General features: G+C 39.2%; 1 long non-coding RNA gene across 2 annotated transcripts; it reads left to right on the forward strand.

Moving 5' to 3' along the window:
• The first annotated feature begins 11,275 nt into the window (after positions 1 to 11,275).
• LOC116184188 (uncharacterized) lies at positions 11,276 to 35,143 on the forward strand. Of its 2 annotated transcripts, none has more exons than XR_014958698.1 (5): positions 11,276 to 21,505; positions 25,744 to 25,840; positions 26,805 to 26,902; positions 29,400 to 29,540; positions 30,448 to 35,143. It is a non-coding gene; the product is annotated as an uncharacterized LOC116184188 (long non-coding RNA). The 2 variants fall into 2 exon arrangements; XR_014958699.1 differs by lacking the exon at positions 30,448 to 35,143 and adding an exon at positions 30,102 to 30,423.
• The last annotated feature ends 36,946 nt before the right edge of the window (positions 35,144 to 72,089 follow it).

The following is a 72,089-nucleotide window of genomic DNA, read 5'->3' on the forward strand; positions in this document are numbered from 1 at the left end:
TTTATGTCTCCAGAGTCATGTATGAATGCTTTTAGGAATTCAGTTGTCTCGATGTTCACGTTATACAGCTGTGCACGATCACTGCAGCACTGACCCCGGCCCCTGGTTTGTGTGTGGGTGTCACGGTGCCTTGTCCCATTAAACACCCTTGAGGGAAGCAGAGCTCTGCACCACCTTGCAAATTACTTAAAGTCATGCAGGCCTCACGGTCACTGAGAATGTTTTACTGCTTCCCTGCAGGAGCAAAATTATTTCCTTCTGTTTGTCTACAACCCAGAGGGTCTGAATTATAATCTGGAATTAACAGCTTCCACTTCCTCACCTTCACCATAGCAGCCACCACCACTATTCACTGTGATTTCTTTTTTCCTGAACATACACTAGGCATCACAGATTCAAGTTTGTTTTAAGGATACTGAGATGTGCAATGGGGCTGCTCGTTGAACAGAGGAGGATGCACACCAACTTCACAGACAGCTTCTGCTCTTAACAGATAGCTAAGGGTGAGAGCTACATACTGCTGTGCTTTCTGCTAATGAGATGCATTTTTCTTCCTTTGTTTTCTAACAGATAAAAAGTCATATATGTATTCTTTTATAGGAAATCTTTTTCTCTGTGGAGTTGTTTGCTAGTGTCATTGAGGTGCTGTTTATCCAAGGTGGTGTCACTGCTGCTCAGTGACTAAGTGCATGGATTTCCTTATGGTGTGCAGCCAAAGAACTCTGGTAACTTTGTGAAATAGAAGATTTCTTCATTATAAGAATTTGTCAAGATTACTGAGCTACTAATGAGAACAGGGATGAATGCAGTGAACCCTTCCCAGAGACAGGAAATTGATTGGCATGTTAAACATATACTGCATGCTTTCCTATTACAAAATTAGCACTTGCTTTTCTGATGTGTCTATCCTCTATGTGGTAGAAGGTACTAAGAGAGCAGCTGGGTGGAAGAACAGAGGTGCAGGAAGAACCTGCATGTCACCTGGGTTTGAGTGACTCTTAGAAATGTACACAGTTAAAGAGGAATATGAGCCCTAGTTAGGAGTTTAACAAAGGATGGCTAAATTATTCACACAGACCAATTCTTGGTTCAGGTAGAAACTTTTGTTTGTGGTAACTTGCCTCCAGCATTTTAAAAGAAATGTAATTAAGTCCATAGAGCTAAGCTTCTTACAACATGCTGTTCAAATTCTCTAATATGGACAGGGGATTTAGATTTGTTCATTTCTTTATAGAAGAAATGAAACCACATTTAATCTAAAATGCAAATGTGAGAAGATGCAGCAGATGACTTTTCATAAACTAATTCTAACCTGATTGGATTTTGTCTTTATTTCTTCTTTTCTCTGTGTTAATATCCATGTTGGATTTCTTTTGAGTTGCTGTAGGGTACGAAGAACTTTACTGAGTAAAACAGAGAGAAATGTAAAACTGTTATTTTCCTGACAAAGAAAAATTTTGAGAGGCTTACAAGTTCTTATCCCTCAAAAGGAGGGAGTGGGATGTCTGAACCACAAACCTGTTTGTCACCTTATACCACATACATCAGTCTGCTGATTATGTAAATGCAAATACTTGAAAATTAGACTGCATTCCCCAGAGCAGCCAACTGGGGTAATCTATGAAGAAACTCACTTGGTCCTTCTAGAACATTCATTACCTGATTGCAGTGGCCAATCACTTGTCAGTGTTCTTTTCAGTAGTGCTCCTGTTTATCCTGAAACTTACTGAAAGATAGAACTGAAACAGTTTTTAGGATTCCAGGTGTGTAAGTCCAAAATACTAGACAAGCTACTCTTTCTATTTGCAGACAGGAAAATCAGCCATTAATCACCATTAAGGTAAAATCTCATTTTAAGTGTAGTATATACATTAGTCTAAGCCCTTATAAAGCCTGTTGCTAAGTGTTTTGCTTGTCAAGTGAAGACCAAGAATTTAAACTTCAGTTCCTTATAATGCAAATAAATCTACTGCACCAGAGAATTTATTTTCCCTGACTCAGCTGATAAGAAGAAACTTGCAACTCTTCTCATGGTTAATAGGGCAAGCTCCAAATTAAGAAGCTAATGATTTAAATTTTATTTAATTGAAGATGATGCTACTGGGTTTCAGTGTTCTCAATACATATTTCAGCTGTTCTGTATTGTTGCAGGTTTGCTTGCTGTAAATAATGTAAAAATATTAATTCTGAACTTTTCTAAATCCAGATATTTAAGTGGGAATTAGGGCCTATATAGTAGGGTCTAAAATATATTTTGTTTTCAGGAGAAATTAGTCTAACATAAGTAGAAATTATGTTTTAGAAAGTTGTATTACTGTACAAAAACCCTATCAGAAAAATAAATCTCTATTACAGAGGGAGAAGTTTGAGATATACTTTCTATTGAAATAATAAATATTTCACCTGAATCTTGTGAACTTTGAGAGTTGCTGCCATAGTCTACCTGGAATGCCCAGTAGATTGTTAAAGGGATGAGCAGAAGCAACCTCTATCCCCAGCTGAGCAACTTCAAGCCTTTAATGTTCAAATTTGGATTTAGTTTTAGCAGTCAAGGCCCATGTATGATCTGCAATTCAAATTCTGACATTTCCTTTTGTTATTGCTTTTTGTTACTATTGCTGTGTAGTTTGTCTTCCTCCCCTGCACCGAGGGAAAATTGGAAACTTTTAGCAGCATCCTGACATAGGCTTAGGTGGGAAGTGCTCCTGCACAGCAGCCCCTGTGGGGTAAGGACCACACAAGTGTTCCATGGCTTTTGGGTTTGAGTCTTATCTGGAATTCCAAAAAAGTAGCGCTTAGAGTTTTTGTGTTTCTGACCACCTGTGGGGCCCAGAGCATACAAAGGCTTCGTGTCTGTGAGACCTTGGAAAGGGAAAAGGGACAAGAGTCAGTGTTGACCAGTGGCGTGCAAAGTGCCCTGCCACTCTCTGGGTTGAACTGATTAAGGAGTGAACATTTTCTGTTGATTTCCAATTCTACTGAAAGTTCAGATGTTTCAGGCAACTGAAGTTGAAAGTTTTCACTCATATAAAACCTAGTAAAAATGAGAAAGAAATCAAAAGATATCCTTTGGTTTTGAAAGTCCAAGTTTTAGCTAGATCCATTGATACAATAAACCTGCCACAACCAACCTTAAAACATGGGTTTTATATAAACTCCATGGGAATCCACAGAAAAATGAAAGATAAAAATCAGAACTAACAGCATTGTACAATAGTTGAACTCTGTGAGATACATTTCTTGTTAGATGTTGTACATGTGTAGTTAATAGTCTGAAACTTCATGGATATTAATCCTGAGACATCAAAGTAAGGCTACAGTGTGTAACAGCAAGCTAATCTCCAAATTCAACAAACACAGTATAGTTTTAATTTAGATAATGAAAGGCTTAGGGTTTTAACTAAAATAAATTTTACATAATGGTAAAAGGATTGATAGTTTGACTGATTTCCTCTGATGGCAGTGCTGCTGCACCCAGTTCTAAAAGCTTTGAATCTTTTAACACCATCTATTTCATAATTGGTTACTGATGCTTTTAAGCTGATATTTTAGGGTACCACTATCAGATTTATCACTTCTGGAAATTTTGCTTAATTCTGTGCATGTTTTACTTAAGCAGGACAGCTTGAAACTGTCATGCCCTAAACCATGTCATAAAACCTGAATGCTTTACAATTTTGCATTAGGAACTGAGTCCCCAGCCTGAGACCTCTCGACAAGGCCAGTTTTTCAAGATGTAGAGTCAATTAAAGATGTTTCTGACTTTGCTTCTTTGCAAGTCTTTTCACTGGACACAAAGGGAAGCTGAGCGCCCCTTTGGGGAGATTTGTTTGCTATGGGGCCGTTACTCAAACCTTTGCTGATTTTGCCAATGTTTTGCTCTAACGTTGATGTGCTCGCAGTGGTCTTCAGATTTTCCAAGTCTAAAACCAGACCAATATTCCAGGACAGTGCTAGAGGAACCCTGGATGTTGTTGCTGTAAGCGGCTTAAGTAATCGTGAGAACAAAACTTGCACAAAGTAAATCAAATACTTCAGCAAAACATTACAGGAGCTGAGTTTTTATTTACTGGAGTTAGGATGCTACAGTTAGCATTTTCTTGCAAATAACGTGTGGGGTTGGGGTGGAGTGTGATTTTGTTGTTTTATATGTACAATCACAGTGCACTAGTAAAAAAAGAAATGTAAATAAAAAGAATGTTAAGAGAGGAATAGCAACCCCTTGAAGCTCATAAAATATGGGTATTTATTTTCTTTAAAAGGGTATAAATTTTAAAATATTGAATAAAATTGGACTTAAATAGCTTGAAGTCATTGCACAAGTGGCTGTAAGTAAAGATTTTAATAACGGTCTCTGTAGACAAAGAATCAGTACTTCATAGCTGTTGACTAAATCTGTTTTTAGAATGAAACTAAAAGTAAATTTAACAGTGCTCTAATGCACAGTCTAATGAACTGTTGAAGTAATTAAATGTGAGAGAGATGTATGGAGAGTATTTGTGAAAGAGTTAAAAATTTTCAACCCTTTTCCAACAACAATGAAAAAAAAAGGTATAAACTGGAAGAGTCATTTCAGGGTGTTATTCTGCAGGATGCTGCCAGTTTTCATTCAAAAAGCCTTCAAAATAAAAGAAGTGGAATAGATGCTTTATTCAAAATTGAAAAATTAAGCAGTTTGCAATACTCTTGTGCAAGGGTACCATAAACACACCAAGAAAGCTCTGCTTCATTACTGCATGATTTTCTACTCCTCTATAAATGGCTTCATGTAAATGATCTCTAGAAAAAACAGTCAGAATAAAAGACTTACACATTTTTTTATGACTGAACTTGCAGTTGAAGTGGTAGAGTTACATTTTTCAACAGTGCAGATACTGAAATGGCTCCCAGACCTTGAAAGCAAATGTGTATTTCCTGGATATTGAGTTATAATGTGCTACTGGAATCTCGTTATTGGTGTCTGCAGAATTCCCTCTCAAAGTTTAAAGGGTGGGAAGGGCCAGCTGGTAAAGGATTATGTGATATATTAGTGAAGGATCTTAAAACTGCCAGGTGGTACTGAGCACCTTCTGCTTTACTGCCCTCCATGGGATGCAAAGATTTCTGCTACCTCCCAAGATCAAATTTAATTTCATCTCTTTTTAACTTCTTAAACTGTGACAGGATTAGGAAATGCTAGGACATGGTTTGGCTCTTAAATAACAGATGTTCCATAAAGATAACAAAGCCTGCAAATTATAAATTGTCTGACTATTAACATCTTTATAAACCTTTACAATTATGCAATGTCACTAACTATTGTCTCTGAAATATCTTTAGCCAAGAGGCTCTGTATGCAAGAAAAAGAAGTCAGGGCAGTGGTAAATTGCAATCTCAGAGGCTTTTAGGTTTCCTACATAGCATGACAGCACTTGTTTCCCTGTATCACTCTGCTGCAGCAATTTGCTCTCTTCTTATAGAACAAAAAGGCAAGTTTCTAAAGCCAACATTATCTCTTTTCATTTCTGTGGCCCTTTTTGCTATTGTGAAATCTGCTTTTCTCTGAGCCTAAAACAAATTGAAGGGAGAGGCAACAGAAGACTATTTTGGAGTTCATAACCCAAGTTGTATCATTAAAAGTAATTTGTAGGTAGCAAACCATTAACCTTGAAGAGAGGAAGGTCATCAAACTGGCAGCATTTTATTAAAAAGCTGTGTGGGAAGAGAAGAACAATATCTCAAACTCATCACAAAGATGTGAAATGCCATGATCAATTTATAACCCAGTAAGCAGAGCTTAAAAAAATCACCTTATGAAATATATTAGATTGAATTATATACCAAGGACAGTAGGAAACCTCTGCTAACAATATTTTAAATTCTCATGTGCACGTAAACAAGGCTGTAAGTATTTTTAACTAATTCAAAATAGAGCACGTGGGTAATACTGCCTAACTGCTGACAGAAAGGCTTTTGCCAGTTTTCCTTTGATTACTGCCACTTTGTTATTGGCTCTACAGGAATTTGACTATTTATAATTATCTGTTTTACATTATTTAATGTAAAAATTCCCTGAGTCCTACTCATCTCTTAAAGACTCAAATTTTATATATTCTACTAAATTATATCATTGGCTTCTCAGCATTTGGGCATCCATTGGATGCCTACATGTGATAGAAACTCTGTAATGTTTGTAAATCCTCTTTGGAGAGGCCAAATATTTCACTTAATAATTGTCTTTTCTATTTAGGTAGTTCATAATTTGATACTAATTTTGCTTTCTGGTTAGAGACAGCAGATAGAAGATTATAATGTGAAAGTACAAACTCCTTTTGAGATACTCAGCTTTAAGAAATACAGGACACTGGCAATATCTCTTCCTTTCCCCATTTCTGAAGCACATGACATATTTTGAGGGTTTTGATCTTTTGTATGCAATGTATGTTCAAGCACTGCCTGGATGCAATGTCATTTACATTGAGGACTGTGATTGCAGAGGTTGGTGATCCAGACATCTTATGCTGTTATGTTTTAAGTCAGTAGCACTTCACTGATACTTTCATCAACATATGATTTGAACCAATTAACCATGTAGCTGATGAATGTCACCTTTTTACACAACAACATTTTCAAGCAGAAAGGTACAGAAAGTGTGCACAAATAGACTAATAGTTGCCATCAATTTCCATTTATTCTAGATGATGAGCATTGAAAAGCAAAGGCAGTGACATTAATTCAGTGCAGATAATAGACATAGCTACTGTTTAGAAGTCACCTTTTGTTCTTAACTACCTCAATTGATTGCCCATTACATATTTAATGCTTCCTTCTATTTTTAAATAGGTGAAAATCTTGGTATTCCATATTGCATAGTCCTGAGGTAGCAATCATTGGTACAGTGATGCTCTAGCTGCTAAATATATAGACCTGGGGGAAAAAAAAAGTTATTTACTGTCCCATCTCTCCTGAACAGATAAATCCCTCAAATACCATAATTGAGCCTGTGACAGGCAATATGTATATATTGCATAGGGGTCAGCGCTAATAACAACTTCAAATACTGTGTCAGCTGCTGCTCTTTAACAGAGAACATCAGTATAAACACCTCATTTTTCATTATCTGCTTAGGAATAAATTATTTCATTATGCTATATGATTAATGAGGATGCAAAAATAATTGCACTAGTTGATGGTTGGTTGAAAATGGATAAATGTTCATTACGTCCAAGCTGCAGAAAATTCACTTCAGAGAGATCTGAGGTAGAACAAGTTTCAGTTCTCCATCTGAACCAATGTAACTAGATGTGTGCATAATTATAGAGTATTTTATTAATAACCATGGCATATTAGTATTTTTCAATGGTTTTTAAATCATGCACATACATCTAACAGTAATCTCAGTGTGCTGATTTAAACATAACACAGCTCTCATTCTCAAAGGGGAAAAGCGTGGGTTCAGTAGACAAATGATTATTGCATATCAACTTCTCCGTCATTTCCTTACTTTTTCTGAGGCAAAGAAAGAGGAAAATGATCTATTGAAAGCTTTTCAAAGCCCTGAATACTGGAAGCTGCACTCTGGGGCAGGGGAGCTCATTCTGATTGATGTGACAGAGCTGCTGCTGCTGTTCAGTTGGTATCCTGGTGAGGATGTTCCAGACATCACAAAAGCTTTGGGATACATGGACAAAGAGCAGCTCATGGCAAAGACCATGACGTGTGAATGGCTGTGGGCATTGAGGCTTCAATCCGTGCCATAGCCCGTGCCATGGCAGCAATGAACAAGTCATTCAGGCAGAGGGAAAACCACAGACAAGGGTCTTGTGTTCCTTTGGCTCTCCTCCAGCCTCCTGCTAGTATTTTCCAGAAAGAGAATATGGTTTCGCAAGTTTCAGTTGGTTGCCAGACTGAAAATATCTGTGTTTTTTCTATTGTTCCTGGACAGAGCTATTGTCTTCTCAAAATTATACTGCAAATAAGATTTTTGTTGTTTTTAAAGAGTCTTCCTCAGCTATTCTTAAATTTAAAACACTGGTGATTTTTCGGTTTATGTTTGTCTTTTTTTTTCATTTGTTTTACTGTCAACTATCTCATTTCTGTTTGCAATTTCACAGATGCTCTGAATTGCCTCTTGTTTTGTCTGGTCTGCAGGTTTGGGCTTCTGAAATGGTTCTTTCAGAATCCCTACCTTCTCCAGAATAGCATTCTTTTTCTTTTACCTTCTGTCTCTTCTTGTTTTAAGAACATCTGTTGGTTCAGAAAAGGATTTGGAAATAGCTATAATCACATAATTTGCTGAAATTAATTTAGGTTTAAAAAAAAGAAACACACAAGCCTGCATTAAGAGATTAAGGAAATAAATTTTTACACTTTTAAGCTGAAGTGACACGCAGTGTAAAACCATTTCAGTATTGCATATATTGCTTTGAACGACTCTTGGAGTGTGCCTATATAGTAAGAAAACAGGATATTTAATTTTTTTTAAAATTCTATAATTTGTTAGCACTACACATTTCTTTCTAACTGCCTTGAATGGTCCTTGATAATGTGGCTTGATTTCTGAGCTGAAAGAAATGCCAAAATATTTGAGAAATGTATTTGAATATACTTCACTTCTAATTCCAAGATTTGTGTTACATGTGTAAAGCAATTTGTGAGTTGTTTTCTGGTCTTTTAAATCTTAAACAACATTCCACTTATCATCTTTTTTCTTAATTGCTTGAAATGAAAAATTCAGCAGCTGGGGTGAACTGCAAAGTAGATCCCAGGGTTTTCATCTTCCAGATGAATGTACAGCTACTCTCATAAAAATGAGGTATCTGTCTGAAGACTGTCCCAGTGGCCGAAAAATTTAATAAGCATTAAGAAAGAAGGGAGTTTTGGTGACCTGACTGTTGGTGTCAATACTTTCTGATTTATTCCCAAATAAATGACAGTAGTACTTCTCTCAGTACATTAAAACTGGTGAAAGCTGCTTACGCATTTTTAGACTTGGAGTCCCCAAGCCTAGGAGCAGGACATGTATTGGTTTCTTTGCTTGTTGTTTACTTTCTGGTCCTGGTATACCCCAGCCTTCAGAAAAGTTTCTAATAAAGTGATAGTCATTAAAAAAATCTGAGATTATAATTAAGATCAAGGGAGTGTGACTAGCAGGACTTTGCCTCATTAAATATTACCTTCGACATTTTAATTTAGTGAGTATAAAATTCTATTAAAATGTCATTTCTCTCTTACTGAGAAGGTGGGGAAAAGCAATGCAAATGAGGGTTAATGTTAAAAAAAATAATTTTTGCTGATTACAATTATGATAGCTCAAATATTAATTAGTATAGTGTGTGTGAGAGTTCTCCTGGTATTGACTTTGCCTACAGGATAACATAAAAGTGCAGCTTTCAGGATAGTGAGCTTTTTATGGTTCAGACAAGTGAAAATAGCAATGAAGAAGTTTCCTGCTCCCAGGTGGCTCTAAGTACTGGTGACTGTCACTTCTTCAGCTGCTGGGCTCTGACTTGGGCCAGAAATGGCCCAGTTTGGGATGCTGCTGGCTCATGGGAACAGGGACGGGCTCGCAGTATGGACAAGAATGCTTAGTGCTACAATTCTCACTGTCACTGAGGCGTTTTTGTCAAACAAACTTAAACTTCAAATTCTTTACCAAGATTGGTATCGGAGATCATGTTTACCTGATGAGAGGAAAAAATCACATGGTGGATCTTTTCTTCTATAGATGTGATCTGAAATATTTATAATGTGGAGTGTCCCTCGTGTCCTGCTCCCAGTTTCTTTCTCGTGCTTAAGGGATATATATTTTTCATACTAAAAGTTTTTCCTTGTTCATTTTCAGTTTTTATAAAGTTGGTGTAAGTGTTAAACATTCAGAGGAGAACTTAATTTTTTAATGTTTAAAGTAAATGCTTAATATTTAAGATTATTGTTCCCTATTGTTATCCTTCATTAAATAGTGTCAGGAACTATTTACTGTGGGGGACAGAAACTATTATGATGGTTTAAAGTATTTTATAATAACACTGTGTAGGTGTAACTGCTGAGCAAAAGTTAAGTCAGCAAAAAGAGAGGATAGGAGAGCAGAGAAGTATGAGAGGTGCAAAAAAAAGAGGCAGGGAAACAAATGGAGTTATCTTTTCTCCTTTAAAAAGCTTTTCTTAAATCAGATTGATTAGTGTTCAGAAAGTCTAAAACTTTGTGAAAGGCTAACCTGCTTTCCTGTAAGAAATTTATTTTTTTTTCTGTTATGGATAGCTTTGCCATTGTTGACTTTGTGTTATTGTATTCTCAATCTGATCCTACCCAAAGCAAAACCATCAGTGGACTTGTTGAATGGCTTTAACCTCTAACAAAATTCAAAAGATCTGCTTCATTCCTCAAGTCAGTAACTGCATTTTCCACACAAAGATCAGCACAGGTGTCAGAGAATGTAGTCCTTCCATTTCCGTATTTGTAATGGAGATTTCTTTAAAACACTGAAATTTCAGAGATTATTCCAGTCATGCTACAGAGCTCGGCTAAATGTGTTTGAGAGGTGCTCTTTTAAACTGATGTTCACTTACTGTTTGACTTCCTGAGCAAAAGTGCTTCTTGTCAGTATTTGCTAAATGTAGGGCATTCTGCCAATCAAAATGTAAAGCATGGCTCTAAATACTTAAAATTTTTAGATTAGTCCCCAAAGCTGAAATACTTTTGCATTCAATTACAAGATGAAATAAATTGAAAATCTAGACTTAATGCCTCAGTGTGGGAAAAAAAAACTTAACCTTATATAGAAATTCTCTGGTATATAGATTTTTATGTCATTTTATTTGCCTTCCAGGACAAAGTGTGTTCATCAAAACCATGCTGGAAGGCAAAAACGTTTTGAAGTGATTTATTTTAGTTTTGATAACTTCTATAATGAAAGTTATACTTTATATTTCATATGAATTATACTCGGTGATAGAGAAGATATACTGCTGCCTATACCTGCTGACAGACTTAAACATACACCTATAGTAAATTCAAATTTTCCTACTCCACAAATAATATTCAGATATTCTCAGCACCCTTATATCTGTGGTGCTTCCAGAAGTTCTCAGGTAGGATGTGCTTATCTAGGAATGCCATGGTGCAGATAATCGAGCAAGCACAAAGCCTGCCCAGCACCCTGCAGCGCCACGGGGAGCTGGTGCCCTGAGCCCTGGAACAGAAATCCTCCTGGGCGCGAGCCAAGGCAATTAGCGCTGCCTCCCTGCGAGGGTAATTACTCAGCGCAGCGCGCCGGGCTGCGCAGCCCCGAGGTAACCTGCCGCAGCCCGGCTCGGGGCTCCGCTCCACCCGGCCCAGGCACAGCCCGTTTGTCCCCGCAGCAGCGGCGTGGCTCTGCCTCCCCTGGGCTGCTGCATTACTCGATTGTTCTCCCTGTAATCGGAAATAAATAAAGCAGCCCGACTGTACTTTTCATATGGAATGTTGCCTGTGTAGTAGCTCAATAAAGGCCAGATGTTTCCTCTCTTCCTTAGTAAGTTCTTAATATAAACAACATCTATTCTAGAGATGTGATGGCTTGCCAGGGGACAGTCACTAAAAATTTGTGGTGTATTCCAGGACATACAGCCTCACCCCGAGTCCTCTGTGCAGTTTGGGGTATCACACTAAAAAAAAAGTGTTAAGATATTAGACGGTGTCCAGAGGTAATTGCCCAGACAATTGAACAGGTAATCCCCCTCTGGGGATAGAACGTTTTCCCAATATCCAGCCTAAACCTCCCCTGTTACAGCTCCATGCTGTTCTCTCTCTGAGCCAAGTTATTCTTCTATTTGTTATTATAGAGACTATCTGATAAAGTCAGAAAAAGTTGGATGTTTCTTGTCTAAATGTAATAACAGCTCTGGGTTTATGATCTGATCACTGGCTGAGCAGGGATTACCATGTACCTGCTGGTACCACCAGGAATCCAGAATAATTAATTCAATTATCATATGTATCAGTTCTTGAAAAATACAGCAGACAAGAACTTGAAAATCACCTACATTAACACTGATATCCCAAGATAAAAGTAAGCTTACGATTTGGCGACCGATTTCCCATTCTGTTATACATTTCAGGATAATTCCTAATCAATACTGAAAAGTATCCAAAAATAGATTTTCTGTAACCTTGTAGCTTGGCTAGATGGAAATTAATAGGAACAAAAGAATGAGCGTATTGGATAAGATCAGACCCATTTATCTTGATGCTGACAGGTTAATATCAGCTATTTCAGAGGATAACTTTAGAAAGCTAACTTTAAGTATATTAGGGGATAATTGTTTCCTTAGGAGGGAACTATCCACTTTCCTAGCCCAGTACATCTGAGGAAATGTGGATATAAGACCACACAAATTTTCTGTGAGATTGAAATACTTTGGGCAGTACTGACAACCCTTCCTCATTCATGCCACTCATGCTTTTGTTTTTTAATTCTTTTATTTTTTTGTAAAAGCAACATAAGGACAGTAAGCCATGTACTTCCAGAACTGTGCATTGCAATTTGCAGCTCTGCTTCATTTTCTCTGTGTGGGAGCTGTATGTTTTGTCTTTGCAGGGCAAAGGAAAAAGAAAAAAAGAGTCTTGGGATAATTACAGAATTATCCACATGCTGATCATGCCATAAGGAACCACGTTTCCATCTCCTGTTTTGCTTAATAAAATAACAACAGGACATTGCTGTCAGCATTATCTCCACAAGAATCTTTTGAAATTAAAGTTGTATATAAAATGTATTTTCAGTACAACACAATTTGTTACTCAGCTGAATGTGCAAATTGAGGTATCAGGAAGACGTGGCATTTCAATTTTGCACAAAATGCTGACAGACTGAGTGATCCCTGTCTCACAGAGGAGCTGAAGTGAGTGGTGGCACTGCACAGGCAGCTGTGGGAAGCACTATTAACCTCGACCTTTTAAGGAGTGGAAGGCAGTTTAGTAGAGTACTAGTATTTTCCTGATCTCCTGATTCAGCCAGAGATACAGCACAGCTTTGGTGGTATCTCAACTGACTTCTGTAAAAGCCTGCAGTGCTACACAGAGGTAAAAATATGCATCTTAGCAACCCCTTTCAGACCACATGAATAACCATGGTTTTAGTTGGTTTTAGTCTTGAAATTTGTGCTAAGAATCATTGCAAATCCCAATTTGCTGAAGTTACCTCTCCAAAATTATTTTTTCTAAAAAAAAGGTGACTTATAGAGAATGCTTCAGAAATTTGTGTGATGCAAAAAAATGATTTTAAGAATACTGCATAAAAATGTATATGAGGAACAGATCAGGATTGCTTAAAACCCTATTCTCTAACCAAATAATCTGTTTGATACGATATGAAGGTTATCCTGGTGTAAGCTGACCAATTAAAAAAATATACTGCTCAGAAGATTAATTATTGAAATATAAGCTATATTTTGCTTTATTTCAACATTGCAAATATAACAGCTTTATAAGGAGATGTAATTGTTGGAGGCATGTAAATTGGAGTTCTTTTGGATTAAATGGGAATGGGGTCTTGCTTTCCGTATTCTTGTATATATTCACCTTATTTGCTAATTTTGCTAGGACTGGGAGAAATGCATGTCTGTGTTTGGTGAAATTGTAGTGTCGAGAATAGAGTTAATTAAAATAACACCTTCTAGGGTTTTATGATGGATATACTGTTTTGCTGAAACAGAAAAGATTTTGCAGAAGTCTGTCAAGAATAGAATAAAAGTGCTAATAGGTGGGTCCGGGGCCGAGGAGAACACAGCACGTTCTCCCAGTCTCCAGTAAGGCCCCAGTGCACCCCAAGGAATTGGGAAATAGGGTCAGGTTCCTGCTCTGCTTCATTCTCAGCATTGCAGAGCTCTTCTTTCGGGGCAGGCACAGCCCTGGCAGCTCAGACAGGGAGGGGGAGCCGGGCTGAGCCCAGGATCCAGCAGAGCCGGAGCCTGGCCCAGGAGAGGTTTCTGCAGACTGCTCCCTCCTGATGAGATCAGCTCTGCAGGGGCTCAGCACCTTCAAACAGGGTCTGACAGTGCTCAGGAGAAACAGGGAGAGCGTGCCATGTGTAGAGGACAGTGCTGTATCATCACAAATACATAATGCTTTACTTTTTCATAAACTAAAATATCTCTGCTTTCATCTAAACCTATTTGAGTGCAATTGGAGCAATCATAATAATTTTAAATCTTAGATTAACATCAAAGGTCTTAAATATGTTTAATTTGGTTTAGTCTATGTTAACCAAAGCCACTTCTTTCCCCCTCCTTTTCTTAGGGAGATACAGCAGGTTCTTTGCAATGCTTGTTATGCAATAACTGATCTTATGCAGGATGCATTCTTCTTACAGGATGTTGGAATAACAATGTCTAGGATCAATTTGGGCATTTTGGGGTACATATGAATTATAAAAAATGAAGGGCATAAGATTTTATATGTATTCCCCAATACGAAAAACAATATTTCTGAAGTTAGCTACCATAAATCAAGCTGTCATTCTTTACTGGCTTGTAGTGCTGCACTTATATGTCACAAGCCATAACTTTATTTCACAAGGTTGTATTCATGCATTTTGTGAAAGGCTTAGAAAAACATGATGGCAACTGTTGGCAACAGAGAAGCTGAAGTGTTGAAAAGGACTGGGAATTAAGCCTTGTTCCTCTAAGTTTACCTAACCCTTTAATTTCAAAATCTCTTTCCCAGTTACTCATACTTGTCACATAAATGACACATGCAGTGCCAACAGTATGACCATATTTCTTCCAGCATTCTGGTTTTCCTACAATCACCATTTCTCTCTTTCTCCATATTTTTGGGTATTTCAAATGGATTTCTTCAGAGAGATCAAACATTGATCATAGATATTCCAGGATCTAAGAAGAAGGCACAGTTCAATAAATTATTTGCATATTTACTCAGTGGAAATTCAGGCACAAAGATATGTTCCCTTCATTCTTTTTCCTTTTTAACATTAAACTGCTTGCCATGTTAGGAATCTATGGAAAATTGTTGCACATGCTGAATTTTAATTTTACTTCTGAGTGAGTTCTTGGTGTTGACCTTTAATTTAAAAGAAGTTTTATATTCACTATCAGCTTCCATGAAGCTTTCTGTTTAAGAGTGGTTTAGCTGTTGAGGAACTTAGGTTCTTTAGTTTGTCTTAAAGGTCATATTTCCTTGAATTCTACCTACAAAACCTTGAGGTTGTAACATTTGCATTCGGAAAGGCTGCATAATATGCTGAAATCTAAATACACATTGTAGTAAATTATGTGTAAAATTAACAGTAGCCATGAAAGTCCTTAGATTTCACCTGTTTAAATCAGAAAAACCAGACTTAATAATTTTTCAGGTTTTGAGCAATCTGGTCTAGTAGAAGGTGTCCCTGCCCATAGCAGGGGGGTTGTAATGAGAGGGGCTTTAGGGTCCCTTCCCACACAAACCATTCTGTTTCTATTCTGTCACAGAATTGCTGTGACAACCACTATAATCATGAGAGTTTAGCCAAAGAAATTTAAAATCAAACACACCTGGAGAATCCAAGTGGTGACCTCTTTATTTATGCCAGGTGACTTGCACAGGGGTCAAGACAAAGGTGGACCTCATATCTGAGGACAACAGAAGATGTTTAGGGAACAGTAAATAAAAATCAAGCATGTGGAATAATTTTCACATATCAGTCAACACTAAATTAACTTTATGTTAACACAAAATGTTCAGGTTTTTCAACCTGCACTTTAAGAGGATTTCAACATTGGAGAATGTTTTTAAGTATCATCTCTGTTAATAGTTCTAGTTGTGAAATGGTTTCCACTTAATACTAGACCCAGCACATTCTTATTAAGGTTAAAATACTTCACCAAAATAGAAGTTATTTCATCTCTAGGTGAAATTTGAGCAGATACAGAGTCACTGTCAGCTCCAACAGACAAGAATCTTTTGTGCATCATCCTTATTTCATCAAGCATGAAAAATTCCAATTGAAATCAAAAGGATTTTACCCCTGGTGCCTTTGGATGTGCTGGGACTTCTGTGATGCTTGTGATCTAAAAATACACTTTTGCTCTACACAATTGACAAGGTGTTCTGAACAGTTAAGAATTGGCAGCCATCAGAGTCATTTGCCACAGTTTTGTAGGTGAGAAAATTGAGGCACAGAGAGGTTGAGACTTCTGATGCTGATGTGAGAGAGATAATCCAGAGGTGAAATTGCTGTTCCTCTGAACGGGAACATCTCCTGATGGCAGCTGAGCTAACAGTGTCGCTGCAGGCTGTGACCTTGAAGTTCATTTTTGACACTTCTGTAGCCTCTACAAATGATGAAGAAAGTAGAATTCACTTAATTTCCTGAATTACAAAATTAACACAATTCTTCTCCCTCTACAAGAAAGGACAAAGCTTCTTTTTGCTATTAGGTAGTAAAAACAGTGCTTTCAAAAACCCCAATGCTACAGATTTGTGGTTTTAAGGATACAAGGACAATAATAATAATACTGCACTTTAACTCCTGTAGAGGATCATTAAGAACAATGAAATAATTCAATCTTTTAAAAAAATCACAGAATGCATAAGATACCCAGGGAGAACAGATGTCCAAGCTGTTAAAGTACCATGCTGACAGTATTGAAACAAACGATGCATTTTTCTCTAGACAAATGAATATAAGAACATGATCTGATAGTCACAGTATTAAGTCAAGTATTAAGGAAATGAGAAGATCCTGGAACTGAAGACTTTTGAGCTTCTGTTATTGTTTAATGTTAGACTTGAAATGATGCTCAAGAAATATAAGCCATATTTTGGCATGACATTCCCCTTTATGCAGATACACATTTCTTTTCAGGTGAGACTCCCCAATGTCTTTGATAGAGGCAAAACTTCCATTTCCATGGCTGAATTGTTTAATGCTTCAGCAGTTTATTTGACTATAGCTATCATTTACACTGATGTATATTAGACAGCAAAAATATCCATTACTGGAAGGAGTGGCTGTTTCAGTTCCTCTTGCCATTTCCAGCTGAAAGGAAATGCATGTGTAAAACAGTTATGAAATATTTCTGCCTTTCTCTCCATGTGCTTCAAGCCTTAGAAACACTGAAAGATGACGAACCTCTTTTTGTTGCACAAAGTAATATTGTCAATTTTATCAGCATTCCTCATTGCTGAGTTCTGTATCCTTGTTAAGTGATTTTTCCTTCCTCAGACCCTTTTGAGATAAATGTAATTGCAGCACCCTCAGCTTTTATTTGTAAACAGTGCTCTGCTGTTTTGAATGATGGCTCTGGGCATCCTGCTGGCAGCAACGTGATCACTTAGAGCTAGACCACAAATGTGTTCAGGTAATGGATGGCAGTCGGTGATCCAAGGAGAATTTGAGGCCAAAATGGAATTGTGGAACATGGCTTTGCCTCCTTTTTTTGTGTCTGTGTATGGAACAGAGAGCTGGTATTCAGACCTGCCTCTGCTTAAACCGAGGAGCACAGGAAATGTTTCCAAAGATACTGCTCCTATCTCTGCCGAGCTTTGCCAGGAGTTTAAGTGCTGTAGAATACCTTTGTCTTTAAAGGAGATATCAATCCAAAGCTGCCAAAAAAAACTGTTGCAAGCAAGAACTGAATTTTATTGTAGTATTGGGCTAGTATTATTAAACTTGATGTATTATTACAGATGAAAAACCTCAGGCAGGGAATGTATTCACTTTTCCAGTTCTTCTATTTTGAGAACTAGATCCATAAATATTACATAAATCTGTGGCCACTCTTCTTCTCCTCAAGCCATTCCTTTTTTTTTTTTTTCCAAATGTGTCATATCTTTAAAGGTTATTAGGGTAACATCACAAAAGAAACCTGATAGCCTTAAGAAATAGAATTGAAATTATTTCTAATTGTTGTGACCTTGTGACTGCAGTTACTGCTGATAGCAATTTTTCTGAAGATCTTGAGTAAAATATCACTCTCATGCTGTTAAAGAAACTTCAGTTATTTCTGACAATGTGTGGAGAATTAAGGCACAAGTTTTTTCCTAAGAACCTTCAAAGAAATTCTGAAAGGTGTTGGCAATGGGACATTCCTGGTCTGGAATTGGTCACTTGGCACTCCCTGGGGGGCTGCAAATACCTGAACTAAAGTTCTCCTCCTGAAAAGGGAGTGAATATGTAACTTTTGTGTTGGGGTTCATCAGGTAGCGCCGGTCTCTTCGTGGCTGAACTTCACTTCTGCCAGGCAGAGCCACGATTCATTGCCAAGCACCAAGAGAAAAGGTTTGGTAATCCTGGAACGGGTTTCTCCAGGAGCTGGATGTGGAAGGTGTTGGAAGTGCTCTTGGAGCTGATGTTCCTCTGTCCTCAGAAAGATGCTTTCTTGCTCCATATCATTGTTACCCAAAACTCAATTTTGAATTTAATTTCTCTCAGTCTTTACAGTAATTTTCTGATTTTTGAGTTGGATAAGGCAGAAATTGCCTTGGATAAAACTTTCACTGAGTTTTCAGCATTATGACTCAACACCATTTTCCATATAAACATTAGTCAGAACTCAGTGTAGAATAAGATAACTGGTAATTTCTGAAACTTTAGTTCACAGGATGGATTTTCTAATTGAAATGGAAGAGGTTGTTTTGCCGTTCAGATTGATTACTATTTTGGTAATCAGTGTGATGAGTATGTGGAGAGGGGCAGTGGAATGACAAATGTTCATGGCTACAAAGCCTTGAGTGATAAAACATCGGAGCACAGAAGTAATTTTTAAAAACAATGGATAAGAATCAATACTGCTGAGTGTCTGCAAATTGCTGTTGCACAATCCAAGTGATTAATTGCTGATTAGTATGTGCTAGAACTAGGCATGGGAACCTCAGGTAAGCACTGGAGGTTGTTCTGTGACCATCATTGCTGAAAGAGTGAACACTTTTCTTATATGACTGTAAAAAATTGTCTCTTTTTCCTTAAATTTTAGAAACATTTTAAGTTCTTTTGTTTACCCTTGGGAAGTAACTTGTTGTGCTTTTTTTCATGATATGCATTGGAATAATTTTCTTTTCCAATAAATTCTGATTTACAAGTCATAGTCAATTTAAGAGAGGTGTTGAGTACAAGGTTTGATAGAGGTTTAAAAAAAACCTATGACAAGCTAGTCTAAAATTAATATTCAAAATTCCATTTAAATGTGTCAAAAGTTCAGAAAAAAATTACTTAATTTTTTTATCTAATGACATTCTATCTTCACCAGGAACTTTGTCTAAACTTGCAGGAATTGTTTCCTAACATGAATTATGTGTATGTTTACATCTAGCAGTGATTAGCATATGCTCAGAAAGACAATGAACAAAACATTTCCAGACTGCCTGGCATTAATTAACTCATTCTCACCTGTACATTTAGGAAATGAGATATCATTTGTAATTTTTCATTGGGAAATTAAAAATCATACATAATAATAAGTAATTTGTCCTTCACAAGCATTTGACAGAGGAGGTACACATTACCAGAAGGAAGCTTCTATAGCAACAATTCCTTCACTTCATTTTCAGACCAATATGTTTTTCATGTTGGATGAAAGGGAATTTATTTATTGCTGGGATGATTTATTTGCCTCTGGTAATTTATGCAGTTATTTATTTGAATATAAACTTGAGAATTCAAAAAAATGCTGACTGCCCATCACAGAGTTATTTTAGAAGGGTTTATCGGTATCACAAATAATTATAAATTCAATTCTTTTTTTCCTAAGCTACTGCTTTTGAATGAATCGCATTCCAGACAATCAGCTCAACACCTGATCAGAGTGCATTGTGAGAGAGTAATTGCTGGGAGCTTTCTGGAAATCAGGCCTTTAAGTCTGGGTGTTCAGGTGGTTCGAAGCTTTTAAAGCCATGTCCTTTTCCCTTCAGTGGCTTTGTCTGAAGTTAAATGCGGGAGTCATTACAGCATCTACCTCCCAGGCAAGCAGTGATGATTTGTGGGGAAATTAGTACAAGCAAGCTAGGTAAACAGGGATTTGAAGGAGAAAGGACATTCCTGATATATGGAAAGTGATACGCCTCAGTAGGGGTAAAGGATGGCAATGAATTCCCACAGGGAAGTAAAGACTTACTGATTAGGATGCAAATACCTGTAAGAGAACTTAAATCTGATTTAAATGCCAAGAACAGTTCCCAGGACACAGTCAGGTATCTCAACAAGGCTGTATAAATGAGTTGTCAGTCCAAAAAGAAATTTAAATTGATCTGTCAGAAGCAGCAGCCTGTTAAGGTCCTTTATATACAACACAAAAAGATAGATCAGAACAGGACCAGTACAGAAAGCATTAGTGGTGTGACAGGGACTAAGCATGGAGAATTTAATTGCGTGTGAGGTGCCTTTCCAGGTTAAAATGCTGCAAAAAGGAAGGGCAAGTTTTCTATCTCCATGTTTTCTAAGCACAGAAGAGGATGAAATTGGCCACATTTACACGGAGAGTTGTGTAATTTGGAAAAGCCTTGCAAAATATAAGACTTGTTGAAAGATGGTGCCTGGTCAGACCAGGTGAAGGACTGGTTAGGAGGAAATCAGATCGATTGCATGATATTTTTGAACCCCCTTTCAGCTCATATTTCAGTGACACTGTACACTGAAAATCCTGATTTTCTAATTGAACACAATTTATACATTCTTGTTCTTTCTCTTGCGCATTGTCTGGAAGAAGCCTGTTTTGCAATCTACATATTTTCCTCCCAATGCAGACGTGTCTTGCCTTTCTTATAGTTTATTTTTTTTTATTTTCATCAGGAAGCAATTAATTCTTCAGTCCCTGAATTTATTAAATTCAATATATATAAAAATACAGAAGGAAATATGTACCTATAAATAGAGAAATCTTATATATATAAATAAGCAATTTGCACAATCAACTCTGAATTTTCAAGATGTAAAAATTAATAGAATTGGGATTATTTCTCCAGAAAAAGATAAATTAATTTTCCAAGTATAACAGACATGGATTTATTCTATTACTGTTGAGAGAAGACCCATTCTTTAATAGAAGTGTCTGCTCTTACTACAGAAGAAAGAATCAGAGGTAAAAAAAAAATGTCTTTTTGACCTTATTTATTTGCTGTGCCAAAGACGATTCAGTGTCCTTAAAAATAATGTATTTTCTTTCTGGTTTAATTTAACATTAAAATTACATGGCTCGAGACAAATGTAGTTAGCACATCAGTTTAATAATTGTATTGATTGGACTGTGCTGCTAGACAATAGATTTGTCTTGTACTGCTGCCTCTTTGTACTTTTATAATTTTCTGCACTCTCTATTTGCAAACAATGTTAACTTTAAAATACACTTAAAATACTCAACTCTCAAGCAATTTGAAACACTCAGAATAATCAATAACTTCAGCAGAAGTTAGATCTCCAGTGATGTAGGAAGTCTAGAAACAGACCGTTTTGGAGGACACACTGCTGTTGTGCTGCAGGATGTCTCAGTGGAAAACCTGGCTTGGTGCTGCTGGCTGTCACTGGTTTTGAACAAGGACCAATCAGCAGAAAAATGTAAGTATACTTCTTAGGTAATCAGTGAGAAAAAGCCATTGTGCTCACACTTCACCTGTACATTCAGAGCAGCACACTTTGGTAGAGCATTTCTTCATACTCTTAGAATATTTGAGACAAAAAGCACTCCACAGAGTTCTACCTGACAATAAACACAAATACAGTGAAGACTGTAACCATGGCAAAAACCTCTGTGTATGTGTGACACGTCCTGCCTCATTTTCTGCACATAAAGCTCTAGAATTTCTTCAGCTTAAAAGACTTAGTCACAAATTGCTTTCTGAGAAGCTCATCTCTCACTACATTTAAAATAATATAGCTTTATCTTTTTTATGTATGTGGCCTTTGTTCTTCGGAATATTTGTATTAAATCTGTTTTTGTCTTCTGTTCAGAAGTGATATGCCACTATTCAATCTTCTGAATGCTTGTTCACAAAGCCAAAAAATAATTTATACTGAAATTCAAATACAGTCTAAGCAACCTGCCTTCACTGCATTAAGATTCATATAAGATAGCCCTGTTACACCATCGTGCTCTGAATGTGCACCCAAAATAAATTCAATCCATCATGAAAATTTTTTTCTTCTCATAATGGGCCACTAGTGAGCTGTCTTCATACAGCAGCTGAAAGCAGAGAGCTAGAACATGCTAAGGGTGAACATACCACACGTGGAGTCAGACAGCAGGCAAAGTTCTGGCTGTCTTCACATTTACTTTATATTCACTGTCTTCTAGGGAGCAATTCTGCAATTCCTACCAACCTAGGGGAGAAGAAAATCAGACTGAAATACAGTTTCAGACAGCATTATAGTGGAATATACAATATAAACAGAATAGGACATGCTGCAAATGTTGTTGGATGAAAGCCAAAGTAGGAAAGATGTGTGATGCTGAAGTGTTCAGAGCTTTTTGAAGCTTGCTAAAGAGCCCAGTGTTTCACTGGAAAATGCTTGTTCAATGGAGTTAAGGCATTCTTTTAGCTCTGACAGGTCAAGTCTGCTGGAAGAAATCCTTCCAGCCGCCAATTTCTGGGCCATTCTTTCCCTTGGACCCCATGTGCAGTGGCTGTTCTGGATTGTTTGGCTTGAGAGGCTCCATCTCCAGCCTCCTCGGGCTGACTCTGGACTCTCCTTGCCATGCCAGAAATATTAAGAAACTCTGTTTCCATTCTTCTAATTGTTCTTCTTTTAATTCCCACCTTTGGAAGATTTCTTACTGCTGAAATTTGGTTCTGATATGGAACAAAAAGCAATTTCACCCCTTCCCCATCCTTGCTGCAGTTTTGAAAATGAGGGATTTCTGCAAGATGGAAATGTTGGCCTGGTGTCTGTCCTTTCACAAAACTCCTGTGAATTCAACAGAGCAGAGGAGGCAGCAGGCAAGCACTGCAGCTGCAGTTTGAGCACTGGACTGGCACAGAATTCCAAGGGGGTGAGGTGCTCTAAGGTCTTGCTAAATGTGGGAATGGGCATTCCAAAATCAGAGCTGTGCACAGGACCATGAGCCAGCTGCTCAGCCTGCAGCACAAGTGCAGCCTTGGGGAGCAGCTTGAGTGACCCAGTCTGGCAGATATTCTGTTCCCAGGCCCTGAGACAGTAATTATGGTCTGCATTTTCTCTTTAATTTCTAAAGCTTGCTGGTGATTCGTATCTAACATTGGAAACCTTGTGGATTACAAGGGAAACCAGAGACCACAATGTGGAGTTATACAGAAAGTGGTGTATTGTGAGAAGATTTAAGCTGTTAGCAGCCTGCTCTAAAAAATCAGCATTGGAATTTTTATTCTTTTTTGTGTTTTTAGAAGTAATGCAATATTTGGACTTTAAACTTGTTTGGTAGTCTCTAAACATTATGATTATAGACTGTTCCCTGATGGAGGTACTACAGAAATTGCCAAAAATATTTTCTCAGATAAACAGTCGTTCTTTCTGTCAATGAAATATACTTATCCCTATAATTTCTCATGTTTAGCCTTTTCTTGCTTTACTTGCAGCAATCTGGAAATCAACTAAGCCTTGGATTGCATGAATGTTTATTTAGAGGAAAGAAACACATTTATGTAAATCAAACTATAAAAAGATCAAGAAGCTTGACGACTGTGAAGTGTTGAGAGGATCTCTAAAAATATCAAATAAGCAGCATGCTAAGAGTGCAGCTTTGCAGACACTCAACCTTTCCTTTTCAGGCTATCAAACAAGTCAGCTCAGCATCCAGGGAGTTAATGATAAATGAAACTTTCTCTCTAGGGAAGCAGAATAAATGCTAACAGTGTGTGTGCTCCCCTTCAGATCTTTCTCTCTATATGAAGAGCAAAAGAGTTTGTCAGGGGGTTCTGGAGGCTGGTGGAACACTGGGTTTTGAGCACCTACACTTCAGGAGGCTCCATTCATCCCAACACATCCAGAACACTTTTAGCTTATCACATGTGTGGAGAACATGTTTTTGAAGAAAATTGTCAGAGTAGTTTGACTCTGAATAGAGCTATTTAAAATATTTCCACTTTTTTGTTTCACATGGAAACCAGAATTTTAAAAGTCCCATTCAGTCCCTAATTTCTTAATATAGCCATATACTCTTAGGCTTCCAAATACTGGTAGATCCCTTGAAAAATGTTCTCCTTGAGAACACCCCAGCAGCTCCTGTGCTGGCTCTGTCCCCGTGCCTGGAAGCTCACTGCTCCTCTGAACATTCACTGGTGTCTCTGTCCTGGGCCTGGGGTTTGCAGTGGGCAGAAGAATGACCCCTGCAACACTGGCAATCACTATAAACTTAAGGGAATGAACTTCAACAGCAAATATTTTATACTCTTGACAAGTAAACACTTCAGAGTTTCTTTCAAAGGGTAATAAAAATGGAGCGGCTTAAAGAAAAGAGGAAAAGAAAAAGGACATATTTTGTGTTTCAGAGGTTTGCTGTCAGGTCCTGAGCAGGTGTAAATCAGCTCTGCTCCATTCCAGTCAGCAGACTTCTGGTGATTTATACCAGCCAGGAACTTTATCTTGAGCTGCGGTCTGCCTGTGGAAGGAATGCATTACCTGGAAAGGTTTAATTGCTAAAAAAGTAGAGCTACTTTTGACCAAATGTGAAACAGAATTATAAATTAGAGATATGAAAATGCAAATATTCGTGTGTACGCACTGGGGGAAAGATCATACTGTGCACAGAGGCTCTGCTGGCCAGGTGCACCTGCAGTGCTTTCCATTCAGCTGCTGCACAGGGAGCCTAGGTTAATTAAAAAACTTCTTTCCTCTGTTAAAGAAATGAAATGTTATTTTCCAGTTTCATTATAATGGGATGACAAAAATCAATGTCTGGCTGGGATCAGTGAGAGGTTACTTTTCTGAGGACTCTGTGGAGGGAGGGGGGGTGAGTTCATGGCTGGGAGCTGCACTGTGTGGGATTGCCTGCAGAGGAAGAGGCTGTGTCTGAGGAAAATCCTGCTGCCTGGCTGGGCTGCCCCTGAGGAACAGGGCATGTGAACCTCGAGGGCCTCTCAGCAGGGACTCAGTCCCTCAAAAATTCAGGCCTGCAGGTGGGATTTGGGGCAGAGTGGCAGACGGTCTCTGGGAGGAGAGGCAATGGCCATGGCATGGCAAGTCTCCTAAGCCCACTCTGCTCTGCTTTGCCTTTAGGTGCCAAGGTTGATTTCTTTACTTCATTTCAGGAATGATAAATTCAGTGGCCTGTAATCTGACATTTGACCTTCTAGGACTAGCACATTTAGCATGATTTTTAGAGTAAATTATCATCAGAACAGACATAATTCTTAAACCAAGGATGTGGAGATAAGGTTTGAGAGGTGGGCAGGCAAGCCTGCTGTGCTCTCAGTGTAGTTTTGAATATCTGTATCTGTGATACTTGGTCCTCAAACATCCTCAGTAGATGCCAGACTTTTATCAGGCCTTGATCTCTCATTTATTGTCACCACTGAGCAAAAAATACAAGAGAAGAAAAAAACCTAAATTGTTGTTTCTCATGAATTATTATGAGGAATTAAATATCTCTGTAACAGTGGTCTTTTCATAGTGAAACAATAGGGAATCCTGAATGACAGTCTGAGAGATGACAATTTCTTTCACATTAAATGGCCAAAATACTGAATTAATTTTGATTCCAATCTCCTTGAAGACTTTAATGAAGGGGGAAACCAGCCAGATTCCTCAGTATTTTCCAAAGCACCCAGACTCACCCTGGCTCCGTGCTTGGGACCTGTGCCAGTTTTCTCTTTTTGTTCCAGGTTCCCTCTGTTGTGCTTCAATGCTCCTCTACAAGGCCAGGCTTTTTCCTTGTAGCCCAGTCTTTCATTTTGCTCTCTCAGGCTGCAGTCTCCCAAGGTAAGTGGAATGTATCCTAATTAAGTTTTGTTAATTTGAAGAGAAGAGGCCATTATATACCTTGGATGGGAAATACTATACAAGGGTCGATAATTTTCATCATGCTGGTTATGAAGTATTTCAGACTGTCTATCTGCTCTATTGACAACCTATTTGCAATCATAATTTTTGATGAATATTCATGATGACTGTAGAAATATAAAATATGATACTTGGCAACATTTATGCAATTAAATAGACAATTAAATTCTGCTGGTAGTAGTGGAAATTAAAATCTTCAGACTGATTAGGTTAGGCTCTATTAATTTTCACCCTCTATACATCCATCCCTGTAGTTCTTTGTACTCTTTAGATGTTTCAAAGGTGTTTATTTGTGCCCTTGAATTATGGACTAAATTAAAATATTTTATCATAGTGCAAAAGGGCACATCTTTAAAAATGAATATGTGTTAATAAATATTATTTAGATAAATATCCACATAGATGTCTTAATCTCTTAAATGTAGAAATGTCATTTTTTGTGCAATCACAAGATCTAACAGTTTTTCAGTGTGAAGAAAAATATCCCATTTGAACAAACTAAAAAGAGTAAGAAGAGCTTAGGCCTATACTTGTTTTGTGGGTAGAAGTTTCATTTGAATAAGAACCATAATTATTTCCCAGTTTCTGAAAGTGTCAGAAGCTGGGCTTCTCTGGAGGTACCTCCTATGTCTTTGGAGCATTCCTTCTCTCCCACCTTTGCTCAGGGCTTCAGTGAGTGTTGGCTGTTGTGTTCTTTTACAAAAAATTATCAGAATCCAGCTTAAGTTCCATGACAGTCTGCTGTTGTCATGAAAAAAACCTCAGGCTGTTTGCTCTGCTTCTGAGTTCTTCTCACTTTATTTCAGAGAAATGGGAGATTGGCAGTAGAATTTTTCCCCAAATGAAACACTTCATTTGTTGAATTTTTGTTTGTCTTTTACAGCTATCGTCAGGAAGGAGAAAGAAGGGCAGTGACAAAAGCTGCTGTAAAATGTTCCTGTCTGTTGTATTTCAGCAGACAGTAATGCTGTTTCCTTTGGAGTATCCTTCAGAGTGCCTGCTCACCCTTTCCATAGCCCTGAGAGTCCATTTATTTCACACATCAATTACACACTTGACATTTTAACACTGTGTCTCTGATTTTAATGGGTTTTAGGAGCTGCATTATGATTAGAGACAAATGCTTCATTCAGGAAAGGAGACACCAATCACTTACATACAGAATAGAAATATAAATTACAAAATGTTAAAATTAATGTAACTGGAACTCCAGAAAAAATATAAAATACCTGTAAAATTTCCATGTACTCAGCTGTTTCTCCTGCACAAGTCCAGAAAGTGCTCTACTGCTCTGATACTTGAATCTTTTTTTTGGGCTATTAAGAATAGGATTTCCCTCATGGTTATTACATGTCACAGCCTTTAATATTAATTGAAGGGCAGTTCAGTGGAATTAGAAGGGTTCTGAGATCACTATAAATGTTGCTCTGAGTTAAAGAAATTCTCAAGTGTTCATTTGATGTTTTCAGCTTTCCACTTGGAAAGACCCATAATTTCCTTAGAAAGCCAACTACTTGTGGCTAATGCCCAAAATCATCCTTTGAGCTCTTCCCTCTAAGAGAGTTGTACTGTTTGTTTTTTTCTTTCAGAAAAAAAAATCAATAGCAAAGATACTTTTCTAGTGTAACAAGAAATTTTTGAGTGTTATTTAAATTGCCTCAGTTACAGAATCAAATGACCTGCAAGTAATTTTACATCAAATTTGCTGGTATTCGATTAGCAGCTGCATTTCAAAAACTTGTATTAATGGAATGTGATAACTGGACTTTCATCCTCTGCTGAATTTATTAATTAGTTTTTGAACTTCACGGAGGATTCCTACATTTATAGAAACTGGAGAAGAGAATGTTTGATAAACATAAACTCTTTCAGTTGGTTGCTATCTAAGAATAAGGAAAGGACAAATGTGTACAAAAAAGCTTTAGAGAAATAGAAGTCAGACACTATTCTATTCATTCTTCTTCAGGTGGTGCTTTAGCAACTTTAGGAAGCTCTTGAGCTGTGAGATTTTTCAGCCCCTATGAGCATTGGTATCAGGAATACTTAACTGCTGTTTAAAAAGCTAGATTCTTATCAGAAAAATGAGATTAAAAACTATCTACCCAGTCTGCAGGCCAAGTATAGCCAAGCATTTCCTCTTAGCCATTAATAAGAAAAACAGCATATATGCATATTTAATTTTAAGTGAACTGAATGTACACATGCAAGTGAGCAAAAATTCATCTTTTGGGAAGTCTGTCTCTATGGCATGAGCCTGTATGTCTGAAATATATGTATTAGTGTCAGTGGCTCTGGGCAGAGGGGCATGAGTTCCCATGAAATAATTCCATTTAACCTATGTCATATTCATCTCTTATTTAAGATACTTCCCATATTCTTCTTGAGGTGTCCTTAGAAAATAAGAACCCATTATAATTTCAATGCAGGGAAATTATGACTGGATTTCTAAGAGTGCCTTGTGCAGCGCTGGAAGTCATAATGTTGTATTTGATGATTAAATGTTGATTAAATCTACCTAATGACACCAGTGAGGCACTTGGCCTGCGTTAGGGCTCCATACCTGGCAGTCTCCTGGCAGGTGTCTGAGCACCTCACTGCAAATCAAATCCTGGTGCAGAGGAAAAGCAGCAGGACAAAGCTCTGAGAGTCCTAGTCTTACCTCCTGGGCTGGGAGATGGTGGCAGGACAAAGCTCTGAGAGAAGGAGCCTTGCCTCCTGGGCTGGGAGGTGGCAGCAGAGGCTCTAGCCCAAGCCATGAGCACTGAGAGGTTGTGCAGAAAGCAGCTCCCTGTCCCCCTCCCAGCTCTGCCTGGAGCTGCCCGGGGCCCCAGGGACCCCAGCACTTCCCGGGGCGCAGGGCCTGTCTGCCAACAATTTAAATTAATCTGTTGTGCTGGGAGCTGGCGGGGACTAGGAGTGCCCAGACAGTCCATTACCTGGTCTCAGCAGAAAAGCTGTTTACAGATCATTGCAGATGTGCTGGCATTGGGTTAATTTATTGTGTTACCCAAGGTTTTAGGACAGCTGACACACACGGACATATATTGCTTCCTGGCCACCTATCAGTGTCTCCAGCTAAAGCATCAGAGGGGTATATGGGATATCACTCTTAAAACTTTTGACAGAAAAAAATTGTCTTAGAAGATGGGAATCTATTTCTGATGTGAAATATCCTTTTTTTTTTTTTTTTTTTTTTTTTTTTTTTTTTCCCCTGCTGGAATTACTTCTGACTTATGAATGAAAATGAGAAGTTTTATGGTGTTGCTGTTTAATGTACTTAAATTCTGATATGACAGACTATACTATCACTACAGGAAGTAAATTAAGTCCTCATCAAAGTGTTATGCAGAGCCTCTGGGCTGGGCTATGTAGGACATAGTGCATAAATTGTATCACTTGGCCCAAGGCACCATAAATCATCTACACTTCTGGGTGCAATTTCCTCTGTATTTTCCCTAGCTCCAATGTGCAAATACAGAAGATGAGCAGAAAGTTACTGGTTTATGCAGCATTGGCCTCAAGACACAATCCAGGATGTGATATACTTAGAAGTCACAAGGAATTTTACAAATAAATTTGGAGCTCATTCTGGTAGCTATCCAGCTTCTGAGTGCTTAAGGTACATTCCAACCTGATTTTCAATGCTTAGAAATGCATTGAAAATGAAAGTTGTAGTTGTCTAAAATTCATTTGCAGGTATGGGATCATCCAGGGAAATAGTTTACTGGATTGCAGTACAGATGTGGCTCCAGGTGCCTACTGGAGGTAACCCAGGGCACATAATGCACCTTCCAAACATTTACTTACCTCCTCCACAGCCTCCCATGTGTCTCAAAGCCATGGAGGGGATGGGTGCTCAGCAATTGCTGCTTGGTGTATCTCTGCAGGGGGATATTTGCATAGAATTCCAAATTATTTATACGTTCTCTTCCAAGTTGCAGTGTAAGTACATAGATTAAATTATGTCTAGGAACATATATAGGAGTATTGGGGATGTCTTCGTAGCTGTAAATTCATAGGGTCACATATTGATTTTTTTACTTAATTATGTAGTGTTATATCAAGCAAATGCCACAGACAGAAGTTAAGGGAACAAACTACCATCTTTATTAAGAGTATCTTGATGTCAGCTTGCAAAGGGAACTGTGTTGTTAAACCATTTTTTCCATTTTTTTTCCAGAGGAAGTGTGCCAAGTTGGAATAAAATACTAAGGGTCTTTTAAAAAATCTAAGGGCAACCTCTCATCTCTTCCTACAAAGCGGGAAAACATGGGGGCATTATGTTCAGATATTCATACAGAGCAGATTTTTACCAATAAATCTAGGTAATTATCCTCCCTTGTGATGAATCTAATTGATGTTACATTTACAGTAATAAACACCAAGTACACATTATATTGCACTGATATTTAGAAACTCTACCAAGGTGCTGTGTCTGAAGGTTTATAGACAGAAGTAAAAATACAACAGACAAGCAGGGGAAGGAAAATAATAAAACATTCTTGGTGAAATTTACTTTCTTGCAGTTTTCAGCTCCGAGGGCCTGTTCAGTGCTCCCTGGGCTGCTTCATCCGAGATGAGTGAAGCTGTTGCGTCCACGGCTGAGAATTAGGACACAGAGAGTGCCCACACTGCTGAGCTCTCTGAACTGCTGCAATGGAAAATCTGGGGGTCCATCCTTCCAGGGACCACAGGATGTGTCCTCGGAGATGAATTGAAATGCAAGGTGTGACTACCTTCTGTACTGACAGGTTTCTGCAATTGTTTATCAAATGCCGGACTCGAGCTGCAGTTAGAATTTATTAGCTGATAACTGTCCAATTACTGGAATATAGCTAATGAAGGAGAGAAATGGCTCTGTTGCTATCACTTCATGTAATTACACAACTTCCTGGTGCCTGTTGCTTTCCCCAAATGGCTGTACAGCTGACAAAGACAAACTTTGTTGCTTGTAGCAGGAATTATTCCCTTGGACAATATTTTGAAGGAACAAATACACCACAGAATTACTGAATTTTCAGCACATTGAGACTGAACAATGGCCATTGCCAAGCACTCTCCTGAGTATTACAGAGGATAAACCAAGAAGAGAACAAGAATCTGAGTGTTATAAATATGAAGTAGCAGTTTAATATAGTGAGCACTTAGCACTTGAAGCATTTTTGAAGTCCTGCTGTCTTAAGACACTGAGTCATCTCATGTAATTATTGTGGGTCCTAATGCTCTGGCCAGTTTCTTAACAATGCCAGGATGGATTCCCTCAGGTTGTCCATGAGCCTGAACCTGCGAGCTGCTCCTGCTCCTGGTCCTCGCGCTGTTTTTATGTTGAAATGAACAGAAAAAACACCTGGGTCTTTGTGGGATAGTGAATAACTTGAATCCTTCAGTCTTCTCTGTTGTCTCACATTTGTTTACAGTTCTTTTAGATAATCTCTACCTTTTCTATCTCATGGTACGGAAAGAATTTTTTCCCTGTTATCTCTGATACTTCATGGCAGCAATAATTCCCTTTTAACCTTTATTTTTCTGATTGTGTACCTGTCTAGTTATATAATACCTATATGCTGTGTTGTTTTTAGATGTGTAAGTTCTTTAAAGAGTCATGCCAAGTATTTTCCCTCTGTGGTACACTCCTTTGCCTTTGTGTTTTTAATAGAGTCTGCTTTAATATCTGCCAGTTTTCTGCATTTCTTTTTCCTTTAGAATGTCTTCCCAAAAGATCTAACCTACTGTCTCTGTGAATCTGCTGCATTTTACTGCTCTCATGCAATAGAGAACTTAGACATTTCTTGATTTCCCTCCCAAATTTCTTTCTACTTTCAAATTCTTACTTAGCTTCTCCTTATGAGCTGGAATCAAATCTGTGCCCCCAGTAACTACTTCTGCTATCTGGACAAATGACTATCCATGAAATACAGCAAGTGCCTTCTGGGAAGCCTGCATTTTCCAAATGTTTTTCAAGACGCGATTTGGGAGTAAAATCTGTCTTTACAATTTTGTCTATTAGATTTATTTGTTAACTATAATTTGACATGATTTTCTTCTTTATGTGCTGGTAACTTTTCAGTAATATTCTTTAACTTTTTGAGAAAGAGGAAATGCTTGAGGCTCAATTTACAAAGAACAAGTCACCTTTCACTCAGTGTTCTTACAACTAAGCAGGCAATACAGCCTCAAAGTAAAAGAGTCAGAATTATTGCCATCCCTATTTCATAAAGGGGACTTCAAATACAGTGATTGTACAAAGGTCATTCTTTATATCTATGGAGGAGTTAAGAACTGCATTAAATCTTCTTAATTTTAGTCCAGTATCTAAGTGACAAGTACTTTTTTCCTGTACTAACCTAGTTCTATCTAACTTTTTAACAGTTACTCAATTTCTTTGTCACCCACTTTTGATACAATTTTGTTAATTGCCTCACATTCAGGGGTTTTTAAGCCTTATTGAAGAATAAATTACTTTCTTTAAGGGTTTCTTCTGAATGATGGATTATGGATAGAAAGGTAAAAAATGTGGGGATGAGATTTAAGGGAATCAGAAATGGTATTTTTGCTTCAAATGTTTAGATAGCCAATTTACCTGAATGGATGTGCTCAGTTTTACATACATAGCTCTTGGTTTCCTGGCCGGTTTAGATAATAGTGATAAATGTAATTACTGTGTAGTCTTAGATGTGAATGATGTATTCTAAGCCATCTGACAGTTGATTGCTTCTGACAGTTAGCAAGTGGAAAAAGAGAGAACAGGGCAGACTGCAGGACCACAGCTCTCAGGGTCAGGGTTTCATCCCTGCAGGAAGGAGAGGAACACTCACAGACCTCTGCTACTCGCAGTTAAATCCTGCACAGCCCCCAGTGGCTGCAGTCTCTGCTCCTGCATTTCCTCTAGGAGTGACCTTGCATTCAGGCACTGGAATAAATGTTCTGTACAGCTGCACTCCAGACCTTTTAGCTGTAGGATATCAAATTTGCACCCATTTTGCCACACACTTCATGTCTGTTTTCAGAGGAATTAAGAAGTATTAGAATTGTGTGCAGCGATATTTTTATATATGAGGATTTATATATGTGTGCTGAACATCTGAGGTTCTCATTTATAGCTTTTGTAATTTAGATTTTGCTCTCTGATTGCCTTTGGAGTATCTGCAGGGTTTTCTTGCATTTGCAGGGAATTTACATTTAAAATTGTCTGTGATGTGCTGTCTTTCCACTACTCTAATTTCTCAATGTCATTCTGATTATTAGCATTTTTTTGATACAAGTTAAATCACTTTTCTCCTTTCTAATGGCACAGCTTTCATATTCCCCAAGCATCTATTTATTTTCCAGTATGCTTTAGTATGCCTTTTATAGGCAGATATTTAATTTCCCGTTGTTCCCTTCACTTACAGACTAGCTTATTTTTATAATTTGTCTTGTTATTTTTCCTTTTTAATCTTTATATTTCAAGGGAAATGGGATGACACATTTTATCTGAGTTTCTCTCACTATGAAGTTAATTTTAATTGACGCAGCTCTTCAGTGAGGGCAGATGATTGGTTTCCAGTTTCCAGCTCTTGCTCTTCTCCAAGGTGAGCTGGAGGGGATGGGGTCCCCCCGTCCCCGCAGCTGGGGGCTGCAGCAGCCTGGCCTCCTACAGCAGCCCCCAGCACCAGCCTCCAGCCCAGCCCTTCCATCTTCTCTCCATCTCCTCTAATTCGAGTTTCTGGGTAACGTTTATCCCTGGCCACCACTGCTCAGGGGCACTTGGATCCTGGCAAAACCTGCTGGGGAAAAGCGAAGCATGGAACACCATCACTGTCCCTGTCTCTGCTTCTCAGCAACACTGAGCAGCTTTTCTAAAATCACACAAGTGGCTTGCATTGAGTTCCAGACAAGGCTTCAGAAAACAGAGCTTAGGTCTGACACTCTTGCCTTGTAGCCACCCACCTAGTTAATGTTGCCTTCTTGCCATTGTTTGACTACTTGTTTAGAATTTAATTTACATTAAACATGATACAGGATTTTTTGAAAAATATTCTTAGAGGAATTTGAGTGCTTTTTCCCTTTACCCAAGTAAGCACTAATGCAAGTTCACTGGTGTGGCATTCTTGAGGCTGGCATCTGCTCTGCTAGCTGCAAGTCTTTGTGACTGCCAGCTGTGTTCTGATGAAATACTTGTGATTGCACCTTTGAGAACAATTCCTATTTTGGGAGACTTTAAAGAAAAGACTGGAACAAATGGAATTTTTGTAGTTTCAAAATACTTCTGTTAATGATGGTCTGGAGATGTTAATTTTCTCTCTTGGTGGATTACAGAAATTTACAGAAGAAAATGTTCTTTGTGTTGGAGAAAGAGAAACAAGGAAGACAAAGACATGTCAAGTCTTTGTCCTGAAAAATTCAGATTTATGCCTTTTATGAACATAGCTTTTACACTGAGTTTTTCTCTTCTACTGAATTTAATTAATCTCCCCAGTGTGGTTAAAAGAGCACGATTTTATAGCTGTGAACAGCAGCCCATTCTATGCACAAACTTGCATTTGTGGCTGAAGCATCTCTAATACATATTTGTTATTTCTTTGTTGGATGTCAGCAAAAATCACTTTGTAAGAATGACTTTTATTATCTCTGTCAGTTTAGAGTTGCATAATTTTTGCTGACATGCTCACGCAGTTGACAACAATACCTGCTTCCATTACAAATGAGAGGGAGGAGAGGCTTAGATAAGGGTTCTTGTGTTCTAAATTTCAAGTGAGTCCTAGAGTTGTGAAGATAGAGAAAACATTTAGATTTATATCTAAAATCTAGACTTTAACTCTTATACATGGCTGTTGATTTTCCTCCTGTGTTCTCAATAAGGCAGTGCTCAGTGGGAGAGTGAGTTTCGGTGGCTGCTTGCTGGGGTCAAAAGAAATTAATTTTAGTTGTGTGGATGAGGAAGTAGAGAGCTGTGAGCTCTTGCTAGAGGCAGATCAGGCTAAGGATAATGGTTGTTTACACAATGTACAACTGGACAGTGCTTCACATTGCAAGTGTTTGATGAAGCTCTCTTATTTTTCCCTTCCATCACTCCCCCAGCTCCTCCCAAAACAGATGCTGCCATAAACTGATATGTCACTTGATCCTGAACTTTTCTTAATGATTGTTGTGGCATTTCTAGTATTTCTTAGAGGCAAGTGCAGCAGCTGCCAAATGTAATTGTTTCACTAATGCAATGAATACATTTTACCACAAAAACAGTACAGCTGTGATTTCATGATTGTTGTTCCCCTTGTTCCCCTGCAGAGCTGAAATACTGGTCTAGTCAGTTCTAGACATAGACACAGCTCTAGAATATCTCTAGAAATTCCCTATTCCTAATCCCAGGGTCCTGCAAAAGCCATTGTTATGTGCTTTTTATTGTTCATGTCGAACAAATGTCTCACAAATCTGGACAACTCTACTACACCAACTTGTCAGGAGACATTTTTCCTCTATTTTTTTGTCCTGTTTTAAATTCTCCTCCTTGACTGGCCCTTATGCAGACCTTATGCTTAACCCAGATGAATTTTGTATGAGGCATATTTGGGCTTTCTTTCTGGTCTAGCTCACTGAGGGTGAGATCTGCCATTCTGCTTTATCCCATGAGGTTTTTTTCTTTTTTAACAGATTCACAGGAAAAGGATTTAGAGAAATTCCCCAGTTACTTTATATTGTATTTGGGATTTATTTTCTTTGGTTTTCTACTGAAAAAGTGAAAAGACGTTGAAGTGTCTTGCACATGCTTTTTACTACAGAAAAAGATCAAGTAAGATGTAACACAGTTCAGACTTTCTTTGACTTTGGTCCCACCATTTCTTCCCCCTTGACATTTATTTAAATGCTGAACTCCAAGCCAAAACTGAATTTCTTTCACTATTCAAAACACCAGTTGATGGAGCTTATTTTTGCTATCACAGCATAGCTTCCCAGTAATTTTCCTTATGCTTTTGAAAAATTTACGTTGTTCATATCAATCACTCTGTGCTTTTATATAATTGGTTCTGAAAATATTTTTAGATGTCTGTTTTAAAGATCTATCTCTGCAGAGCCCTCATAGATATTCAGCACTTCTGATTCTGCCATGACCTGCTGCACTGCTCTTGGTTCATTAGGTCATGTTTTGAGGAGCTGCAGATGTTTGGACATGGAGTTTTAATTGGACCCATTATAGTAATTCAGGCCAGCTATGAAACTATGACCTCTATCCATATCTAAATTCAGAAAAGGTTGCATTTCCATCAGAGGTACAGTTGCTAAAAGGTATTAAAGTTTTGTTCATTTGGGATTGCTTTTTTCTGCACTGCCAGTCATGACAACAAAGCATTGATGCCACAACACTTTTCTGTTATAAAATAAATGCAGCTGTAAGCATCATTCAAGTGACCAATCACAGGGTTGTGTTCAGAAGCCATGTGTTTAATTGTAAATACTAATTAACACAAAAACATTGCTGGAATTATGTCGGTTGCTAAGCCAGCTCCTAGCAGTTGTGCAGTTTAAACTCATGATTCCAGCCACCTCAGCAGTAGGAAAAAAAAATATAACTAAAATTGTTCCAATTTCTAGAAGGGGCCTTTAAAGTCTGAGCGACAAAACTGATTACAATGCAAAAAGATTCCAGTTTTGTTTTAGCTTATGTAGTTGTGAAGCATTTAATGTGTACAACCATCTATATTTTTCCAAATTTAACCAGATACTAAAATGTCTGCAGTCAGAAAAGGCTACTGCTTATTACAATGTCTCTGGGGAAAGGAATGTCTGGTAGAGATTCTTACTATATTTGGCTGCGGTTGAATCATCCAGCTGATGTTACTTGAATTTCCACTAGACTTGAACCCAGTACTGAAACAATAAAATGTTTGGTCATAAAAAAAGAATAGTATATGGAAACCTTTGTTTTATGACAATGAGATAAATACCAGTAATCTGGAATTGTGGCAGGAAATGTAGCTTTCTTAGAAAAGAGGAAAAAAAAAAGAAGAGACACTGAATTGGATCTTGAATCTTCTAGACTCAATATGTGAAACATAAAGCCCTGAGAATTTATGACTGTATCATTTTGCATATCTCAAACCAGTATTGCCTTTTCCCACAAAAGAGACCTTTTCCTGATATTGAATTGTTTTTTTCCATTTCTCAGTGACTCAGGTTCCTTGTTTACATCTATATCTGTCTAGCTGTCTTAGGACATGAGCTTTCATTTCTGAAAGAGCAGATATGTTTTCTTGCAAATATCACAGTGGAATTTAAAAAGTGATGTTTGCCCATGTCAGCTAGGTAAAAGCAATCAGAAAAACCTATCTCACTGTTCAATGAAGTTAGTGGTAAAAAAATCCCACAAAATACTTCCTGTAAGATACATAATTTGCTTTAATGATGAATTTATGGATGAGAGAAAATTTGAATAAATTTAGACATATAATTTATCCATAAGCAGCTAATGCATAGTAACTGCAACAGGTCCCAGGAGAGGGCACTGTAAAGTATTTCCCATGTTAACAAACTAGTTATGTTATTTTGCCTTTTCAATTTCTTCAATTATTCTGATTTACTATCAACAATTCACTTAATCAAAGAAAATTGCCCCTTTTAAATTTTCTTTTTAGTGTCCTATTCACTGATGAGATTAAATAGAAACTTATGAGATTAAATAGAAACTAAGTGTATTAACTGCAGCAGTCAATTTTCAGAAGTAAGAGTACTAGTGTGTTTGTTTTTGCTGAGAGTTGGACCAGGCTGCTATTTCTCCTGGATTCTTTGTACTCTGAGAAAGGAAAGTGTTATGGCAACTTTTCCTCAAAGAAGACTTTGGAGTCCTTCTCTCTATCTACACACAGTAAAATGCACAAATGTGGGGGCTTGTGCCCCTTTTCCATGCTGGGTCTGGACAGAGCTGCAGAACACTGAGCTCCTCCATCCCACTTCAGCGTCTGGAACTTCCCCCAAAAGCTGAGCTCTGTCTTCCCCTGTGGGCTTTCCTGCTGGCAGACTTGATTCAGTTCTTCCTGATTATTCAGATAACTGTTCTGATTATTCAGGCAACCTAAAAAAAACCCATACCATCACTTCGGACTGCTTTCATCCTTTTTTTGAGATGTCTTACAGGACTACTCAGAAAATGGGTCAAATCTCAGAAGACAATTGATGAGTCAGAGAGTGACCCAGTTCAGAGAAAAGACAAACAGTAATGAGCCCAAAGAAGCCACCCAAAAGAGAATGTTGGTCTGTGCATCATTCCTTACACCAACTATTACATAGTCCTTCATTCAGATTAAATATTGAATTGGTGATTAGCACTGTCAACTCAATTTTAGAGATATAAAGAAATCCATACATCCACAGTGCTTTAGTACATTGGTATGAAAAATTAAAAGAAAAACAAATGATTGCCTGAAAATTAATTCCTACATGATATTAAAAACAACCTCATCAGTAATGTCTTAAATCTTCTGTTGGTCAGGAAGCAATAGTGATGAATTAGGGGTGATGTGTATGGGCAGGCAGTGAGGGAAGAGGGGTTTCTGAACTGTGCCTGGGAGAAATGAAAAGTAAACCTTTTAAAAGCCACATAGTGCATAATTTTCATTTGAATAATTGCTCCTGAGATTGGCACTCTGGGGAAGCAACTGTTTCATCCTGCTCTCCATGATCTGAATGTGTGTGATCATACATCAGCACCTGTTTCCCAGATAACAACTGTTTACAAAATGATCCATCTCTTCCTGGAAATACTTTCATTTAAATGATTCATAGGAACATGTTTATTATAAGGAAATGTTTCTGTGAATTTGTACAATTCATTTTGATTAATTGACTTTCATTTGAACTCAGAATGAAAATAAATTTTGGAATGAGTCATGGAGGAGATGTTCCATTTCCTGGCCAGCCCTGGGGTGGCCATCAATAATTCACAATCATGCTTTGGAACTTCTGGTAAATTCTTCTCACAACAGCACTGCAAGCTGGATTCAGGTCTGTGTAATAGCAAGGAGGGAGCAGACGTGGTGCAGGTTACGTGGTTTGCTCAGGAATGCCATGGGCAGGAGCAGTCCCAGGCTGGGGACATTGTCCTGCCCCAGCTGAGATGTGGCAGTCACCAGAGGTGTTCTGCCAGCAGGAGAAGCGCTGGGCACTCCAAGGGGGTGGCTGGGCCATAGTGCTGTTTGTAGTCCTTATTAGCAGCAGTTCTTTGGTTCTGAGAGACTAAAACTGGAACTGAAAAGACCGTGGCTGGCAGTGCCCATGGTCTGGAGGGGTGTGCTGTGAGTGGCCACTGCTCTCAGGCACGGTCTGATGTGATGATCCCTGTGGCTCCCTCCCAACTCAGGATATGCTAGGATTCTCTCTTACTTATTCAAACATTCCTTGAATTGTGTCTTTTCAAAATGGGGTCAGATATAGAAAAAGACACAAAGCAATCTGAGAAAAAGAAACACACAAATTTTCTCACAGACTAAATATGACTTGTTTCATTGTTCTGATAACACCACAGTTCTTGAAACTGAATTGTCAGAATGAGCACCATGTGGAAGATTTAAAGGCATTTAGGCACTCTATTGAGTTAGCCACCTGAATATCCTGAAAAGCTGACCCTCTCTTCAAAAAAGATCTTTATTAACCTCTAAATGCAACACAAAATTGCCTCCATAACCTCTTCCTTTTTTACTGTTTGCTTTTGCATAATGTAACAGCAGGGCTTTGAGGCTCATGCTGTGCTCTGTTTCTGCCCTGTGGGCAGCCCATATTTGTACAGAGCTGTGGTAAAGCTTTTTCTGTCCCCATGTGAGACAAGATCATTTAAACAGCAGCTGTCTTTCTTTTGGGGAAAAAGTACTTATAATTTTGAATAAGTACCTACTCAGGTCTTTTTTTCCATCCACAGAAAGCCACTAGAATGTATCAAAGAAAAGAGATTAGGGAGAGAAGTAAATAGTCATTTTGTCCCAAAATGGAGTTTGAAATGTAATGATGTTTAAGAAAAAACAAAACAGTTTATTTTAACTGAAACATTTTGAAATAAACTGCTTGCAAATGAAGGGCACTTTGGTTGAGATTCATTTTAAAGAGCCTTTCTAGTCTCTCAAAACTAATGAACTGCTGCCAATAAAGACTAAAAAGGCATTACACATTCCATATGCTTTCCAAGGTCTGCAGAAGCCAGTGGGGAGCTGCTCCTCTACTTCTCTGAGCAGTATTTCAGACCTGAAAAGGCAGCAGGTTTGAGAAGGGTTCCCTGGTTTTTCCCTAAGTGGGACCAATTTAACTTCCCTCCCCTCCCTCCCTTCTTGCCTTACTGAGGCCAGCAGAGCTGAACCTCAGGCAGCTTTGTCTCCACTGATGCAGGCTGGAGAGTGATGCATGAGTTATTTCTGAGAGATTTAGGTTTTGAGAAGTGATTTCTGTCCATTTGCAAGTATCCTTTTGGTGCATTCTGGCTTCCCATCTTCACCTAGTTCATGTTCAGGTGGCAGCTCTTATCTCCAGTGCAGCTCTGACATAGTTGTGCTAAGGTGAATTAAATCAGTGTATTTTCTAATAATGGTGATTTCAGCTCAGCTGACTGTGTGGGCTGGTACAGAGAAAAGTAATAACTTCTGTCTATCACCCCATATTTTAGAGAAGTGGGAAATCAATGTTCAAGGTTAGTGTCATGTGGTTCCCACTGTATTTTCTTACAGCACAACCAGGTGAACAGCAGGTGTATTATGCAGAACAGCCTCCACCAGAATAAAGCCATAATTGAAATAGACGTTGATGTCACTGAACAATTTATCTTCCTTGAAAGGGTTTTGCTTTACAAAAGAAGCTAATTTAGTCTGGGAATTAAATTGATGGCCATGTGGGAACATTTGTCTAATTCACTTAGAGTTGTATCATTAGCCATGATTGTTTGATCAATATTTACAAAACAGTGGAATTTACTCAGTTGACAGATGTCAGAGTTCTGCTCCTCATTACTGAAAGTAGATTCTTTGTGGGTAACCTGCAACAGCATCTACTTCCTTAGAGACTCAAAATGCTAATATGAAGTTAATAATGGATTTTTGAATACACGACACACAAAAATATCTCAGATCTCTTAGGAAGCAGCTAAAACCAGGAAATGCTCTTCCTAAATACATAATACTAATATGCACTATATGCAGAAGGTTTTAGTGGCCTTCTAGGATTGGATAAAACCTGGAGGATGCCAAACATGCTACATCTATCAGCTAAAAAAAGAATTAGTTGTGTTCTCAGCTTATGTGTGGGTACTAGCAGAGTGCTTCAGGGAAGAAGATACTGCTGCAATTACATGTATACTGCTGGGATTGTCTATTCTTCCTCTTTAATTGTGTCATATTGATAGTCTTTTACCAGTTTTACTCTACCTGTGGAAACTGAATTCCTGACAAATGTATTTTAGACTAGCATGAGAAATTATTTGGGTTGAAAGCTTTTCTACAAGTTCATACTTCAAAAAAATACAGAAAAATAAATATATCTTAATCTTCAGAACTTTCATTAATCTCATTAAAACGTTTCTTCATTCCTACAATTTAAATCATCATGTGTTCAGCTTGCATTCTGTGAATCGTAACTATGACCACTTGAAATGTTTTATTTAATCTCAGTTCAGCATTGTCCTATTTTGGGGAGACTTTTTCCATAAAAAATTATATCTCCTCCTCCCTTCTCATCCAAAATTCACTTCATCTCTCATTTTAACACACATTTTGGACATTCTTAGAAAGGTTTATCACTATCAACACTTTGGAATCTGGGTGCTGCAAACTGATGTGATACATTGTATATTTACAGTGAATCATCATTGCATAATTTGTTAAATTATATAAAGAAATGTGGAATACTTGCTACTAAAAATGTGTGTATTCATGGTGGAATCTGAGCTGCAAAACCCGGTGCCTAGATTTGGATTTGGATGTGTGAATTCGGAGAAAGGAGCTTTGTTCAGTTCTGTTACAGACAGGAGGGCTCCTTCTGCCCCTCTTGGTAAAAATCAGTGTTGTTCCACTGCAGACCTTAGAACACAGTTCATTTTGGGCAGTGATTCCCAGAAATGCCTGTTTACCAAAGAGTAAATCAAAGGAAGAGGCCTGTTTAAACAACGTGAGCTTATTTTTCTGTGAATGTTGATTGTTTGCACTGCTTTCATAGTTTTTACCTATTCTGCCTGTGGTACAGACTATCACTGAATTATCCTGGGTGTAAAATTGGAGAAGTTTATGGAAATTATTCCTCATTTTCCCTGGCTACCCTGTATTTTTATTCTCTGTTGATTCTTTGAGATTTTGATGCTTCAGTTCTCTCTCTTCTCTCTCCTTTCCTTTCTCCCTCCCTCGCCCTTTTTCTTTTAATAATGGATTGTTATCTTGTAAGTTTTTCTGCCTCTTAGCCTGGTTTAAAAGAAATATTCACTTACTTCCTAATGACAAGTAACACAGGAGTTGCTTCCTCCATATTCTTTTTCTTCCCTTATTTGACTTGCCCTCTGCAGTTAAAATGATATATTTTCCACTTGTGCAATTTTATGATCTTCTTAAACCAACATTCACCAATACATAAAACACAAGTAACTTGGGTAGCTCTCACTGACATTTAAAACCCAGAAGCGTGACTATATTAGATAAAATAGTCTTCCTTTTTGCTACATTTTTCATTTTATTGCATTTCTCACATTGTAAATATGTTTTTAAGAGTATATGCTAATCTTTTAAGCAAATATGATGCACTGAGATACCCGCCTGTCAGAGGAGGATTAGTGCATCTATGTCTCTTGGAAGGAGTCAGCACAGCTGATCCTTGTCAGCATCTACTGAACGTTTCTCCCACAGATAGGGAATGCCAGGTTGTAAAGTCCTGGCCAGTGAGCAGGGGTGGGCTGGGCAGCCTGGGCTGCTCTCAGCTCTTCTCTGGGTGTGGAAGGTGAAGTGGAGCTGGGTGCCTCCTGTCACTGGCACCTCCAGGCTCAGCCCTGCAGTGGAACCATAATTTCTCTGAGGAAACTGTTCCCACTGAGGCCAGGCTGTCATGCTGTGAGGGCGACCCCTTAATTCTCTTGGGTGAGAAGCCAGCCCCAGCTGAAATCTAACCTTGCATAAGTTTTGGGTTAAGTAATTTCTAGAGTTGGTCGTTACCTAAGAATGCAAATGGCTTGTGCAGTCCTATATTGAAGTTCAGTTTCTTTAAGTCAGAGTAGAATGAAGAATCACCTCTAGGATTTCCAGGTAATGGATTTCCATATGCTTGAATTTGCGTCTTTAATTAAAATGGTTAAATTGGTGCTTTTGAGAAGTGTATTTCCCTGAATTCCTTCTGTTCTCTCTGGTCCTGGCTTGACAATAGGAAAACAGACACAGACATGGTGATAGATTTGACAGCTGACCTATTAGTCTCCAAGAAAATTATACCATGATGGGCCTTCTCTAATAAGAATTCGGAAGGTATTAATGTCACTTTCAGTGTAATAAATGTTTGACCTTTATTATGGTCTTACAGAAATGATAGCTGCTCATACTCTTCAATTTTAAATGCATGCTGAAAAATGTTTAAATTTGGAAAGCCCACTGATTCAAGGCAAGTTCAAGAAATTGCTTCTGACTTCAGGCATTGTAATCAATTTATGAAAAACAGGATAAGCTGGCTCATGTTGAAGGAGGCAATCTAAGAAACTAAAAAACCTGTTTCATAAAGGTGCATATAAGGCTTTCCCTTCTTTAGGAAGCTCTGTTCTATGATTCTGCAGATTTTCATTTGTGTACTTTCATTTCAGGTTCTGGGAAGAAAGCCAGAAGTTTAATCCCATTTTATAAGCGACTGGGGCCAAGTTCTATTCCCAGAAAATTAAATGAGAGTTCTGTGATGGAGTTCAAAAGAATTGGGAATTGACCTCTATCTAATATCTTTCAGAATAATTTATTAAAACAATTTCACTTTTTTGCTATTGCATTGCCAATGCCAATTTGTGCATTGGGTTTAAGACTTGGGCAAAGGGGAAAAGCAGCTAAGCAATGATTGACATTGCAGTCACTTTATGCTTAATGCATATTACTTCTAAAACCAATGCAATGCACAATTTCATGACATTATGGAAAGGGCCATATGTGCTAAATTAAAAAAAAAAAAAAATTGAAAAATACAGTGCCCCAATCTCAGTAAGCCAACATATAAGATTAGGTCCAAACAAACCATAAAGGCTCAGGAGCTGAAACTCTCCTTTCTGCAGGAAAGGTTGTAGATGGAATGTTTAAAGGTCAGGGCCAGTTTAATATTAAATAGCAATTTCTATAATACATTGTGTAAGTGATTAATCCTCCACTGTGCATTTCCACCTTGCTTTCCTGTTAAAACTCTCCTCGAGCAAGTCCTTAAGCTTCATTGTTAGCACTTGTGGCTTCACTGAGCTTCTGTGATCAAGGACTTTGTGTGTTTCCCTTTCTGTCTGGAATGCTCTGCAGGGTAATGGATAGCTGCTCTATCCCAGCTGCCTTGCCTGTGACACTGCTTTGAAAACCTCACTGATGTTTGTCTTCCACACCTGGCACACCTTCCAGTTGAAGGGAAGTGTGTGGATTAAGGTAATACACAATCAATATTGTTAAAATGAATGGTTCCTTTAATCAACAGGCTACTCTCATTCTTTTGGATTGGGATTTTCAAAGCTGTTTGGAGGAGTTAACATATTAAATTTCACCAGTGCTTTTAAGATAATGGGACACCCAACTGCCTTGTGTGCATATAATAAATCCTCATTGAATTTTGTCTTGGATTTGTATTCAAGGAAGATGGAAAAGGAATTTTTTTTCCAAGCTTTTCTTCATTACTTTGGAGAATTGCCAACCCTAAGTCAATTAAATTGTATTAGCTGCTTTAGCTGTCTCAGTTGTCAGTTAAAGAGAACTATCAGACCACATGTTTTAGGAAGAAAGTAGAATTTCAATCACAGAATTTTCTAACTAATTATTTGGAAAGCTTCTGTCAAGAAATACAGGGTTCAGACTTCTCTTTGAAAAAGGATAGACTGTGTGACTTGATGGCATTTCCAGACTTATTTTCTTCCATGTTTTATTAATATATTTTATAATATTTCAAATTCAGAATCTAATACATTGGTGTAAATGCATTCACTTTTGTAGTCAGAATCTGGGGAAAAGCTGACACCGGAGTGAACTGATTTCTGAGAATAGATGAAAATGTGGGATGGCAGTCTCTATCTCTGTTTTTTGTATACAGAGGAAGATTAGTTAAATGAAAAGAATCTTCCAATGGCCCTGCATCCTTCGAGTATACCAATAACCTTTCTCAGTTTTGTCAGTAATGCTTCAGATGGAAATGGGCCCAATTTTCAGGCTTATGGAAGAAATTTTGGAATCTGATTCAATCATTTATTGAAGTCTTTAAAGAGGGAGTTATTACTTGTCTTTGCAACCAAAGAGAAACTGAAGAATAAAGGATAGTAGGGCTTTAAAAATAACAATTTACAGGGAAACCAAGGAGAAATTTTTGAAAACTGACACTTTTCTTCACAGATTTTTTTTCCGGAGCTTGACAGTAGTGTACTAATATTGCCATTTTTTGGTTTTTTAACATGAGCAAGTGCCATTTCATGACTATATTTAATTAATCACTCTTAATGGTCTTGGACACAGTTTCTGAGCTTTTGAAACTTGTATTACTTTGTTGTTTATTCCCCATAGAAGATAGTGATGTTATTGTTTGGTTTTCTGTCATTTGAGGCACCAGCTGTGTGTAAAACACAGATGCTATACTCAGTCCAGGATTCATCCTAATGATTATGTTCCTTAAATCATCTTGTGCTGATTTATGGCAGTGCCCCATATCACTTAAGTGAGTCCAAAACACCCTGTGCTAATTTAATTTACTGCTTCGCTGTCCACTTCTGCAGTGTTTCACTTTAAAATGTTGATTGGGAAGTTTTTACTTTCCAGTGGGAACAAGGATACGTTCTGAAAATTTAGATTCAAAGAGGCCTCTCTATTCAAGGATGGGATTTCTGGTGAAAGCCAGCTAGATCTGTTTTTCAGATTTTGATAGAAATTGGAGGATGATGCAGAGAGCCTCTGTTTGAGGAAAGCCGTTTGAGTCAGAGACAGACTAACCTCAAACCCCGAGCACTCATTTCTCAGGCTGGATCTTCCTTCTGTCTATCCTTTCATCTACACAGTCACAAAAGCCTTTGAAAGACCCCTTGGCTTTGCTGTAATGTGCAAAATAGACCTTGTCAAAACCTTCATTTTGTACAAGTGGAAGCCCATGCCAATTAACCTTGCTCCTGGCAGTGAGGAGGCTGTTGGTGCAGGCTGGCAGAGCCCGGTCGGGGTGAGCAGAGCCCGGTCGGGGTGAGCAGAGCCCTTTCAGGGTGGGCAGAGCCTGAACAGCCCCGTGTAGGGGCTGGAGCCCCGTGCTCAGCTCACACCCCCGACACTGCTGGTGGCACTAACAGGTGGCACTGGTGGCACTCGGCTCACAACCCCGACACTGCTGGTGGCACCAACAGGACTCTCTCTTCAGTCACACCTAATTGCTTTGCTATAGCACAACTTCAGGCACGTCAAGTAATTGAAGATAACAATTTTGACCTATTCCAACCTTGGCAAAAGGTTTTGGAAAAGTTGAAAAATACCGTGGAGGTGGGGACTGAATTTTTAGAAAGTTTTTTGTCTGTTTTGATTCATCTCCCTGTAACTACAAAAAGCATCTATTCACACTCTCAAATAGTTCTGTGTGAGTTACAACTGTCCCAAAGCAGGGTACATTTCATTTTTGTCACTGTTCCAAGTGTGTTTATTGAAGCTGGGCTAAAGAGAATCCAGATAGAGCTGGGGTTTGACTCCTCTATGGAAAAACTCCTCTATCAAGTTGGAATCAAGCAGTCAAATAGCAGAGACATAATTTTTTCAAAACCAGGTTTCAGCAATATCTGATTTTCTTAGTGCAGAATAAAGTATTTAAATTGAGGCAAAATAAACTGTATTTCAAATTATATTTCAAATTTCATAAATTTTAATTTTTAAAGCATACCTGTAGTAACTCAATAATAAGTATCAAGAGGATTTTAAGTAGGGCTGAGTTAAACAATTCTGTAATTTCCATGTTCTTCACAAAGAGAACTGTATCATACTCCTCCCTGTTTTTTTTTTTATTTTTTTTTCTGAGGGTAGAGCAGTTTCTGGTCAAGGTGCTACTTAAATGTGTAATGCTTTGCTGTGTCTACATGACAGTTGGTGACCATGAATGTGTTGATTCTTAACATACTCTTTATTAATTTCAATTTCTGAATATACTGTACTGTAGCAAAAAGCTCTAAGCCTCTCATTATAGCTCAGTATATATTGTCAGCATAAACAAACTTCAAAATGGTATTAGAAATGAGAAATTATTTGTCCTTCATTGCTTAGATTAGTTTACTTAGACTGCTGAATGTCCTCTGCCTTGATAAAAGTTTTTTTAGATGAAAAATCTTTATATGTCCTTAAGAATACTTGGAATGAAGCAGTTAATGTGACATATTGTGTCACTGATTAAAAATTGTGGGTGACACTTCACAGAGGAATTGCTTTGTCCTTCCATTTTCAAGAGCATATCCATACTCCTGTGTTTGTTCAACTGTTTATCTATATATTGATATATTGAGAGAGACAACTTTTAAAAAGCTATTTAATTTAACATCAGTAAAAAGCAGATCAGAATGGCATTTTGATGTGATACTAAACCTAGTGTGTGAAACCCAGATTGTATAAAGTGCAGATGAATTTTTCCAGAGTACTGGCAGCTTTCATCTTCCCACGTGAGCACAAATGCTAAAGCACAATCTCCCTTAGCCAGGCTGCAGTCTGGAGACTGATTGACACCCATCAATATTGCTCAGTACCTGAGTAGCAGGAGGCTGCTTTTTTCCAGCAGAACACGACAGCTGAGTGCCCTTATCTGATGGAGCCCCATTGCCACCGGGCCCAGGGGGAGGGACGCCAGACGCTCTGCAAGGGAGAAGGTCACCCAGTCCTAATCAGAGATGGAAAGCTCAGTTTGCCTGCTGCTTGACAGTCCTTTCCCACCGAGCACGAGCCTGCAGGATCACAGTGGAAAGAGGTGCCTCGGCAGTCCAGTGATAAGGCAGCAGCACTGAAGCAAGTCCGAGCTGGCACCCAGCCACTGGCTACCCTGAGCCTGCAGAGCAGTGACATCCCACTTCATTTCCCTTTTTATTTCCTGGAGTCAGCTGGACTGAGCTGACACCCAGCCACTGGCCACCCTGAGCCTGCAGAGCAGTGACATCCCACTTCATTTCCCTTTTTATTTCCTGGAGTCAGCTGGACTGAGCTGACACCCAGCCACTGGCCACCCTGAGCCTGCAGAGCAGTGACATCCCACTTCATTTCCCTTTTCATGTCCTGGGGTCAGCTGGACTGAGCTGGCACCCAGCCACTAGCCACCCTGAGCCTGCAGAGCAGTGACATCCCACTTCATTTCCCTTTTCATGTCCTGGGGTCAGCTGGACTGAGCTGACACCCAGCCACTGGCCACCCTGAGCCTGCAGAGCAGTGACATCCCACTTCATTTCCCTTTCTATTTCCTGGGGTCAGCTGGACTGAGCTGACACCCAGCCACTGGCCACCCTGAGTCCACAGAGCAGTGACATCCCACTTCATTTCCCTTTTAATTTCCTGGGGTCAGCTGGGGCTCCTGCCTGGTGCTGCTCCATGAGGCTCCTTGGAGTGTTTTCACCTGGGGAAGCTGCTGAGCAGCACCAAGTAACAGCAGCCAGAGTCAGCTGAAAGCCCAAGAGCCCTTTTGGGAACTGGGATCTCCATATTCTGAGGGCATTCAGGTCCTGCAGATGTTGTTTGGGTGATCCCAACTAACACATAAATGGATCAGCACAAGGAAAGAAAAGGTGTGTGTATTTGTTGTGGATAGAGATGTGATATAGACCAGTTGGAAAATGAATGCAAAGCAACAGGAAGATTCTCTGCTAAATTTGCCATCCACATAAAGTGCTCTGTGACTTTTGTGTGAATGCCAGTTGTCTTTTTAGTCTCAAAATTACTTTCATGGCTTTGTTTAGTACCTCAGTGTTCAGCAGGAAAAAAATATATTGAGTGAGAAGAAATGACCTTTACAAGTGACATAACTTCAGCACAACTGCAAAGATTATAAATAATAACGTTAATTAATTTGTCTTTGATCATCTAAAATACTTGTGTGATTTCAGCACTACTCTGTGGTATGAAACTTCTCTGTGAAATTTAGAATGGTAGCCAGGATCATCTGTAGAAGAAAACTGAGTATATTAAAATATGCCAGAGTAGGGTACAGTCAGATGGGTAAATGATGTATCTGAACCATAGTAAGCTCCAAGTGCTTGTTCATTTAACCAGTAAAATTGCGTTCACACTAGAAAGATTTCACAGCTTTAATTATGTTTTTGGATTAATTAAGGCAGTAAAACTTTCCAGTCTAAATGAGTCCTTGCTCATCTAATTTCTTTGCTTCCAGCATGCAGTCTATCAGATCTGCAGTGCCATTTAGACACCCTAATTTTGTCATTCTGCAGAGAGCTTAGTGTGCTCCTAACAGCTTCGCCTGGTCCGTGTTAACTTTGGCCTTGCCATTTTCACCTCATGACTGCAGGTTCATTACGAATCTCACTGCAGCAGCTCCTGCAGCACATTTCCTCAGGCTCTCTGGCTTTCAGGCTTGGAGGGTTTTATTAGCAGATTTGGTACAGTACAATCAGCATTACACTTGGAATGGTCTTATTTATCTTCTGGTTATGGCCCCTGTGTCTCTGCTAGCAAACAGGTGCTGGAGCCTCTTCTGCTCTTGCAGAATTTGCATTTTGGCCACAGCAGCAATCTCACTGAGGCAGTGACTGTGATGGATGGTCCTGACCGTGGGGCCAGTGGTGTCAGCGTGTTCATGATGGCTGCGATTCCTTCAGCCTCTCCCCTGCCTCTTTGGGCTCAAATCAAATCAAAGCTTTGGAAAGAGATAATGAGGATCAGAGGGGTAGGTGAGAGATGAGAGTGCAAGATAGAAATGCACACCACATGTGAGGAGCTGCATGAAGGGGCAATAGGCTGGGAATTTCCTGATCTTCAGTGAGCGGCTGGTTTCTATGTTTGCCTGTAAGGACCATGCAAATTAATTGTTTTTGCTGCACCCTGTTGTAGCAGTTCAGTAGCATAAAATAATTTTTCATGTTATGGCTTGGTACTGAAGGAGTCTCTGTGCCTCTCCAGTTTCTATAAAAGCTAGATATTGGGATAGGAATGGCAAACCCAAGAGTTCCAAGTTCACTATTATGGTCTGCAAATCATAACACTGGATTAATATCAGGAAAATTGAAAATGAATAATTTTAAACATTGTGAAATTTTTTTACCTTTCCTTTCACTTCTTTAAAAATTAAAGTTAATATTTTCACAAAATGTTCTGGAAATTTAATAAATAACAATAAGCTTCATCTTAATTCAAAAAACTGTGCAAAATACTAAAGAATTAAAAACAGTCTTAAAATTTTTGAACAGTAGAATTTATACTATGAAGTAAAACCAATCAAAATAAGAATTTCTTCAATTTAATGGTACCAAACAAGCTAGTTTAAAATGGAAAATTGCTAAAGATTCAAACAGAACTCTGCCCTCTGGTATGCTGAGGACAATTTGGTAATGAGTTATAAAGCTTGTGCATGCGCTGGTTTATGGTTTAGTTCCTAGGGCTATGCTGGATCACTGAAGTGTTTAATGTATACATATGTTTGTCTGATTTAATAACAATCTGCTGATAAATAAATTCAAAATTCAGGCCCTGAATTGTTATGGACCTTCACAGGATTAACAGTTTGTTGTTTTCCGTTTAGTTGCAGTTGCAGGTTGTGTGATTGCCACAGTGAAAATGTGAGGGAAAATAAAATTTAAATCACGTATTGGTTATTCAAAAAAACTCCAAACACCAGTATGCCAGCTGCAAAAAACACTCTCTGGTAAATATAATTGGAAATGAAGAGAGTGCATTAATTATTCATCCATCTATACCCACCAGAGCCAGGAGAATCAGAACTGATTTGCAGGACAGAGCAAGTGAGGCCCCCTGGGGAGCAGCACAGATTTCTCCCTGGGAAAGATGCAGTCACAGAAATCGTTCAAGGGCAAAGCTAATCCTGTGGGTAGCAGGGTGGACCCAAGCCATATTTAGGTTTTCATTACAAATGGTTTTGCTCAGTCAGAAACATGTGGCTGGCATTGCTGGCAGGAGTTAAAGGCACTACAAAATTGCAATTTCAGACAACAAAAATGAAGAGTGGCTCCAGCCAAGTTACTTCTCCAAGATCTGCAGTAGCTGGTAAATAGTTTTATTTTTTAATAGCCGAGTCCAAATATCGATGACACACAGAAGTAAAAGATGGGATATCTCTCTGATGCAAGAAACTAGACAGTCTTATATCAACATTAAATGGATTTTAGATATAAGTGTTTTAAGGCTTGAGCTCATAAATAGAATGTGACAAAAGGTCAGTCTGGCACATATGGCTCATTTACTGTTCAGCTGTACAAAGAACCTTGTAATAGCTGGGGTTTATAATAACTAAAAACCCCATGGATGAGTGGGTACAGAGAATTAGCTTCATAATCTGAATGTTGCATTTGAATGCTATTGAAAACAATTATAATTATTTGAATGACTAAACTATATTTACATGTTTTGAGTTTTCCCTTTGGGATAGTTCCCTGCTTTTCTATCACACACCACTGGCTGGTAGATATTAGGATGCAGTTAATAGCTCTGTTTTACATGGCAATATTATTTCAAGTACTTGAATGTAATAGCTGCAAAACACATCATGGGTTGTAGCTGTGGTCAAATCAATACATTCATACAAAATGAGAAAATTAATGTTGTGCTGTGAATGGCTCTAGCTAGAAAAATGTCTTTTGTAATAATGAGCAGACTTAACAGTCTCTAGCACAAACACAGAAGTAGAGAGCAACGTGGCCCTTCAAGGTACACAAGGGAGCTTTGTGCTATCAAAATCCCCTGTATCCCTCCAAGGAGAAACAGGATTTCCTCCTCGATGTGCTCTTCTTAAGGTAATAGAGTACCAGCTATAAATAGATCAATAGCCAGGTGACAGCCAACCAGTCTAGAGGCCTGGGCTGGACTCTGCCTTTTGTCACCGTCTCTGCCTCTGGGGCTGGCACAGAGCCTGCTGGGGACAGCAAGGGGCAGAGGAGGAGCTGACCCCTGAATCTGGGGGAACTGACCCTTGGGTTTGGGGGAACTGACCCCTGGGTCTGGGTAGGAACTGACCCCTGGGTCTGGATAGGAACTGACCCCTGGGTCTGGGTAGGAACTGACCCCTGGGTCTGGGGGAACTGACCCCTGGGTCTGGGGGAACTGACCCCTGGGTCTGGATAGGAACTGAGCCCTGGGTCTGGGGGAACTGACCCCTGGGTTTGGGGGAACTGACCCCTGGGTCTGGATAGGAACTGACCCCTGGGTTTGGGGGAACTGACCCCTGGGTTTGGGGGAACTGACCCCTGGTTCTGGGTAGAAACTGACCCCTGGGTTTGGGGAGGTGCTGAAGGCTGGCACGGCTCTGAGTTTCTGTGCAAAGGACAGCTTGTGGATGTTGCCTTAAGCACATGTGGATTTGTGATTAATGGACTTGTGATTCCAGGTGGAGGCAATGTAGCATGTTTCAGGACAGACAGAGGGCCTGGTGGGACACATGGAATTTGTGCAGTGATCTGAGAGAAAAGCCCAGGCTGATTGAAGGGAGACCCCTCAGCTCTCTGCAAAGTGAACTTTTATTCACTTGCAGATGGAGGCTCTGGGAATGTGAGACTGCAAAACAAACAGCTGTATGGGAAGACACCTGGGCTTTAGTGCTTCCCTTAATGGATTAAATCCAAGAAAGAGAAGCTACTACCTGAAATACTCAGGGTTGACAGTGACACTTAAACCCAGCATGAGCTGAAAGATTAAATGCCATGCAGCAGTGCTGGCTGCGAGGGGACAAACTGCTACAGTGCATTCATTTGTACCTTGCCTTTCTTTCGCTGACATGTGTCACCATAATGTCTTTTGACATAAACTTATTGTTTGATACAGTTTTCATACTTGTTTCTGTTTTCATACAGTTTCTCATATCTTGGAGTAGAATTTTTCTTTCTGCAAACAGAAGGCTATGCTGAGCTCAGGAGTGGTAACAGGCTGCTTTTTCTGGCAGAGCAAGATCTTGAGCATCTTTTTGTAGTGCTTTAGCGTGGGCTTAGCAGTGCAGGTCTTGCAGCTGTACTACGAAACATCATTGGTTTCATGAAGTCTGATCCCTGTAAACCAAGAAATCAGCTCACACAGTCACCAGAGTACTCCAAGGTAGGACTCTGCTGCCTTAATTTAGATATCCACTGTACAGACTTCCTGAGCTGAGCGTTCAGAGTGCTTTTATAGCCCATGGAGAGAAATAGGGAATGATTTGTCTTATTCCACAATAAATGCCTAAAGTGCCACGCAAGTCATGCTTTAGAAATGCCTGTGACTCTCTGAGGACTACTGAGGTGGTGCAGAAAACTGGTTAAAGCCCTCTGAATTTACAGGCAGGTGAGCGGGACCCTGGCCCTGCAGGAGAGCAGCCAAGACCTGCTGAGGGCTGGCTCTGCAGCCAGAGCCCAGCCAGGATGCCCAGCGGCAGCCAGCCCAGCACTGCCCTTCCCCGCTCTGCTGCCACAGGCGCTGGCCCCACACCCGTGCTGGGCTCTCTCAGACAGCCTGGGCTCTTTGCTGGCCACTCTGGGCCCCTGATTGCCTGCTCTAGCCCAGGGACTTGCACTCCAGATCCACAGACCTCGGGTTGGATTGTGCTCAGTGTACTTTTGTCGACCAGGTTTTTAAAATATCCAGATGTCTGCACGGTATTTAGCTCAAGTCCAAAGCTAGCAGAAAAGGGCATCTTCCTTCTCATGGCCGAGCCTTAGGCTGCTCTGTTTTCATCTCAGTCCCAAGGTGTTTCTCAAGTTTATTTCCAGAGGACACAAGTGCTGAGCTTGGTTTTCTGTCCCTTGGACCACACAGTCATTTACAGTAATGAGAACAGGATTCCAGCTGCTTCACAGTCCAAATGAAGACTTGAGGCCGATATTATGGGCCAGATTAAGTTCTAATTGCATTTAATTCTAGATGAAGAAGCTCTCCTTCACTTTTCACTCATACCAGCTCTGCTTGAACGTGGCTTTAAGGTTTCCTTTGTCCTACTTTTGTGTTGTGGATTTGTTCTTTGATTGCAGTGTGATTTCAGTAATTGCTGAAGTTTCAGCAGCTAACTATGTTAATTGAGGAGCTGGACAGATGGCTCAAGCATCTGATATTAAGCTTATTCTGCTGAAAGGATGTAACCATCAGGATTTGAAGTGTTACCATGGGAATGCTCTTCCAAAGGCCACTGAGTGCTGGAAGTGACACTCTGCCAGGCCTGGAGTGGCATTAGCTCTAAAGAGATAAAAAGAGGCAATAAAGGGTCAGTTTAAAAAAATCCTTGGAGAAGTATGATATATTGGTATCCTCAAATTAGCTGCTGTGTAGTCAACCAAAGGTTCTTTGTGCATGCATGCAATGAGGAGCATCAAAGCTGTGATTAGCTTTAAAATAGACCTACCATTTTGTAACTTTCATTGCAGACTTCAAACTGATATAAAAACTTTCTGGTCTTCTGAATTATCTGTTCATTTCACTGGAAAGAATTTTCAGTGACCTTCAGAAAAGGAGGATGGTTTGGCACCTAAGATTTGGGGTGTCATTTCAGTAAGACCCACAATTGTTTTGGGTTTCTGTAGGTAACTCTGAACTGAGAGTTTGGACATGACTCAAATATCTCACACAAAACCTACAGAGTTGAAATTACATGGACCTTGTCTTGGAGCAGCTTAAAATTCCTTTGGGCAAGTAATTTCATTCCGTCATAGCAGAATAATTGAAATTTAGGCCAACATAGTTCTTTGAAGCTGCTATCTTTCTGAAACCAGCTACTCTGTGTTGAAAGGTTGGATTGGATGGCAGAAGGCATATTCTTGATACCCCCATTTCTGACACTGTTTTTCAACAGCAAAAGAAAGGCTGTCCAAGGAGGTCACTCACAAATAAATCTGTTTCTGTTTAACAGACACGCACTGTCAGTGAAAACGCAAGTTGCAGGAAAGGAAAAAACCACCAGTTTAACAATTTCATTTTCTCATAAAATGTGATTTTATTGTCGTGTTTTATCTCATATTTGATATTTTTCCAATGCTGAGCACTTTTTAAGAATCTACACCTTTGTTTTGGAATTTAGATCATATCTGAAATCTCTAGAAAAATTTCTTCCTAGAGTATAATCTTCAAAGTAATTGTCTGGTCATAGAAAAAGCCATGAGAGGAGAAGGTCTGTCTGTCTGTCAGTCTGCCTGGGGCCTTGTCAGATCTCTCCTTTGGCCAATGCAATCTGTGGTGCTGTGATTTCAAAGAAACGCTGGCTCTGAGTGACTTTAGGCAAGAAGGCCAACTGTGCTTGCCATTTTTATCCTTCTAAGTAGCAGTCCCTGTGCAGGACTTGTAGCTGAAAGGAAATTCTAAAACTGTAAAGTGAATCACACTTAGGTAGAAAAGGAATATATGGCAGCACTGCTGGAGACAGGGGCTGGAACATATGAGCTTCATTTTCCCAGTGAAAAAAGTCCTTTGGTGGCTGAATGCGTTTGTGAGTCAGGGCTGTTCAGCCCTGCTGAAATGAGATGGCAGTGATTCCTGGCTTGTGCAGTAAGAACTGAGGCCATGATGTTGCATTGTTTTCATTGTGATTTTCTGCTGCTTTTAAAGCACTGCCCTTCATTCTGGACCATGAAAATTAGCAGCAAAAATGCTTCTGATGAAACAAACCAAGACTCATCACTGGCTGCCCTGTTCTTTAGGCCATTTAGAGCACCATGTTCTTTTATTCATTTTCTTTGAGAGGATTGTGCTTTGCTGATGTGGATTTCTGACTTTCCAAAAGCCTCCTTCATTGCCATGCACCCAGACAAGAGGGTGAGAAGTGCCCATGCTTCAGATCTCATACCTTGCCTGAAGAGAAGTTTCAGTCAAAATGTAATTATACAGAAATGACAAGCAATTATTCCACAGAACAGCTTCCTGGTAAACTTAGAAGAGCATCTCCTTCTTTTGCCTAGTAGGCAGGATGGGTGTTTTTTTGCCTCTGCTGTTATTAAGAGCCAAGACAGTGCATGTGCCTTCCCCTCTACCTGTTTATCTTCACCAGAACTGTCAGAGGTGTTCCAGCCACAGAATATCCACAGGGGAGAAGTAGACAGCTGTTTTTTGCATGGTCCAGGTCAGTCTGGCAACACTGCTCACAGTGTTGTGCATCAAATATTGTTTATATGCACAAATATAATAATATAAAATGCATGTGAGTGGATGGAGGCATGGAGATGGGTCAGGCATCCCCACCTCACTGGAGTGGGTGAGGCCTCTGAGTTATCAAACAGAATGCTAAAATTTGCTCAAGGCTGTAGGTAAAGTGAATCTATTGTCCCAGATTCCATTATAAATTCACACAGTGGTCCTTACTGGAGTGTAGAAAGGCTCTTCAGCTGTCTCTAAAAGATGCCCAGTGAAAATGCTGTGCCAGAATGCAGAAAATCAAGTTTCTTGGGTTTTCTCAACATTACAGTGTTGGAAATGATAATGCAGCTGGATCATTAACTTCAACAATGTCAGCATGTTCTCACCATGGCATTTACATTAATTAGTCTGCATGTTATTTAACAGCACACTTCTCTTAGATGAATTCACTAATGTACTTTTTGGCTCCCACTATGTGGAGTGCCTCTGCTTTAAAAGTGAGCTATTAAATGCTAGAAAAGGTAGGAAGATTTGTGGAAACACACACCAGTGTGCTCACATTTGAAGAGAATCACATAAAGAGATTGAATTATAACTTTTCTGAAGGAATCTCTTGCTGCTTTCTATGCAGAAGTTTTTGTTTTTACCTCATGTGCAGGCATGGAAGAAAACAAAAATCAGAATATCAAATCCAGAGGAGGTGCAAATGTTTATGAACCTGAAAAGTAAGATGAATGAATGGTACTAGCAGATTGTTTTAGCATAAATTAAGACACTGTTCACAGTCCAGAAAAAGAGCATGAAAATATAATCAGAACCTCATATTCATAGATCCATACACAGCTGCTCCCAGTGTATGGAAAACTCAGCTTGAACTGCAACCTATTTGGATTAAAGTGCAGTATGTATGGGGGTTTTATTTTAAATCTCTTTTCATGACTCAGAATTGAGAGGAGCCTCTCAACTTGATCAGGAAGTCAGATGTGAAATATGACAGTTTTGTTTTGCCTTATCTCTGTGCTGTTTTCTGCTGCTGATCTTGGCCTGGCAGGTTAATAAATTAATTAACACATAATCAGAAAAACAAATAATTTGTGGGCTATCCAATGGTTTGTTTTCTTAGCTGTGTTCATCCACACAAGCAGCAGCTCCAGAGGGCTTGCTGGGTGAGGTGTGGGTATTTCTGTGTTCTGGTTTGAAAGCAAAACTAGTGAGAAACTCTAAGTCAGAAATACAGTTTATTAGGAAAAGGGAAAAGAAACAAAATATGTGCAATAATACAAAAGGAAAACCCCTGACAGAGTCAGAATACAGCCTGACACCCCTTTGGCCAGCATGTTGGTAGCAGTCCAAATTGGGAATGGCTGCAGTCCTGATGGAGTGGCAGGTGTGGTTCTGTCAGAGCTCTGATCCTGTAGAAGGGTGGAGTCTTCCTCTGCAGGTCCAGTGGAAAACCCCAGCTGTTCCTGTTGGGAACCTGTGGAAAGGCTGGGTCTGGTGTCCCCAAACCCAGATTATATCCAGTTAGGAGTGCTTGGTTCCTCCCTCTGGGTGGAATATCTTCCAGCGGGATGTTACAGCTCTTATCAGTCACCAGTGACATTCAGTGGCCTGTTATCAGCAGGCCTGAGAGAGGACTGGCTGTGGGAGAGATAAGGAAAACTGCTCACGTAACAGAAGACAGCTGCTACACAGATGGCAATGGAATGCATCTTGCTTCCCAGTCTGGGACATTCTGCAGTTGTGACTGTGGTGTGGCACAAAGTGCAGCTCGGGGTACCTGCTCGGGTCCTGCCAGTGCCCAGGAGCGCTCTGGGCAGGACTTGTGTTTGCTGATTGCTGCCCTTCACCCGTGACGTTCTCCTAAACGAGACAGAGCTACGCCTGCAGGGCCTGCCAGCAGCTCCCAGCACCGGGGCGAGGGGTCCTGCCTGGTAGGGGATCTTCAGCCCGGGCTGCAGAAGGGCTGAGCTGCAGAGCATCTCCCGGGGAAATGGCTCAGGCAGCTCCAGGACACAGAGCTGCTCAAACGGAACCAATATTTGAGAGGCACAACAGACACACACAAAGATTTGTTTCTTTCCAGTTTTTTTTTTTCCCCCCTTTCTCTTCCTTAGGCTGTGTCTTTCATGCTCCAGATCCTGAGATGCACAGCACGGAATGAGGTGTGTGGGAGGCAGCGGCCCTGTGATTGAGCTGCTGTTTTAAGTTAAGTTATATATTGCTCATAAATGGTTATTTTCTGGGGCTTATCATCCTCATTAAGAATCACTTTGTGCTGAGCATTTCTATTAATCAACTTGAAGCTGGTTGTTCATGCCTCTAAAAATTTTTCACTCTACAGTTTCTGATTTTTTAAGCTTTTATTGAACACTTCCAAAATGAAAAATCCCTCTCAAATCTTTTTAAAAGAGGAAACCACAAACAACATCTTTGACAGAATTTCTCTTTATTTTGAAGAATTCTGAATCAAAATAATGAATGATACTGTGGAAATCAACAGCTTTTTAAAATTACCCAAATCCACAATTAGCTGAGATTGCCATAAAGCCACTCATTATGTAATGATGGACATAAAACAGCAATACTATTTTATTCTGAGTTTTAATTATGTAATTGCAAGGAGTACATTGATTGAATTCTTAGACTATTTAATGGTGTTAAAGATAATATTATGACATTTTAGCCCATGTTCTTCAGAAGTACTTCTAAATGACACCAGAATTCACATGTTCCACCAACCCTCCTTAGTCTGTTTTATTTTTCAATGAAGTGGGAGTTTTCTTAAATGCAAACATAGTGCAGTTCTCCTTATGACCCCAAGTGACAGAGCAAGGTGGCATTTCTAGCATCCCACACTGCCCAGGTACTCCTTTCTCCCTCTGGATCTTTTCATTCAGATCCTAGTTCATCTAAGCCAGTCCAGTTGTTTGCAGTTGGATTTCATCATTTCAGACTATGCAAGACCAGCTTAGGGACCCCACTGATACTGGCTCTTTCTGGTCCTGATCCTACAGGAAATAAATTTTTCACACCAAATAAGTTTGTTTAAATAATCAAGTAAATAGACAAACAAATCCATTTGCTTTTGGTTACAAAATAAGTAAGGATATCTGAAATTACTTTTGGTCCTATGCTGTGAACATCCATAGATTGCAAATGCATTCATCAGAGAATGTGTAACTAAATACTAGCACAGAATTCCATTTTAGAGATCAATGTATAGCTCTTGTCATCATTAGGGGCAAGTTTCATGCATAGTATAATTACTGCATCTTATAAATCAAATTATATTCATAAGCTGATCTCTTTGGGACAGGAGCTGTCACTTGCTATATTTCTGAACAATGCTTAAATGCTTGGCTTGTAACTTGATTGAAAATGAGATCTGGCTGTAAAAATGTAATCAGGAAAGCTTGGTAGATTTTCTGCCCTCGATTTATACAATTGCTCAATACATTTTTCTCTATAATTTTAACCTTTTTCATTTGACAAACATTGATGGGTTTTCCAGAGCTTTAATGGAAGTAAAATTGTCATGAAAAAATCCCTAATAATTGCATGTGGTTCTGTAAGAGTTTCAAGCCAGAATACTTTGTTCCAGAATAAGAACTCAAATTAATATAGTCAAAACTACTTCTTAGTCTTTTTAAAATCTTCTACTCTGAGTCAATCACAGGTTCTCTGAATTGTAATAACCAGCAGTACCTTTACAAAAGCACCTGACTGGTGCCTGTCCTCATAAGAGACTTGGTTTGCAGCTGTTTATTAATGCCAACAAACATTGCACTCAGGTATCAACAGGAAAGCTTACTGGACCAATATTAACAGTCCTTGGCGATTTTAAATTGTAATACCTAACTGCAAAGTATTCTTAATGCTGTAATTCTTACTGAGAGTTTATTTAAATGATAACCAGGGGAATTTTTCTTTATTTTATCCTGGTAGTCTAAAATTAAACCCTAAGTTTCTAGTGGTGATATCATACAAGTATAAGTATATAAGTACCAGTATAAGCAATACTAGCACTGTATGAAAAAGTATCAAATTTATTTTGATCCAGCACCTTTTTTTTCTTTGTAATGAGAAGGCATAGAGCAATCTAGATGGAGAGGAAGGAAAAAAAGCAAGGCCAAGGTAGACAAGCTCACACTGAATGTCTAAGGCATTCTGTCTCTCTCTGAGTTCATTACATAATTACACATCTGTCACTTCAGTAAGCAGTGACAAAGCAGTTGCAAGTGGGCAAAGGCAGCAGCCCCTCAGCCCCACCCCTGGCACCTCTGACCTTGTGCCACCCCAAGCTGGAAGTTCCCAAACTCAGGTCTCACGTTCACTCCAGTTTTCCTCAGAGAAGAACTTCCCAAGCCAAGCAAGGAGGGAGAGCAGGGCTCTCCCAGGGCTGCCTGATTCTGCTGTCCATGTCTGCTGGGAATGCACCTGGCTCGGGAGCTCATTCAGAGCTGGGCTGCCTCTCCCATGGTGCTGCTCATGCTGCTCTGCATCCTGATGCATTTTGGAGGCTTTTGTTTCACCCTTCTGGCAGCACATATGCAGAGACATTGCACAATTCATTCTCTGGGAATGACACCACTCGTGGATTGAATGTTTGTTGTTCAATACTCTCAGGCACACCAAGCTGGAAAATGCAGTTTTTGCATGGAGATTTTCAGCAGTTTACTGTAATGTGGCCACTTTAGGGAAGAATAGACTATTTTTATGGATGGGAAAATTCCATGTCCATAAAATGCTGGCCTTATTCTGGATGATAGTGATATTGTCTTAGATCTATAGGTGAGCAAGTGTATCTGTAGCAGGTACACATATTCACAAAACTGGAATTTTCCTAAAGATATGTAATGGAAGAAGGTGCTCAGACAGTCCACCTGTTACTGTAATCTTGATCATACAGACCTGTCTGGTGTCTCTGGGAGCACTTTTCCCAGAGCCACTGCTCATCGGAAGTGTCTACAGCTGCAGGGTGATCAGTGACACCTACCAGTGCCGGGAGCCAGTGTAATCAATAGAGACTATAACAGAGGGGACAAATAAAGTAAATGATGACATCTTGTTCTTCCAGGTATGCTGGCTAACAAGCAGAGTTTTCTGCATGGCCCAGACTTTCTCTTACCTCTTGCTTGTGTACAAGATTTTATTTTCTGCTGATTTGTGTACTTTTGGCCATGCTGCAATGACAAGACAGTGACATCTGCTGACCAGTTCTGTGTATTAATTTTGGTTTTTTGAGTCTTTGCCATGAAGCTGTTACCCCCCCACACCCCCTCCAATTCTGGTAATTACAGTAAAAATCCATTAATTAAGAGAAAACCTCGGCAAGACCCATAAAATACATAAAATGTATAAAAATATCACAATTTTTAAAATACTAAGGGATTTCTTATCCGCGTAGACAACTGTGTGCCCATTGCCACAGAGCTGCTCCCAGTCAGGTGCTCCAGTGTCCTCATGTGTGCTGGGTGTTTGGCCCAAGCTGTTGGCCGGCCACAGAGGGCTGTGGGTTATTTTTAGATGTGGAGGAAATAGTCATTGAAATGGAGCTGACTTCTCTATATACTTCTTTAAAAAAACCAACAAAGTAAAACTCCCCAACCCCTCAACCTTATTTGCTGTCATAGCTTTGGTGGTTTTTCCTCAGTGGGTGCCAGCAGGGCTCCTGCTAATAGCCCGATGTCTCAGCTGGCTGCACTTCCTGGGTCTATTAATTTCATCATCAGAAGCATCAGTGCTGCTCCTCCTCCAGGCTGGGAGGGGGATGTTTGCATTCAGTCTTTATCAGCAACTGCCGTGGCTGCTGAAGCTCTATCTCTGCTCCATCACACGGCTGGATCTCATCATCACTCCATCTCTCAAATGCTCCCTTCCTTTGTGTGGTGGCTGCCCTCCTCTATCATTTCATCAGAGTGTCTGGAAATGAATTTAAATCACCTTCAGTTACTAATCTGTGAACAAAATGCTACAAAATTTATAAGTCTAATTTCTCTGCATGTTGATTTTTTCTATATTCACAGCTCCTGCAAGGCTTTGTAGATATGGAAATTATGTGTAATCCACTTTTGGGAGTAAGTTTTAATTATTAGTATTTTTTCAAAACCAATAAGAATAATTTTTGGAGGTGTTAGCTATTTTAAATTAGTGTCATTTTCCTGTCTGCAGTGCTAGGTACAAATAAAAATGGTGATTGCCATCCCCTGACTTAGTGGGAGTAACCTGGCAAGTAGTAGCATTCCAAGGCTTTTTTTCTATCTTTCATTTTTTGCCATCAACAGAGCAAAGATGGATTTTTCATAGTATCATTATAAGACATTCATAAACAATAACATTTTCCTGATTGTAAGTGGTATGTTTGTTCTAAGTTACCTTTAATAACATCTGAAAGTAATTTAACCCAGAGGTATATGGTGTCACCTGAGACAAGAAAATCAAAATTTCCTTTGAATTTGCTGTGACTTTAGTAGTGCTTGTAATGGCAGCTCAAGCAGCTGCTTAGAAAAACAGTCCCTGAGCATCATGAGGTAGGAGATGTGACTGTGTGTGCAATTTCCCAGCTTCAGGAGTACTTCAAAGCTTCATTGCCTCATTCAGGTGTCTCTGATTCCCTTGACCTTGTGAGTACTTTAATGTTGTACTTTCCAAAAATTATTGTTGCAGCTGCAATTCAACATTTTAATTTGTTTGGAGTGATGTTTTTCAGTGGATAATGTTATAAAGCCAAATTAGAAGAATTACAATGTATGTTCATACAAATTAATTATTCCTAATGATTTCTGCCCAAATATATATTCCTTTCTGTGAATGAAATGGAAAGATGATTCTTTACTCTGGGAAAATGTCCATACATTTATGCAGATCTTAATTTGCAATCTCATCATAGTTCTGAATTATATTAAAATTACTAAAATGTATTTCTATTGTAATTTCGTGGGTTTTTTTTTCTTCTTCTTCTTGACTCTTGTCCTATCCCTGCTGCCTGCAGGTGGTTTGAAAATGCAGCTGGTTTATGGTTCTGTTCAAGGTTGCTTTGGTACTGTAGGAAATGATCTGCTTTTTCTTGTGGCCATGAGGAGTCTGTTGGCTGTCTTCAGTGGAATTTCTATCTTTAAATCTCCACTGTGCATGGCATTTGTACCCACAGGTCCAGGGAGATGTTACTTTAGACTCATGAAGTGCCCCAGATCCTGGGCAGGTAGGGAGCTTGAGTACAAAATATTCCTTCTGCATCTGGCCACAATCAAATATTATGAGTATGGGTCTGCTAAAATACAAAGCCTATCATTTATGTAGTGGTATTTTTCTGGTAATATAAGGTGGCCAAGCTAATGATGACAATGAATGGTGAAACCCAGGAGAAAGATCTATTTATTTGTAAAGAAAGGCAGTACATTTTAATGATGTTATGGGAACAATCCCAAATCATTTTGAGAAGGTTTAAGTATGATTAAGCCAAGAAGAAAAGACAACTTTTGTTGGTGCCTCAGTTCAGTAGAACAATTTCAGAGCAAGTTAACTGTGATGTTACTGTAGGTTTGTATTCAAATCTTAATGCCTCAACCTTTTCCATTTTTAAACAAAATCTCATCCCTGTCTTGGATGGTGCTTTAAACCTGGACCAATGGGCATAGCACGGTCTGAATTCCACCAGAATTCCATAGCAGCCTGTCCAGTCTCTCAGGTGGAGGCAAAATTAATCATTCAGGTCCAGGTGTGACTGCCCCTCATGAGAAGAAAATGCTGCTCCTACCAGAGGCTGGGAGATAAATCTTGCCTGAGGCACATTCCTCCTTTTCATGGTGCACAGAAAGGAATGAGAGCAGAGAGGAAGCCTTGGCTTGTGTGGTATTATCTCCATAGTCCTAGCTCCAAATGATGCAGAAATATCAGTGGTGGACCCCTCTGCCCCTCTGACTCAATAGATTACAAGATGCTTTTCTTCCCATTCTAGCTGTGATAAGGGAAGAAGTTATTCAGGACAGTCACAAAGTTGAAGGATTTGTCATAAGGTCATTTATCTGCTCATTGTACAGTCTCAGACTCCTGAGCAAAGAGGTAGACAAAAAATATTTTATTTTCTTTGAAATCATCTACCTGATCTCCTGCCTCGCAGAAGTGGGGTGAGTCTTTGAGAAAGGATGTGCTGGCAGTGTCAGCCCAAGGCAAATTCTCTTAGATATTTCTCTGGACCCAGAGCTCTGCCAGGAGCAGTCTGATCTTGAACCACATGCTCTCCCCTTTTTATAAACTTACAGTATATAAGCTTATGTGATTTTACAATTAAGCTTTCCATCTTGTGATTCCATAACCTGAACTCTAAACTCTTACAATCTCGTGGGTGATGCTTTCCTTTCTCCTCAGCTGTGTCCACCCAGGCTTATTGCTAATTAATATCCTTTTTTTTTTAGAGCACTTGGTGTTTGTCCCAAAGGGCTGAAAATAAGTACTGGAAATGGAAAGAGCTGGTAATTCTGTGGGACTGGTACTGACTTGAAAGGCTGAGCCTGAGTGCAGCTGTGCAGAACTTGCTGCCTGGGCATTGCAAATGCTGCAGCATTTCCTGCTCTGTCCCAGGGGAGAGCCCGTTTTCCCTGCTGCTGTTCAAAAATGCATGTTATTGCCAGCCAAATGGTTGACCTGGAAATGTTAAATAAAAGCTAATTCAAAACCAACAGACTGCAAAAAGTTTTGGTTGGGGAAAAAAAAATAAAAGAAAATGTGAGGAGCTAAATTTGGAAGACAGCAAAAAATCAATTAATAGAAATGTATTTGAAGGAACATGCAAATGAGGCATAAAAACTTATATAACTGGTCCTGTTTTGGCAAGAAATATAGGACAAAATGTGGAAAGAATGATGAAAGTGGATAATAATGGTTTGAATGTTTTAAACAGGTTAGTGTTTATAATATTTTCCACCTAAAGTGAATGCAGACCTCGTGTGCTGTTATTCAGAAGCTTGGAAGTAACCAGGAAAGGCAGTAATAGATGTAAATCAACATGCTGGAGAATTGGTTGAATGAGAAAAATTAATACAGAGGGACAGGGAGATGTATTGTTTTTTTCCTCTTTCTCTCTCTGCAGTGCTCCACAGGTGCTGTTTGATGGCAGGTAACAATTTTCCCTCCCCATTTTCATTCCATCCTGGGAGCACCACTCCTCCAGTGCCACTGGCAGTGGACTCTGTTCTAGTTCAAGAAGATATCCTGATTTATGGAATAATAACAGGATCATTTTTCATGCTCAAGCCAGCAGTTATCAGCAGTTTTGGTGATGTGCTGAAATCTACGTGGCTATAAAAGGCTCTTTCCAGTTAAATAAGTTTTGAAGATAAGCTTAGACATTTGCTATTGCAAAAAATGTTTTATTAAAGTCTTTCATAGCTATTCCATTCCAGCATAAACCCACTTGACTTTTCTAAAGAAAATTGTGTTCCTCAACAATTTTAAGTCATTGATGGCTTATGTGGCCATAACTTGCCCCTAATGTCAGTCCAGAAAGATAATATTTAAGCATCCTATTTTTTTTCCTCGAGGGATGCTCATGGGCTGCTGGGAGATGCCCAGTAGGAAGTACTGGGAAGTAGATGATCTGTGGGGTCTTTCCAACCCAAGTATTTCTATGATGGAATTGGAATGGGAAAGGGAAAGATTCACACACTGTGTGTAATACCTAGAGTTAAAGCAAATATGTCATAAGACATGAAATTCCAGGTAAAAATAAGTATCTTTTTTTTCCTATCTGTGGTGTTTCACATAATTGCTATGCTGCTGTTGCTATGGTAATGACAGCAATTCTATCTCTATATTGTCCTTTTTTCTGTCATTTACATCTACTTACATGTGCTCACTTCTGCTCAACAAATGAATTGCCCATCTACATAATCTTTTTTTTTTTTTTATCTTGCTTTACAGCCTCACGCAAGAAACTTGTTTTAAGTCTACACAGAACTTAAAAATTGATATATGCTTAAAGGCTTTGCTGGGCTGGTACCGGTGGTGTATTCTTCACATGATCAGCCACTACAGAAGTGATGGGAGCTCTCTCTCGCTCTCCAGAGTATTTCAAGGACCTCTTATGTTGATGCAAACATTGTCTCTTGAGCTGCTTTAGCAAATTGGCATGAGAAAGACTGAAATTAAATCCGCAGTTGCTATTTTAGCAACTGTAAACTTTCCTCATCCTGTGAAATATTGCATTTAGAACTTGGCCGAACAGAAAGGCTTGGGGAGTGGCTGCTGAGCATTATTCATCATTGCTGGTGCAGCAGGATGCAGTGTGTGACTGGGACACAATTTCCTTTGTGCAAGGCTGCAAATGAGAGAGTTCTCTGACAGTGGGCAGACAGCTACAGCAATGGCATCACATCACAGCAGAAGCATTGACATTTCTCCAGCATAATGGACACTTCATTTTCATCCTTTAGAGATTCTGAGCTATTGACTTGGTGGGGAAAAAAAAGATAGCGCAGTGCAAACTTTTAAGGTGGAGAAATTTTATTACAAAAATGGTTTGTAGCTGATTATCCAGATTAATCCTACTTGGCATGAGTTCCTCCAGAACAGTGTCATGCTGTAGTATAATAGGAGTAACCTGGGGGTGTCATTTGTGAAAAAGAAATAAAAATGGTGTATATGCTAGAGGAGGGAGAAAAGGATAATAGGACCCGTTCTGGCTGCTTCTCTGCATTTAAATTGTGATCTTGGGAAATGGTTTGGTTTGGCTCCCATTCTCTCTCCTGTGCAATAGGAGTGACATCCTGGTTAAATTATCTTTGTGCTGCTCTGAATATGATCTCTGGGATCCTGCCATCACTTAGCAAAGCATCTGCTATTTTTTCCATAGACAAAGATAACTTTGAGTTAGAACTGAACCTTTCAGGGTCAAAGTATCCAAAACTAGCCTCTGCTTCTGCATGATATGTAGGAATAAACCCCACAATGGGCAGATAGTGAGATGCTCTTCTTTCCAGTATTATCTTTTCTCAGCCTCTTGCCCCAGCTTCCGCAGCAGACATTTATGTACTTGGAGAAAATCACAAGCATCAAAACAAGAGAAAATGCAAATACTATAATAGAATAGACTAAGCTAGAAAACAAATAATGCTATTTTCTTCTCAATTTTCAGATAAACATTAATCTTTTCTTGGCTCATTCATCTGAAAAATGCAGGTTTTCCTATTTCCAGTTGTTCAGTGGCAAGTTCTGGCTTGTCTGGAGCCCAGCTTGTGTGGGACTGGCAGCTGTACAGGGTCTGTAATTTGCCTCCTGCCAGTTTTGGGGCTCTGGGTTTTCTGCCGCTGCCCTCCCGTGAGGCTCACTTGGGTTTTTCAGCCTGAGCTGTGCACGGCACCGTTCCCCTGCAGAAATCCCTGGCACGGCAGCTGCACCTGGGGCCTCATGGTAAAGGCAAGTGCTGGCCATGGTCCCCACGACTGTGTCTGGTCACCTCTGCGTGGCACAGCTCCCTCAAAAAGAGCAAACCATTGTTTGCTTGGACGTTACACTGTACAAAAATGTGCTTTAGAGGTAGAAATCTCTTGCAATTTACCCACGGATTTGTGTGAAGGTGGAAACAAGGCTCACTCCATGCCTGGAAGTTTTGTAAATGAAAGAAAACCACTGTAGGCTCAATTAACTGCTAAAGCTGCACAGAAAGCTGCAGAGAAGTGCTAAGGCAATTTTGGTTCTTTTCTACTTTTGTGTTATACATTATAATGGCATTTATGTATATCCTGCCTTTTTGGTTTCACTCCAGGAAGGATTGAACCTCAAATCAAAACAAATTCAAATTTTGCACTCACAAAGACCAGAAAGTGGTTGAATAATCAAGTTTTTAAGAAAGTCACTGAGGGAATTCAGGAGTTGAGAAGGTGATTTTTGGGAAGATGAAAACAATAAAGTTTTTAGTGGTTTACCTGAGATGTCATTCTCTGCGTTGACTGTATTTTTAACACTTTTTTGTATTTTTTTACAGGGGTGATTACCAAGTCATATAGTTCTTGTAAGCTCTGATTCAAAGTCCACTATGTAAATCTGGTTATTTTTGCATTTACCTCATAATGGTATTTTAAACACAGATCTTGAACTGCACTTGAAAGGAAGATAGACTTTTATCCAATTTACATGCCAGGAATTAGCAATGAAAACGGACAAGAAAAAAATACTTGTGGTTCATCCACATATTTATACAAAAATCCAGCTTTGCAGTCCATAGCAGAAGGTTTTAATTAAGCCTGTTCTGGTCCACAGTACAGCAGTAACAGGAAAATATTAATTACCCTGAGCTATAACAGGATGTCTTAAAATCCTGCTGAGATCCTCTTTCTCTGAGAAGCCAGAGATTACTGTCACATTAGCTGATATGATCTTTCAGATACTAAAGGTTTGAATTGATTAGAACTTCAGTTTTTCATTGTAAAGGGAAGTAATTAACAGTAATCAACACTGGTCAAAGAGAAAAGATACAAACTTCAATATGCGTAGTGTGTTAGACTAAAGTAATTTTAAAGCAATAATTATTTTCCCTAAATTTTCCATATTTTGAGACCTCTATAAGATCTACTAAATCTGTTTCCATCATATCAAAACTTACTTTTCATGAGGTGTTCTTGGTCTCTCCAAGTAAGAGAGACTACCTTTCTGTACTACCTTATTCATTACTATATTGGGATGGCAAAGATTTTTCCAAAGGCAGCTCTGCTAGGAATTGTGTCTGCCTATCAGCACCCTGAAGCACTTTGAGTAAAAAGCAAAAAATATGTGGGAAAAAGAAGGCTTGTTTTCCTGATTGTGCCAAACTGAAGTGGTCTACAGTAGAGTTCAATTCTTTGCACAGATAAATACGTGGGAGAGTGGGAAGTGATCTCAGACCCCCTGTGGGGCTAAGATACAGGCCCACCCTTCTTGTTCAACTTGATTTATAATGAGTATTCATTTTTAACAGTGCTTCAGTATAAATCTTTTAGTAATAATCCATCCTCTTGGAACAAAAGCTGTAACAATCAGCTGGATAGGAATAATAGGTGCTAAAAGAAAGGCTAAAGTGTCTCTTTCTCTATAAAAATGTCTCCCTTTCTGAACCAGTTCAATATTTTCTTTCTCCTTGAGAGGCAAGGATCTTTGGGCTGCAAAAGGATAGAAAAATAATTTTGTCTCCATTATAAATTTGTTTTTCAAAGTTTGGTTAGAAAAGCCCCATCCCTTCCCTTACACTGAGCGTGTGAAGAAAAGGATTCTTTCAAAAATTCAGAAAACATCTGTACCAAGCTGTCAAATGGCCTGGGGCCACTGTGGTGCCAGGCAGCTCTGGATTCATTAGTGTTACTGGACTCCTAGTAATTAGCCAGGTCCCTCTGGTGAGCAGTGGATGGACTTTGAAGCCAGGTCTGTTACAGAAAAGAAAGAGAGCTGCTACTCACAGAAGCTACAAGAGGTACTTCGGACATCTGTTTGCTCAGATGATTAACAAACCTGATGTCTCAGAGAGCTTCCTCCTTTATCTTCTCATCTCTTTGCACAAAAAGTTGATTTTGCTTATCACTGCTTTAATTAAGTGACCCACTGAATCAAATTTATAACTGGAGGGCATGACAACATCCAGTGATTACTGTTTTTAAACGAAGGCAGTTGTTTTTCCCTTGGGCTGTTTTTTCCTCACTGCCCACCAGATCTCTTGCTATCCAGGAAGCAATACCTTTATTTCTCTCCAGATCATTTTAGGAAGGAACATTTTTGCAAACAGTTAAAAATACTTGGTAGAGAAATTAAGTGCAATGAGAGGTGAAGGTCAGGACTTCTTATTTTCAAATTCTGTCAGCACATTTTAAAACTAATCACCAATAAAGACAAGGATCCTTAGAGAAACAGCCATAATGCTGCATTTGCTGGACAAACAGGTCTCTGAGGGTGTGTTGTCTTTTCATACAGCTTTAGGTCTCATTCCAAATGGCAAAAAGTGACAGGCCACAAAGGTCTTACATTCATGATGAGTTTAATCCTCCTGAAATCAAGGAGAGTTTTGCTAGGAGCTTCAACGGGGGCTGAGATTTCACCCTTGGTTTTTTGAAAATATATTGGCTGCTTCCCAGTTTAATGTGATTTATTCATCTCTTCCTTTTAAGTTTATCCTCTGATAAGCTGAGTGAGTCTTTTGTGGGGCCTTACTTAAAAGAGGGAGCAAAGTGTGGATTAGAGAAACTGAAAGAGCCAGACATGCAAGGCTGTATATTAATGTTCTCTATTATTTAGTTTATTCTTTCATGTGGCATTCCTACAAAAGGTAAAAATGTACAAATAGCTGACAAGGAGAATAATCAGAAGGATGAATAGGTATGAGATGGATTACTGTGCTGTTATAAAGGAAAAAAGGTATAAGAGGAATTTAGAAAGAAATATTAAAATCATATGCCATGAAAGTGGAGCTGGAAAGCCTGGACACAGTAACAATTTCTGTGCTGCTAGTTGCTCCAACCATTCAAGCTCACACATGGCTTTGCAAGTGAAGAGCAGAATATTTTTGCTAGAACTGAGTAGCTGGTGTGAAGTGCAGAGCCATGGCCCATACATTCCTTCTCAAGCAGATGCATAAAGCATCACCTTGCACAATTCCCTCTGCTAATGTGCCACGCTGTGAGATCCAGGCTCATTATCTGTGTCCTGGCACTGCTCTTTGTCCTTGTGCACACAGCCAGCATCAAAACCTGAAACAATGAAATGCTCTGCTTACGTGAATTTCTGTAAGAAAATCGTCCCTGTGCAAACCAGATTTTCTAATTGTCTGCCACCTTGGCAGATACAATAATTCTCTGTTGGTACATTAGACAGCAAGGGCCAGAATCCTGGCTTCTCCTTGTGAGCTACTGATAGTAGCCTGGCCCAGAAACCTTCACGGGGGTAATATTTACCTGTATTTGATGATATCAGCAGGCAGACAGGGCTGGAGATGGGTGGCAGTGTGTAGGATTTGTGTTTGTATTAAAGGTGGCATTGACACCTGGCTGCTCTGCAGCCCAGCCCTGACTGATCCCTGTCCCCACCTGTGCCCTGCCTGGGGTCACAGAGGAGCCCTGGGGCTCAGGGGTGCTTTGAGCTCAGGCACAATCACAGCTCATTTCTTTCCTCTCTCCTGAGAAGTGCCCCACCAGCCATGCCAGTAAATGCTCTTGGCATTTACTTCTGACTGCAGAACAATCACATCAGTTTTCTTCTCTAAATGCAGAGCTGAGAAATGCACCCAGTGGGCATTGCTGGAGGTGCCATTGGTTTTTAACAAGTACATCACTTTAGTACAAGTAATTTTCCAAAGTATTGGAAAAAATGGTTTACCCTGTTTTTTTCAGAAAGGGTGAGTTATCTATAATTTTTTTTATTCTTCCTGTTACTTAGCAGCCTTTAGCAGTTTTTGATGTATCATTTGATATGTACAGATGGTCAGCCACAAGAGTTGGAAGTTCAGATTTCCATCACGTGGGTTTTACACCTACTTCATACAAACCTCTATAGAGCCTCAGATGCGATTTTGCACATTTGCTCTCGTGGAATTATGGAATTTCCTACCCTGCTGTCAACAAGCTGTGTACTATTACTTGGAAATCCACTTCAGATAGCCATTAATTATGTCTAGTTAGTGTCAAAATAGTTAATTTCTTTTTTTTTTTTTATACTTAATAGCATGCTATCATCTGGCAGCCTAATCTTTGCTTTAATGAACAGTACCAACATATTAAAATGATGTGAAAATTATCACTTTAACTTCACAG

Source organism: Lonchura striata, chromosome 15 (genome assembly GCF_050655825.1).
Source record: "Lonchura striata isolate lonStrDom1 chromosome 15, ASM5065582v1, whole genome shotgun sequence".
Taxonomy (NCBI): Eukaryota; Metazoa; Chordata; class Aves; order Passeriformes; family Estrildidae; genus Lonchura; species Lonchura striata.